This window comes from Acomys russatus, chromosome 29 (genome assembly GCF_903995435.1).
Source record: "Acomys russatus chromosome 29, mAcoRus1.1, whole genome shotgun sequence".
Lineage (NCBI taxonomy): Eukaryota > Metazoa > Chordata > Mammalia > Rodentia > Muridae > Acomys > Acomys russatus.
In genome coordinates, this window is record NC_067165.1 from 34057212 (window position 1) to 34116553 (window position 59342).

Here is a 59342-nt window from a genome sequence, read left to right on the forward strand (position 1 = left end):
GAGAATGTGGTGATGGGTCGTGGTTAGTCAGGGCTGTGAGGACAGGCACGATCATTGCTTGCTTTTCCCCAGCCCACCTCTCATCCCTGCCTCTGGGCTTGCCATGAACTAGCGGGCTTGAAGGCTGCTAGCAGAGGCTGGCCCGGAGCTCTGGACCTGCCCAGTAGGAGACAGGAGGGCGATCTAGGCCGCCGGAGGCTGGAGTAGGGCAGCAGGCGTGCATGGATCTTCGCACACTATGGTTGTCAAATCTTCGCAGGCTACAGTCACTCGCATATGTGAGAAGCTGGGGCAGGGAGATTTGGGGCGCGTAGGGAGGGCAGGCAGGAAGTCAAGCCCACCAGGCTGACTTGGTGGGACAGGGCTCCCCAGGAAGGCAAGTGAGCGGACCCAGGCCATCTCCCTTTTCAAGAGGCTGCAGCGCCTGGCTCTGCTGCGTTCCGGATTGCAGCTTCGCATGCAGTCTGCTCTAGATTTTCTGAACCCCGCTAAGCCTGCAGCGCCGCACGCAGGCCAGGGCTTTCTGGGCCGTTGCTGAGAGGAGTCTGAGCTGGCAGTAGCCGAATGGCGCCTCGCAGACAAGTAACGCAGCTCGTGAGTAGGAGGAGTCCAAGGACCTGTGGGCGTGGCCGGGGCTACAAGCCTGGAAGCGGAGTCTCAGCGGGTGAAATCGCTGCATTGGGAGGATGGGCGTGGCCTATGTCCGCAGAGGGCGGTTCCGACAAGGGGGCGGACCAGGCAGGGGCGTGGCTTTCGCCTGCAGAGGCCAGCCAGGAAGGGGGTTTGGTCTGTGTCTGCAGAGGGCGGGACCTGAAGGCGTGGCCTGTGCCTGCAGAGGGCGGGGCCCGCCGCAGAGTGGGCAGCGCCAGCCAAGAGTCCTCTGCGCGCCGCTACTGCGGCCGGTCCACAGCAGTTCTGACAGTCGCGGCACAGGCACCGAACCTCTCGCCAGCCCCACGCATCCACCGCGACCTCCAGCTCGTCCCACCATCTCTCCCAACGCCGCGGAGCCGCATCTGGCGCGCACCTGGCACCACCCCGGCCGCGCTGGAGCCCGCGCCCGCCCTTGCCCGGCCGCGCCGGGAACCCGGCCCCGAGCTGGAGCCGCATCTGGAGCCGCGGGCCCGGGGCCCTGAGCCACGCAGCCGGCGCATGGTCAACTCGCTGCTGTTCGGGGAGATGGCCTTGGCCTTCGGCTGCCCGCCGGGGGGCGGCGGCTGCGCAGGCGGCGGCGGCGGTGGTGGCGGCGCCGGGCCGGGGCCCTCGCCGGTAACGGCGGCGCTGCGGGACGATCTGGGCTCCAACATCCACCTCCTCAAGGGGCTCAACGTGCGTTTCCGCTGCTTCTTGGCCAAGGTGCACGAGCTGGAACGACGCAACCGGCTCCTGGAGAAGCAGCTGGAGCAGCAGCAGAGCGAGCGTGATCGGCGGCTGCGCTACAAGACCTTCTCCCGCGAGCAGGCCGTGCAGACCGGGCCCGAGCTGCTGCGGCCGTCAGCAGCGGGCGGCGGGCAGGCCCTCAGCGCGGCCACCGGAGTCAACGCCAACGCGGTGGCCCTAGGTGGCCTGCCTCCCGGCGGCGGCTCACACCCGCAACACTACGGCCGCCTGCCCGGGACCATCTGGAGCTACACGCAGGTGCGGCGCACGGGCGGCGGCGGCGTGGAGACAGTGCAGGGCCCCGGCGTGTCCTGGGTGCACCCAGACGGCGTAGGCGTGCAGATTGACACCATCACGCCAGAGATCCGCGCTCTCTACAACGTGCTGGCCAAGGTGAAGCGCGAGCGTGACGAATACAAACGGAGGTGAGTGGGCGCGCCCCTCCTCAGTCGCTCTCAGGACCTGCAGCAGGGCCTGCCAGGTGGGCTGCGAGCTGCGGGGAGGACTCAGTCATCTAAATCCTCTCATCTAAATCCTCCAGCGCAGGCGCGCGCGTGAGATACCTGGGCGCCCACCCCCTGGGGCCAGGCACATTGTTTCCCAGGGACGCAATAACCAGCGGACTTGCGGTGATCTCATTCTGTCCATATGACAATGCGGTGTGAGGGAGCCTTGTCCCCATACTTCAGATGAGGAAACTGAGGCGAAGAGGTACTAATTAGCTTGCCCAAGGCGGCTTGGCTAATCCGTGGTGAAAGTCAAGACTTAATCTATTGATGGGAGTCCTGGCTGGTGTCTCCTAGCCTAGGTATTTCCCGAGGTGTTGGTGGTAGATTCCCTTCCCATAGCAAGTGTAAAAAAATACCCTCAACTAGCTTATTGCCAATTTTTGCCCTTGAGTTTAATTAGCTCACTTGCGGAGATGGATGGATCTGGTCCTAGGGCTCCGGCCTCTGCTAGCTCGTTCCAGGTCTGTAAGGCCCAGATCCCTGGGCTGCAGAATCAGAACCGGCCAACCGGCTTTTTAAAAAATTCACCCTCCTATTCACACTCTCCCAAGTCTCATGGTTTATTGAGGTCCCATAAGTCCAGCCTAAGAAACCGCCAGGGAAGGGACACCTATGGGTTAGGTATTGGGTGGACCCAGATGGTGAGGTTCAGATGGAGGTCATGGGCAGACTGCCTGCAAGGTGGCCAGTGTGTTCCTTGCCGACCGGCCAGTTTTCTTGGCTGCAGCACTGACACTGCTTTCTGCCTGCAGCCTGGCTGACAGTACTGTCTGCTCAGCTTTCTGACACAAGGTGAGGGAAGAGGGTCTGTGTGGGGGAGGGACCCTCTGGTCTTAGGCTCAGGTGTGTGTAACTCCACTTTTGTTGTCCTGACTCTTAAGGGGGTGGGGCCATCCCCCCCCCCCATTCCTACAGTCTCCCTGGAAGCTGGACTTGGGTCTCCTTTCTTACCCTCTGCTGAGGGTTCCTGACTGATGGGAAGAAATCAGGTGCGGGGAGATTGTCAGCCACTTGGAAACCTATTTATTTGCTCCTCAGGGGGAGTGCTCCTGAAGAGAGTGGGATGAGGCTCCTGTGTGTTGGAAGGTGTAAAGTAATTACCTGTGATAAGCAGAAATACCTGGATTCCTAGTTGCCCATGTGGGGCCTAGCTGGGAGATGCTTTTATCTCTGGTCTTGGGAATGTCCGTGCCATTCATAGGGAGGGCACCCATCTGCCCTTGGTGGTCATCCCCAGTCAGGGCGGGCTAGGGAAAGAGACACTTGCTTTCGATGGTGAAACTCAAGAAGGAGGGATGGGCTGGCGCTCCCGTCTGCCACCTTTGACTGTGTAGGCATGACACCGGCTTGCGCTGTGGTTGCTTAATTGTTTGTGTGCTTTTTGGCTCTGGCTACTAAGGTGATAGAAAGCCTGGGCACAGGCTTCGAGGGAGATGGTATTGAGCAATGAACCGTTCAGGTGGCACTCAGGGTGTGGGCTGTGATGTCAACTTCTGGCATGCTCCTGGTATGAGCCGGCCCTGCTGAGACAGGTGGGGGTGTGGACATCTTTCTTCCCGCCTTTCTGGGAGGCCCATGGACACCGTCCCTTCCTTTTCTTCACTGTCTTATGAATTGCCAAGACCTATCTTCTCTGAAGTTGATTCAAAGCCTTGTATTTTTCCAAAGCCAGTATTCTGACTTCCGCGGGCCTCAGTTTCCCAACTTGTGAAGCAAGGTGGTTGGACAACAGCCGTGTTTCTTGAAGTTAATAAGAATACGGGGGCCTGTGAGGTGGCTCAGCAGCTAAAGGTGCTAGCTGCCAACAAGCCTGGGGACCACAGTTCTGTCCTTGGGGCAGCCTACTCCTACAAACTGTTCTCTGACCTCCACACATGTGCAGTGGCATGGACGTGCACACAAACGCAGATACACGCATGTGCGCGTGTACACACACACACACACACACACACAAATGTAACAGAGAGCCTCAAATACATCAAATGTTAGTCTAGTCGTGGAAGTGCTCTTGCCTTTACACTGACATCCGTGTACCTGATCCCACTAGCAGGCTAACTTTTAAGTCTTTGGCTCCAAGTAAAAGCCTCTTTCTTTGGAGAGTATTGACCAAGCCGGCTGCTTGCCCATCATCTATCTGAGTGTGACAAGCTACTTCGGATTTTCTGCTCATAGCCTCATCAGTTGCATTCACTGAACCTAGAACAGATAACTTCTGTACACATATATTATAACGAGTCTACTGTATAAATATAGTGCCACACAGCTTTGTTTTCACTTGCCGCTGGATTGGAGTTTCTCCTAAGATTTTTTTTTTTTTTTTTTTTTTTTTTTTTTTTTTTCCCTTTCTGGGAGAAGGTAGGAAGACAGTTAACTATTTAAAAAAAAAAAAAAAGTTAAAAAATGATCTGAGGGGACTGCCGAGGCTTGTCATTATATGATACTCCACGACAGATCTCTTGCCTAGCGTGCAGGGGCTTTTGAGTTGCAATAAGTAAATATATCTGAGCTGCCAGCCTGCTTCTGGTACTCTGACTATTATGAGGTCACAGTCCAGGGGATGAGACGAAGGTGTTTGTCTGCCTGGTCTGTGGATGACTACCAAAGGCATCGTAGCTTTCTAGGGTGTTGAGTGTGGAACCAGCCCAGTGCTGAGCACCAGACAAGTCCTGGCTGGAGAGGAAAGGACTCCAGGGTTTTCTAGCATCGACTCAGAGGACCCCAGAGGCTCCTGCTCGCTACATGGGAAGCTGGATGTCAAGCCAGTTCTGTAAGCTGCAGAGCCTTGTGATCCCATCTCATGATTGGTTCCTAGCCGTCTACACCTGCAGCTTCTTGGGTTTGCAGAGGTAGAGTTGGTCCATCTTAAAAACACCCACTTGAAGTACAGCAGTGATCTTTAGAAAACTTAGAGCAGTGTACCCATCTCCAGGGTCTAGTTTAGAACATTCGATCCCTCCCCCCGCCGCCCAAATTCCTTCCAGTCTTTTTGCAAACAGCTACCCTCTGCAGCAGTCACCAACCTGCTCCCGTGTCTCTCTGTCCATCTGCTTTTTCTGGCTGCCTCAGAAGCGGGAATCCCATGATATGTAGTTCTTTTTGTACCTGGTTTCTTTGACATAGTGTTTTAGGGGTCCTGTTGTTGTACTTGAGTGTATCTGTAGAATACAGATACTGTTGCTAACTCACACGTTCTGGCATGGTCCACTGTCAGCAATACCCAACAGGTCCTTTGCACACAACAACCCGAATCAGAACTTCTGGCCCTGTGTGCCCCCGCCCTAGCTCTGCTCACCGCTTCACTGATTTCCCTTGGGCGCAACCTGCTCTTTACTGTGTGGGATGTGTGGTCACTGAGACTGTGTAGAGGGCAACGTTGTGAGGCAGCGTTGATCTGGAAACCAAAACAAACACTTGTCTCCGTCACCACCCAGGGCTGCTGAGATCTCTTGTTCTGAGTTTGCAAGTTGGGGGCTTTCCCTGGGGGGAGTCCTGTCATATAATCTGAACTTTAAATACATGCATTTTCTCAGTTAGCCTTTATAGCACCTGGACTCCCTTGGGTGATCCCTGGGTCTGTGTCATGGCTGGTCTTTTTGCCTTTTCAGATGACTTTGTGTTCATTGTGCCTCCTATGTTTTGGACATCTGGTCTCCTGTCTCTGCTTTGGATGACCAGGGCCTATACTATAGCGTCTTTCCATGACATCTTCCCTCATTTACTGGGAAAAGAGGATGGGTCACTTTCTGGTCGTAAAGCAAAAGTTTTGTGTAGGTCCTACCAGCTGTGGCAGGAAAGTTGCCACAGCTGCTCCAGTAAGTAACAATTACTGGCAGAGGCAGCCCAGCTGCCGGCAGGGCAGGGTGACTTTCTAGTGTCCCAGGTCCGAAGCCCCTAGTCCTGTAGGCCCAGTTTGATGAAGGGGCTGGCTGGCTTTCTTGCCTCGCTGCAGGTAGGCAGGCGGGGTTTAATGTGCTCTTGGCTGGCTTTATCTTTGGCGCCTGGGCTGAGTGGACGGTTGTCAGAGGGTCTAAGGAACCTGTGTGGTCTTTTATCTTGGTGGAGTTCAAGTGGGCCCTTCAGATCTCTGGAGCCCATAGTAAGGCACCCCATGGGTGAATCTGGGGACAGTGGGAGGCCGAGCCTCAGAGATTTGATCCATGCCGACCGCTGGCTGCTTTCCCATGACTCTAAAGAGTAATCTGTATGGAAACAGGTTTGCTATTGGTAAAATAAAAAGAAATCACCAATTCTACTGTGTGCTTTGATTTCAGAGGTGGGGAAACTGAGGCCAGGGTGGGGCTATCCATAGCTGGCTTTGGGCAGACCCTCTCCGCGTGCCCCTCTTTTTTCCAAGACAGGATTTCTCTATGTAGCTTTGATTGTCCTGGACTCACTTTGTAGACCAGGCTGGCCTTGAACTCACAGCGACCCACCTACCCCTGCCTCCCTGAGTGCTGGGATTAAAGGAGTATGCCACCACACCAAGCTTGGGCAGCCCTTTTAACTGTCACTTACTGCTCTCATCCTAGCTCTGATGTGATGGCCACACCAGTCTCCAGCAGCGACTTCTCAGAGGCTTTCCACCTTCTCCTGTGGCTCTTTTCAGAATTCTTTTTAAAAAGCTCATTCCCAGGATAGGACGGACTTCTGTCACAGCTATTTCTGACTGCGAGACGGAAGGGGCTGGGCTGCCAGCTAAAATGGAGGGCTCCAAAAAGAGATACCAAGTAGGCAGCTGGAGTGTCCCTGCCTTTCCCAGCATGCCCCAGGGAGACCATCCAGCAGGTGAGCGCTGGCCCCTTAATGCCCCAAGCTTCAAAGACTGCCTCAGAAGATTGTTCCTAGGCCAAGCGCCCAATAATAGAGGGTTTTTTGTTTTTTGTTTTTTTTTTAAATAATAGGGCCTTTAGTTTCCCAGTGAGGCGGCCCGGATGGTGAGAAGGTGATCGAATCCTGCCTCTGCCATTCTGTAGGACCAAGGGCAAGTCTCTTGGCCTCTGAGCTTGCCCCTCTGTACAGACGAATGCCGGGAAGGAATCAGTTCTGTAGTGAAGGCCTCCATGGTTTGGGAAGCTCGTAAGGATGTGCTTCACTGTAGCCCTCAAAGTCTGTTTCCTTAATTTATGGGACCCTCTGGGAACAGCCCTGGGCTGCCCAACAAATCCATTTCAGGACACATTGCCTCTCTCTGTGTCCCATGGAAGGCGCCAGAGATGGTGTTGGGGGTGGAGGAAAGCCAGGCTGCCTCTTTGTCCTGCTGAAGGGCAGTTTGGCTATTCTCGGTCGGTCGTGATTTGTGCCTCCGGAACTCTCAATACCCCCACCAGCCCTTTGTCTCAAAGGAACCCGCACCCACACCCCCTCCTTCTGGGACCTCAGTTCACTGGAGAACCGGGTTACTGAGTCTCTTGGCCATGTCCCTGGGGACAGATTTGGGACGGACTCTCAGAGACAGAGGGGAGGGGAGGGAGGGAGGTCCCAGAAAAGAAGGGAAACCAAGGGACAGCTGACTCTGAAGATTCCTTCCTTCCCAGAGGAATGCAGGCGAGGCTTTTGCCGGGGCCCCACCGGATGCATGCCTACCCACCCCCTCCCCCAGCCGCTGTGCCCAACCACACGTGCACAAATGCGCTCATACGTGCATGCAAGCACCTGGTCTCTTGAAGGACACGGAAGGGTAGAGCAGACTATAGCAGCATCTCGTGCGTATCCTTTGCTGCAACCAGACTCCACGGCTTCCAGCAGAACTGAACTCAACTGGTATCAGATCCTGGAGGGTGGTACTTTGCAGTCCTGTCTTTTGTTGGCATTGGGGACATGAAGCCAGGCTGGCATTCTGTGTAGGTTCCAGAGAGCTGGAAGCCTGAGACAGGCCTACCTTCTATTTCCCCTGCGCTCAGCACTAAAGGTGTGAGCCCATAGTGTTCCCCTTGGGCACTTCCTCCCATCCTGTAGCCCCCACACGTAGAGCCCCAATTGCCTGGATGTGTCCGCTCCCCCAATGCACTGGAGTTCCGCTACTCCCAGCTTCCTTCTGGTGCTCAGAGTGCTCAGACAAGCTGATCAGAGTCCACACTGAGTAAATATTTGTGCAGCCTGGTAGGACTGCAAGTCTGGCTGCTGTATGCTACGAGGCTACCCAGGAGACAGGAATGAGCATCGAGGGGTCTGGCATGGTGGGAGGAGGGGTCAGCCTCTGGAGTCAGAAGACCCTGCTTCAGTCCCAGCGCAGCAACTCCACGAGCTGGCAGGATGCCCAGGCCTAGCACGATAGTGAAAAGCTGTGCGAATCTGGGCTAGGTGCTGAGCCTCTCCCAATCTCAGTCTCCCCATCGTTAGTATGGGAAGGCTCCCCTTTGTGGTGCCACACATCTGTCATGCCAGCGCTCAGGAGGATCACCATGTGTTTGAGGCCAGCCTGGGCTACATGGTACAGCCAGGACTACAGTGTAAGCGTGTTTCAAAAGGCAAAAATCAATCAGTCGGATCGACTCAGGAAGCTAAGCTCTGTGCCCAGGATGTGGGAGGAGTCTGTGGGCTCACATGGCCAAAGGTTACATATACACAAGGAACAAACTGTGTGGGCGTAGTGTGTAGGGTGGTGTGGGAGCTGGGCCATCCGGCCCCCTCCCCTTCAGGGAGGCCCCTCATTTGGGCGAGGGGAAGACCTCTAGATGAGGGGCTCATTGCTGAGTGAGCAAGGGTGTCTTTGGGTTGCCCGTGAGAGTGCCTGCTCAGCACTCTTACCACACGGGCACAGAGAATTGCACACCTGCTCATGGCTCCCCGAATAGTCTCAGCCCCACGGGCTGTTTAGTGAGAAGGCACAGGGCCCCTCAGTGCCAGGCCAACTGTGTATCACAGGCTCTCTGTAAATACTCCTGCTGTCCCTAGGACAATGACTTGAAAAGTCTTTTCTGTTTTACAACAAGCAGGAAGGAGCTGGGAACATTTTGAGGGTAGTATAGGAACTGGGGGGCCCCCTAACTTTTTGCTCCTGGTCACGTTGTAAGCTTCGCCCGGGCATCAGGTCCTGGTCAGCATCTTCTCTTGTCTCTTGCTGGAGATCTTGGGCCTGGTGAGTGTGATTGTCAGAGAAGTTGGAATTCTGTCCTCCTCATGGCAGTTGCTCAGTACTTTACCTGAGCACCAGGGAGCAGCCATCCTCTGCTTCTGGAGCTCGGTGTCTAGGGCTGATGGATGTGTCATGACGTGTGGTAGTGACACTGCCACGTGCCAAGTGCCTGTCAAACCATGCCTCTGCATAGGAACCCCTTAGTTAATTTCATAGACATATATATGTGGCATTCACCTGTTACCAGGCTCCACTCAGAGAAGGGCACACACATCAAATTCACCGAACCTCACTCCAACCTGAGAGGTGGGCACTCTCCTCAAGCCATTCTAGAGATGCTGAGCTGATGAAGGAACTGGACCAGGTGGGATTTAACCCAGGGAATCAGCCTTCAGACCCAGCCTTTTCACTGTGCTCAGAGAAGGGAGCCCACAGCAACCCTCAACTTTCCCTTCTGTGAAAAGGGTGAGCAGGCTGACCTCAGGAGGCTGGGCACAGCTGCCCTGATGATGCCTGGAGACTTTCCTTCTGTGCTGGATCTGACACGGAGCCTCCTCTGACTTCACCCACTGGGGTACCCCACACTCCATGACAGGCTTCTCCCTCTTGCCCTTGCCATCACAGCTCCCCTGGACCCCGACAGCAGCCGTCATTGTTAGATGAGAGACTTGCTGAGGAGGCTACTTGGAGCAGGGTGTTTGCAGAACCCATCCGGAAAAGGAGAGCTTGCAGAGGCTTTGTCTCTCAGAGTCTCCATTTCTTTGCCTGTGGCTGGTCTCACACACTGGGCCGACTGCACGAGGAGCCATGGGGGTGGTGGTGCTCAGGCCCTCAGGCCCTCAAAGCTGCTTTGGATCCTCAGCCCAGGCTGGGGCTGGAGGGAGGAACAAAGTGGGCCCAGAGTGGCAGTGTCCCTCCAAGTACTCTGATTGCAAGACCGCCTGAACCGCACTTAAGATGTGCGCTCTGTGTGTGCTCTGAATTTAGCTTGGCCCAGCCTCTGCCCTGCCCATCTGTCACTCTGTAGGAAGAGGCTCCTGCACTGGACATATTGCCTTCCGCCCTCCTCACTGGTCATTTTTATTATTCAGTTTATTCAAGGCAGTTCTTGGCTCCCTGCCACCTATTGGCTGTCTTGAGGGAGAGGAAAGTTCTGGACCTTGTGAAATCCCCCTGGCATTCAGGCTCCTCTCTGAACAGGGACAACACAGCTTCCCAGACCCACTGGAAACCCCCTTTGTGCTCTGGCCCACTGCAATACTGGGCCGAAGGCCATCCTGCCAGAGTCGGGGCAAAGTGGAAGTTTTGCAAAGTCAGGAGCAGAAAGTCCTGGAACTCTGACTTGGGCATTGGTGAGGCTCTGGGGTGGCCCCCAGAATCAGAATCCCAGGAATTACCCCAGTACAGTGAAGGGCCAATCAAGGAAGGCTCCCCAGAGGAGGCAGACACCGGTTACATTTTGAAGGGCCAGTGGGAGAAGCTGAAGAGGAAGGGGAGCTCCAGCTGAGGAGAACAGCACGTACTGAGGCCTGGAAGGGTGCTGCCGCCAGGGTCACGAGCTGCGCCTGCACCTTGGTCTTTTACTTTTCAAAGCTTTTCTTGATTTCAGTCCCCATCATGGTCTTCCATGCTCTAGGTTTCCGCCCCTCTTCTCATCTCTACTGCTCTTTCTGGTTCCGGTTCCAGGCTCCGCTCTTTATGGCTTGTGCTCCTGCCCGTCTGAGGCATCGCTGGGTGAGAGCAGTTTGATGGGACTGCTGGTGGGAGTCGCTCTCTCAACCTACAGAGGAGACATCCGAAGTCACCCCCAGGGCTCTCTGCTTACATCTGTGGGAACCGAACCAGGCTCAGCCTCACTTTGAGGTCTTGATGTATTGACTGATCCCCCTGTCCTGATCTGCCAAGCATATGCACAGTGGCATTGTTTTTCTGTGCCTTAATTTCTTCTTAAGTGGAGTCTGGTGGAGAGACCAACAGGGCCTGGGCTTGGGTACTGGGCCTCTCCCCTGGCCTCTAGGAGAGGCACTGGAGTTGTAGTTTGGGATGTTGGCCAAACTTCCTGACCTTTGACCCTACAAACCCATGTCCCCAGAGCCTCCCTTTTCTGCCTGAAGGTGTACCTAATGAGGGGGCTTTTTCCTTCATAGACACCTCCCTCTGAACATCTTAGTTTTCTTGGCAGTGGGACTACATCTGTCTTTAAGGAGAACATACTAAAAGTGCCAGGCTTACCTGCCCAGTGGCAGCAGAGGTCAGAGCTCTGGCTGTGGACCCTCATTCTAAGTTCAAGGCCCTCCAACTTGCAGGTGCTTCCTTCCTGGGCCTTAAGGCACAATTAAACTGTGAGGACTTAGAGACACTGCTCTGGTCTGTCTTAACCAGGGTCACCCTTGTCCCATGCAGAGTGACCTTTCATGTAGAGTGGGAGCCCCGACTTAGGTTCAGGTAACCGGAGTTCTCCTCACTGCCCCCGACTGGACCCTGGCAGCCTCTCTCTTTCCATTTGGCAAGTGGGAATGACCCCTTAGACATAGGTTGTCACAGGGTTTCTGTGGCAGAGTGTGTGACAAATGCTACTGCTCTGCCTTTGGCTCTCCCCAGCCCCCACACAATGGGAACTGGTCTACTTCCTCCTGCTCCCAAGGCTGACTGGCCTTTTGTGTTCTGGTTTCCTCTCCTTAGCATGGTCTGGCGTAGAGGAGGTCATGCCCTGTCCCTCTCTCCAGCACTCTGGTCAGCAGGGTGCCCAGACCCGGCATGGCTTGGAATTCAGGGCGCAGGCTGCGGCTGCCAAGTGGCAGGAGTGGGGGAGTGTCTCTGTCCCTGCCTCCCTGGGGATCTTGGAATGTCACTGCCTCTTTTCTGTGTGGCTGTGGAAGTGGCCCTGTTGGCCTGAGGGCTGGTCTCGAGGGGGAAGTGAGCCATTTACCCAGAGGACTGAGCTCACTCTACCAGGCTGAGAACTGGGCTCCTTGTCTCCCTGGCCAGGCATCTGATTACAGGGTTCCATCTGGGCCCCCTGGGGAGAGACAGGTAGCCTCCGAGGACCTCTTGGAAGGCCTCTCCCAGGCCCTGGCAGAGAGGTGACATTGAAGGGTGGCTTGGTGTCGTTTTCCAGCCCTGACGTCAGGGCTGTGGTTTAGAGTTCCTTCCCAGACAAAAGCCGCTTTGTAGCTATAGGAATCTCACTCCAGGTGAGAGGCCAGGTAGAGGAAAAGCGGGGCTAGGCAGAGAAGGCCTCAGAGGCCTGGCTGCCCTCAGATCCATAACGCCATCTTGTTTGCTTCCCAAGAGCCACTGCGTGCCCCTTCAGACGGCCTCTCTTTGCCACCATCATGCTCTAGGAGCGAACTGGGCTCTCACCCATTGCACAGATGGAAAAGCTGAGTCTTGGAACAACCGAGTTCTGGTCTTAGCCAGGGAAGAGCAGAGCAGAGCTGGCAGTGGGCTTGTGAGCGTCTTTAGCTTCAAGGATTACCTGAGGCTCAACCCAAATCAAGCCACCAGCTTTCTTTTGGCAGTGTGTTTAAAAAGTCCAGGGACTCCAGGAGAAAAACAGTGTAGGCAGAATCAGCTTTCAGCAGGGACAGATCTGAGATTCTGAATTGGAGTGTGTGTGTGGCATGTGCTTGTGTGTGCATAGGAGTACTCACACGTATGTACATGTTAGAGAAAGGGGATTGGTCACGGGAGGGTCTGTAGTCACTGGGAATGATTCCAGCGAGGCCTTGTGGGCAGGTGTAAGTAGTCATTCCAGGGACATCTAGAACCTTCTGCTTCTCTTTTCCAGGATCCATCTATCCGCCTATTTTTCATCTTTTATCTAGTCATCTGTCTATACATCCATCCCTCCATATATCTATCCAACCATCCACTTTTCTACCCGTTGTCCATCCAACCATCATCCATCCACCCACCCATTTATCCATCCGTCCATCCATCTGTCCATCTATCCGTCCTTCCTTTTTTTGTACTCCTGTGCTCATTCCTTGAGCTTTGGGAACAACTCTCTGTGGACGGGGGCCTTCCCAGTGCCTGTGAAATCAGAGCAAGAAAGAAGCCTTATAGGTTATTCAGCCCTGCCCCCCCCCCCTTTTACCAGCAACTATCCAGGTTGCACAGTAAGTTAGTGGCAGATCCAGCATTCAAGCCAACCCTGGGTCTTCCCCTTTCTCCTGGGGTGACAGGCAGCTGTCACCCTTAGCTGGCAACGCCCTTAACTTGCCCCCTTTCCCCTCCATTTCTTTCACGTTTCCCCTCTGTTTGGAGACATCTAGAGACAGCAGGATACAGCCCTGGGCTGGAGCCCAGATTAGTTTACCAGCTGTGAGATGCCTTCCTCAACCAGTTAGTGGAGCTCCTGGGAGGCCATCTTTTCCTTGTTGGACCAGTTTGAGGGTCCAGAGATCGTTCGATCCTGATCCCTGGAGGCTAGAAATGCTGAAAATCCTGCTCACCAATCACAGTGCTTGAGGCCTGCCCCTACACTTCCAGCCACCCTTCAGGTTGGGAATTATGTCCTGATATCTAGACAAAGTCCTGGATGCGTCGCTCCCCTTTGTTTGTTTTTCTACAGGACAAGGAGAGGTCATCTGAGCATCACTGCCTGGGGTAGTTAAGGCTCCAAGCGGGTCTCATGCAGGCCTCAGACCCTCTTCTCTCCCGTGGCTTTTGCTGCTGGCCTGAGGGTCTGCCTTGACTCAGGCACACCCTAGGGCATGCTCTGTAAGGAGGATCTATTTGAGTTTCAGGATCTGGCTGGTCCTGGGAGGAAGGCAAACTCCTTCCTCTGGACTCACGAGTCCCTCTCTGATAGAACTGGCATGTCTCCCCAGCCCAGGCCCACCCTTCTTGGTGCCGAAACTGAAGCCCAGAGAGGTTGAGCCATGTGGCTTTGCCTGCTCAGCCAACATAGTGGAGTTAGGCATTCCCCAGATAGAGCCCTGGACTCCCAGCTTGAGGTCTGTGGCTGGGAAGTGGTGGTGGGCTGTTCTGGACTGCCATCCCAAAGAGAAGAAGTCAGTGCCTTGTGGCACCATCAGTGCCTCCATAGATCCCTGATGCTCTGGGACTTCTCTCACCTGTGTGTCAGGAGGCCCAAGGTTCCACCCTAGACCCTTACTGGGCCCCAGGGAGGTCCCTCAGTTTCTCACCGTAGGTGGGTAGCCCAAAGGCCTGAGAGTGCACTTCTGAGTAAGTGGTCCTTGGGATATGCCCTTATGGCAGGGCAGGAAGGGGTTAAGCAGTTCTATCTTCCAGGCCTAGGTTCCCAGCTGGTGTCTTGGCCCCTCAGGTCAGCCAGGCCATCTGGCTAACAGATGCAGTACTGTGTCCCATCTGCCCCCAAGGCAAAGTCACCAGGAGGAGACCGCCTGCTGCCTTTGTGAACCTATGGGCAAGTCGACTCCCCACTGTCTGTCCCTGTGAGAGGACCCATGTCCAGCAGACTGGCCTCTGGTCACTCTCCCTGATGCCTGGGGTAGCTGTTGTATGGTGCCCCCCAAAGTGAAAGAGTCTGAGCTTTCTGTAAAGAGGTGCAGGGACAGGCCCAGGATCACACAGTGAGTCAGTATAGGCAAGTGGGGGAGGGGCAGGGGGCAGGCACTCATGCTCTTTCCCTTGTGGCTCCAGCTCTTAAGCATAAGCGTATTCACCTAGCAATCATCACCTGAGGGTCTACTGTGTGCTTGGTAATTGGACCACAGGGTACCAGACCTCCCCAGTGTTGGGGAGCAGGGACTATAAGAACAAAAGCTCCAAGGAAGGAAGGGCACCCTGCATCCTGGCACACACCCAGGGCCTAGATGCTGTGTCAGCTCTCATAGCAGCCAGCAGCTGGCCCTGGGCACATCCTCACAAGCCAGTGCTGTTACCCCATTTTACAGATCAGGAGACTGAGGCTCAGAAATGAATTCACTTTTGCTAGATCACTGGTTGGTGGAGTGGGGCGTCGTGGGGTGTGTGTGTGACTGAGTTGATTCATCCTTGCTAATTTGTCTGATGTCAAAGAGTTGGGGACAGGTAGACACGGTCTCATCCCTGCTGTGACACAGAATCCTTATTTTTCTGTACTGGAGTATCTCCCTTGGGGGTTGGGGGGTTCATGAAGTTGGAAGAGCCAGTCTCAGAGTGAGTCTCAAAAGGAGATAGCTCAGTCCATAAAGTGCTTGCCTTGCAGGGATAGGGATTTGAGTTCAAGCCCTGGAACCCACATTTAAAAAAGCTGAACACAGGGGCATGAGTTTATAATCCCAGAGCTAGAAAGGGGGAGACGAGGAGGACCTTGGAGTTTGCTGGATAGCCAGCCTACCCTAAATGGCCAGCGTTAGGTTCAGTGAGAGAGGCTGTCTCCAAAGAAAAAGACAAGAAAAAGGTACACGGCATCTAAGGAATGACCTCTGACTTCTACGTGCATGTGCACACATGTGCGTGTATTCCCTACACATAGACATATCATACACACATACACATATGTACATGCATACACGCACAAACACTGGCAAACTGGGTGGGAAAGGGCAGCTATTGTTGCTGTACAGCGGGGTTGGTGGCCTTGCTGGCTTACCTAGACAGCACATAGGGGACTCTTTGGATTGTGAAAGGAGCCACACAGGCCATGGCATTTCTGATCTTGGGGAAACTGAGGTACTCCTCATCCTTCTCTCTTCTGGGAAATCACCTGGCCCAAGAGAAGTAGCCCAGGCTTTGGGATCAGAGAGACCCCCAGCTCAGAGGAAGCAGGGAAGTCTGCTGGCCACGGGCACGCACCTCGGAGCCAGTCAGGAGTCCAGTCCTGGCTCTTCCACTGCCCAGCAGTTGTGACCTTGGCAGTCGCTTTACTCCTCAGTCTTTGTCTTCTTGTCTTTACGGCGAGCACAGTAGTAATTCCTGTCTCATAAAGCACATCTGAGCCTCAGTTTCCCCACCAGCCAAATGCAGATAAGGACGCGAGAGACCCCAAAAAGATACAATGCCAGGGACCACGACATCACAGAAGATTCCCTGGGACTCTTTGCTCCAGCCCGTCTCTCTGTCCTCAGGAAACTGACCGTGTGAAGGAGACCCGTTCTCACAGAGAGCTGGTAGCCACCCTGGGTATTGAAGTGGGGGTGCCTGTTACCTATCTCTGTCCTTCCCTATGGTTCACACCAAGTTGACTACTAGGGTTGCCATGGTAACCCAAGTTTGCTAATAAGAGACAAATCCCCTCACCCCCCCCCCCCCACACACACTGAGCAATGTTGAGTCACTAAAGCCTTCCTCTTCTTGGGCTAACCCAGGCTAATTACCCATCGCAACACAGCCTGGAGCCTGCCTCTTCCCAGCCAATTAGGGTGATGACGGGAAGGCACACGCAGGCGCTCCCTGCTGCAACCCCTCTGTGGTTGCATCAACTCATGGGTAATTGGCAGGTCCTCTCAATCTTCCGCCTTCTTCCGGGAGAAGTCTCAGAAGTGTCTTCTTCCCCTAGTCAGAGGCATGGCCTGAGGCACACTTACTTGTCCTCCCCACCTCTGAGCTTCTCCTTGAAGAATGGCCCGGACACTATGTGTCCCTTCTGACGTGATGGCACCCTGTATTCTGGGCTTTTTTTTTTTTTTTTTTTTTCTTCATACCCTTGGAGAGCCACTTTGCGCTTGGCCATTCTCATTAGATCCAGGGAGGGTCTCTCCCACTTAACAGATCAAGAGACTGAGGCCTGGGCAGGGGACCTGACTCCAAGCTGAAGAGCCCAGTGGGAACCCCGTCTTTGCCTGGCTGCGGACCCTTCAGGCCTCAGATGATGATACATTTAGGGTCTAGGCAGTGACATGGCTCTGATGGGACATTGCCCGAGCTCCTGTCCCACACTGCCCACACTCAACCTGCTGCCACTCAGCCATTGGCAATAAACAGTGGAGAGAGGCCCAAGGTGCATATTAGCTTTCCAGAATAGCCTTGGGGGTTGCTTTTCTCAAGGCTGTAAACATATCCCTGGGTGGGGCTCACACCCTGCTGGGCACAGGCCCTTGGAGCCTCCTGTTTCTGGGCCTGTGTGTGCAGAGATGTGGTGCCCAGACCCTCTGCTGGCCTCTGACACTGGGGCTGGGGGGTGAGTCGGGGGGTGGGGGGGAAGTCACTGAGGGGTTGGCCAGGCCCAGGCACTGAGGCAGTGTCCTGAAGACAGCTGTGGCCCCAGAGCTTCCAGAGCTGGGTAGGCCCAGGCTTTAAAGTGGACAGGAGAGAGTGGCAGAGCTGTCCTGGCCTGTGGAGACTGGGGCAACTGATGGGAGGCCATGCTCAGAGCTACAGGGAATCAGAACTTTGGAGTGGACATCTCAGGAACGGGCCTGGATAGAGTCCTTTTATCCAGCGAACACTTAGGAGATGGCTGTGTGCCAGGTTCTGGGCTGGACACTGAGTTGCAGCTGCAAGTTTGAGATTGGCCTGATAGTGTAAACCCTGTGTTAAGTGGGCGGTGGGGGTTGAGGGGGGGGGGGGGGGGGGGGAGGAGAGATGTACAGGTAGCAGAAACTCTCTGAACCCAGTGACTCTGAGCCATGTATACAAGAAGAGGCTTGATCCTGACCTAGGAGGCAGAGGAGGATTCCCGTAGTAGGCTGTGTGTAAGCTGAGTCCTGAGCTGGTATTAGATTAAATTATAACAGCAACAACAACAACAAAAAAAAAAAAAAAAAAAGGAAAGAAAAAGAAAGAAAAAAAGAAAGGGATATATATGTGTGGAACCTTCTAGACCAGCGGTTCTCAATTTGTGGGTCACAACCTCTTTGAGGGTTGAGTGACCATTTCCCAGGAGTTGCGTATCAGACATCCTGCATATCAGATATTTATATTACGATTCATAACAGGATAATTACAAATATGACGAAGCAACAAAATAATCTTATGGTTGGAGGCCACCACAACTGTATTAAAGGGTCTCGGCATTAGGAAGGTTGAGAAAGACTGTTGTAGACAGAGACCAACTCACAGGCAAAGGCTAGAGGGGAGTGGGGTCAGGGGTGATGGGACAGCAGGAGCTGGGGACGGGAATGGGGGGGGGGGAATCTTGCTTTCTCTCAGAAACTCCCCGGGCAACTGGGAGCCTGGTGTGGAGTGGGATGCCAAGTGCCTTCCCTCTGCTGCTGTGACCCACGAGCGAGTAGCCTTGTCACACCCAGACTTTGGAGGGGTTACAAAGGCCTTTTCTGAGTCTGCCCTTGGTCACAGCAACCACTGTGGGAATAACATAGCCAGCATGTGGATGTGAGTGTACAGAGATATTCTGTGCAGTGTGACTTGCATTACTAGGACACAGGGATGACAGTGAAGGACCCTTAGTTCATGGTGCCACACCCACCAGCTGATCCCGTAACATGAGCTGGTGAAGACATGGGGCCTGTTAACGGACCCCAAGTCTTTAGGAATGGGGATTTGGGCGGGTTGTTGAATTATTATTATTATATTATATTATTTATTTATTTATTTATTTATTTTTGGTTTGGCTCCTCTGTTTTTGTTTTCTCTTGTCCGTTCCAAGTCATTGTAAAACACTCGTGCAGTTTCAAACAGTGGTGGGGGTGGGAGAATGAATGAACAGGTGGTTTTGTTTCGTTAAAATTGAAATGGTTCTGATGTGTGACATCATTCAAAAGTCAAAAGATGCAGAGGGCAAATGTATCAGCCCGTCGTAGAATACCCGAGACTAGGTAACTTGAAAAGTTTGGTTTAGCTTGCATGTTTGGAGACTGAAAGACCCAACAGCATGGCGCCAGGTGTGTGGCTGTGTTACTTCCCGGTGGATGTCTTTGAGGGGGGTTGTATTGGGAGGAAATGATTGCCTGATGGGACAGGAAGGCAAGGAGCAGGGAGGAGGCAGGCTCACCCTCTTCTATAACAACCTCTTGAGAGAACCAACCCAGACCCATGAGAACCTTAATCCCTTTAGAGGGAGGCCTGGGAGTAGAAAGGAAGTCATTAGGCCAGCGACCAGGTGACCTGGAATATTGAGGTCTGAGTCCTGTTCCCTCTACCTTGAAGGCAAGTGTCTTTTGTTCCCTCGCTGTCTCCTGCTGGTCACTTTAGACAGTTAGAAAAGAGCAGCTGACTCAGGCGTTGTTGATTCAGGAAGGTTCTGGGCCCTCAGAGCTGAGTTCACAAGCAAAGAACATATCCTGGCTGAAGAGCCCTTGTCCAAGTAAGTGACCTTGGTTCTGTGTACACAATTGAGTACCCCTCCTCCACTGCCCGACTCCCCCCACCCCCGGCACGGTAACCCTGAACATTTCCTGAGCAGTGTGCTAGGGCACCAGACTAGGAGTTTGTGGAGCCTGGAGCATCAGTCTTATCATTGACACTAAGGAGCTGCATGTGGCCCGAGCCTCAGTGTTCTCGTCTGTAGAGCGGGGTGGCAGTGCCTGTCTCAGAGGTGTGGGGAGGACACGAGGAGGTAAAAGGCTCAGTGCATGTTAAGCATTGTGTGGTCAAAGCACGTCTCTCCTCACCTCTTGGGAGTGTGGTATGTGACCACAGTGGTAGGGAATAGAAATGTATGAAGCTCTGGATACCAGAGCCGAGTCAGGGCTCAGGGCTGAGAACTACAGGATGGACATAGCAACAGCAGCAGCAGATGCAGGGGAAAGCAAGGAAGGCTCCCTGGAGGAGGTGATGGAACTATCCTAGCCCTGGAAGGGGTTGGAAGTGGTACCCCAGGAACCTCACAGTGGCCAGCAACTTGGGACCCAGATTCTTTGCTAGGAGATAGCCCTAGAGTCCCTTTCTTTTATGGAATGGGGCAGCGAGGGCAGGGGCTTAGTCAGGGATGCTTGCGAGAAGCATCATTGGCCAGCACTGGCTGCCCAGCATGCCACTCAGGAGATTGCTATTGTGAGCATCCTGAAGCTGTCCCAGGCGTCTCTGACACTGGGAGGCAAGACACACAGGGACACTAGACAACAGGACCGTGGCTTGTAAAACAGTCAGGTAGTCCACACCCAGCTGGAGCCTACTTTGCCTGAAGATCCTGCAGCTGGCCTAAAAGGATACTTTCTTTCTTTCTTTCTTTCTTTCTTTCTTTCTTTCTTTCTTTTACAGGGTCTTTTTATGTAGCCCTGTAGACCATGTTGGTCTTGAACTCACAGAGTTCCCTCTGCTTCTGTCTCAGGGCCGCTGGCACTAAAGGCAAGTGCCATGATGATGCTCTTAGTGCCTTGTGCCAGACGGCACATCTCACTTGATGCCCTGGGGGCCCTGGTTGGGACAGCACTCAAAGGACCAGGCAAAGCCCACTGATTCTTAGGGTGCATTGTGGGTGTGGCAGGCAGATGCAGATGTTTGCCTGCAGAACGCTGGGTGGCATCAACGCCTGGCGTCTTTTCCTCTGCTGCCCATCCCTGTGTGCTGCTGGTTCCCCACCCAGGTGAGTGACACCTAGCTCATCGTCAAGGCCATCACTAATGATTATGCTGCTAGGCAGTTGGGGGGCCGAGTAGCCCGGATACCATCTGGCCTGTCACTCACAGTGTTGCTGAAATGTGTTCCCAGTCTGACTGTTGTGAGGGGGTCCTGAGGCAAAGACTGAGGAGCGGTCGGCATGCTCATGGCTTCCCACCCCTGTTCTGGACTCCTTTCATACAGTGTGTTCTGACATCCAGAGAGGGTTGGTAACGTTCTCAAGGCCACACAGCTGCAATTAGATTAGACCCAGGACCCTTGGTCTCTAGGGCCCCTCATCTTTTCTCCATATACTTGTTGGTTTGACCTTGAGGGCTCATGTGCCAGCTGATGCTGAGACTTTGGGGTTCATCACAGGACCATGTATGTGGCTGTTGTATTTTGTCTGGGGACCACAGAAATTGGTTTCTGCTTGCTCTGCTGGGTGATGATTTGACCTCCTGCGGTCACTGAGAGGTAAAATGTTTGCGTAAGATCACACAGCTGGACAGGGGCAGACCCAGGATGTCCTGTATTGCCAGTTGCTGACCATCTGGGGGGCGGGGGAGTAAAGGAGTTGGGGCCAGCTAAAGTTGCTATACTTTATCTCTGCGCCTCCCAAGACCTAATGGCTACAGACAGGCAGCCCAGAGGCCACCAGCTGCCCTTTGGGGGGAGGAGATTCTTCTTGGTCGCTGGCAGACAGGTGATGGCCATAGTTTTTTTCTCTGTAAGTCCTGAGCGGCTTGTGGTTAGTGGCATAGGAACTGCTTGCTGAAGGAAAACATAGGAACAAGCCTATGCATGCTCCTACCCTTGCCTGCAACTAGGCAGAGGAGATTTGGGGTACCCCTTGCTGAGGGTGGGCAGCTGAGCCAGGTACTATCCAGGGCAGTACCGTGAGAGTATGCAAAGAGCACTGTAGATGCCGTATCCAGAGAGATTCCCCCTCAGGCTCCCACCCTGAGACAGGGTCCCATGGAGCCTAGACTAGCTTTGTTGTCCTTCTGTAGCAGAGGCTAACTTAGAACTTCTGATTCCCCTGCCTCCACCCTGGAGTTGCTGGAATTATAGGTGTGCTTCACCGTGCCTGGTTTACATGGGGCCAGAGAGTGAGAGAACCCAGTCTCTCATGGGTGCTAAGTAAGCACTCTGCCAGCGGGAGCTACATCCTCAGGCCCGAGAGGGATTCTTGATGATGCTATTACAGATAAGTGGGCCGAGGCCCAGGGTCGAGAAGAGACTTGCCCAGATTATGAAGTGAATTAGGCACAGCCAGTACCCAAGGACCTACTGACTCCTCACTCTGTACCCTTCTCCCTCCCACCCCACGCACAGAGAGCTTCCCTGTGGCTTTGCGACCCTGCCTACCCTCTGCCCAGCAAGGCAAGGCACGGAGGCAGCCTTGCGGGATGGGTCAGGCAGTGAATAGGTCTCTGTGTCTGGTGGCCAGTGGTGTGCTGGTGGAGGGCTGTGCTGGGTGTGGGGGTTCCTTAAAACCCAGCCCCATTATCAGCCTGCCGTCTGGGCTCTGGCCTCCTCCAGCTATTACCGCCCGCCTGTAATGGGATCGGCCGCCTGGGTTAAGTGTTCACATTAAATTAATACCGCCTCCGCGGAGACAATCAGCTGGCATTTAATTTGTGTTTCCTTCTGAGAGGCGGAGTGCAGCTGGGCAGCCCTAAGTGGGCATGCCTGTGTGGCAGCATCCCAAAGAGGTAGTGAGGTGGGGTGGTACCCAACAGGCCAAGTGAGCAGGTGAATGGGAACGTGGGGTGCAGGGCTTCCTACTGGCGGGTAGCTTGAGGGCTGCCATCTTTAGGGAAGAATATATGCTCACCGTCCAGGGAGAAGGAAGCCAGGAAGAGAAGAGGGAAGGAAGTGCCTCATGGGTTTGTGGCTCAGCCTTTAGCATCCTGGGGCACGGGTTGGTGGTTAGTGGTGCTGGGCTCTGTCGTGGTCCCCTCACCCTACCCATTCTTTCTGTATTCTGCTGCAAACACAGAGGGGCGTGGTACAGAAACGGGGTGGTGTAGAGCGAGGACCTAGACTCAGTCAAGGCTAGTGAGCCCCTTTGGAGAATGCAGGCAAGCCGCGTGTGAGGACTCTGGCCCTCCCAGAAGAGCTAGGCCTGGGTTGCGTAGCCCAACGCTCCCTGGTTGGTCTCTGCTGAAGCCCCTGTCTAGCACAGAAGGGCATCTGGCTGTGCCTCGCTCTGCTCGGAACCCCTTATCTGCTTATACCTGGCCCTGCGACAGAGCAGTGGGGTGAACTCCTCTTCAGGAGTAGAGTGGAAACGAGAAGGCCTAGGCAGAGCATGGGGAAGGAAGCTGCTGTCCACCCCCACCCACGCCTAGGCCCAGGCCCAGGCCCAGGCCCACGCTTGGCCCAGAATGAAGTTTTCCATGATGGCTCCAGCCCAGCGTCACCTGTGTGCATCACCTGAGTGAGTCTGCCTGGGTGTGCCTGCCACCAGGCACGGCCATTCTTGCTGCTTCTTCCTCTCACCCTGAGGCTCCCACCCAGCTTCCCTGCCAGCTAGGCCTGCTCTGGGAGCCAGGCTGAGGTGAGCTGAGCTGGTGGGTGTGAGGCTCTGCCATGTCTCAGGGCTGGGGCTGGGTGCGGGGAGGGGGGGCGTGTCTTCCCCCACCTCCTCTTCATGCAGGCCCGTTCCCATCCCTATCCTCAGAAATGGGGAGATGTTTTCCACCAGCACCCAGAGAGGGCGATGGACTTGCCCAGGATCGCACAGCTGGGGAATGCGGAGACAGGAGTGGAAACATTACCAAACTTGGCACCACAGCTATACCCAAAGAAGCCAAGTTCAGCCACCCATCCTTGAGAAGATACTTAAAGCAACCAAACTAATAGTGTAAAGAAGGAAATGTATTCAGTGTAGCCACATTGGGAAGATGGATAAAGAAATCCACTGACACTCCCCCTTAAGTCATTCTTGGGGTCCTGAAGTGAGGTTACATGTTTAAATAGGGGGCCGTGAGTCTGAGCATCTATCCAGCCCTGGACAGAGTGTGATCCTTCCCACCACTGACCCATCACTGTCTGGCTTCACTCTGACAGTTGTTAGAACTTTGTGGAATCCTTTTCCAGGAGACAATGTCCCCTTCAGGCTGTGGCCTTTTCCTTGTCCCATCATGAGATTCCTGGTGGGGAAAATTCCATTTCTCCAGGTCCATTGTTTCTGTAGTCAAGTTGAGGTTTCAGTGTCTCATTTTTAGAATACCTTCATTTCTGCCATGCTACTTCTGTCTCTATGTCTGGGGGCTTCAAGCCTGATGCCCTACGGGTCCTGGGCTGTCTATGGTGCTCTAGCTATTTGCAGGGGCTGCACGCACTTTCTTCCCGGGGCCACTGAGCCTTTCTCTGACTGCACAGGATGTGAGAGACCCATGAGTCAGCCCCTAGGCCAGCGGCTTCAGATAGAGTTTCCGCTTCTCTGCGGCCAGGCTTTGTGGGCTCCTTCCTGCGTCTGTGTGTCATTTTGAGCTCATGGAGGAGGGGGAGCCACTGGCCTGGTTCAGGCAGCCTGGAGTCGGCAGGCTTTAAAGCCCCCTCCCCCTCCCGCCCCCTGCCCCCTCCTGCCCCTCCTGACTCTCCCCTCCCTGCCGCCAGTGGCCAGCTGAGATTTCTCATATGTCACGTGGTCCTAGCACTGGCTCCTCAGGAATGCTGAGAGACCACATCTGGCTGTGACGGGGCTGCCGCCTCCCCCTTCAGCTGCCAGTCTCCCACATGTGCCTCTTCCACTTAGGTGGGGGTGGGGCCTGTTTCTCGGAGGCTGGCTGGTCCCCTCTGTAGAGTCATTTCCTCTCCCTGCATTGATTGTCCTGATGTCCCTGCCTCCCCTCCTGGCCTTGAAGGGTTCTAAGCAGTGGGAGGAGAAGGTCTCTCTTTCATCTGCGGGCTTCCTGTCCTGGATATGCAACCCCCCCACACCCCCACCTCCACCCCCCACCTTCCGGGAAGGATGCTGGAGCCAAGTGGACATAGAGAGAGCCTAGGTTGTGCTAGGAATTTGGTTGTGGATTCCTCAGGCTGGGAAACAAAAGATAAGATGCAGGGGCCAGGGCTTAGGCTGAAGGAAGGGACCTGAGTGTGGACCATAGCATTCATCCACGCTCCCAGTCATCTTCCCACTCACCCACCCACCCATCCATCCATCCACCTAGTCACCTTCTCATCCACCCAGCTAACCCATGCATCCATCCCATTCCATTCAATAAGAGCCAGCAAGGGGGCTCAGCAGGTGAAGGCGGTTGCCACCAAGCCTGAGTTCAATCGCAGCACCCCATGTGGTGGAAGGAGCAAACTGACGCCCATTCTATTCAATGGATATCCCGCTCTGGCCCCAGAAGGGGTAGCGATGCTGCCCCCCCCCCCCCCCAGCTTTAGACCCAGCTCTCCCTTTGTAGAGATCTCATTAAAAAAAAAAAAAAAAAAAAATCCTGCCTTGCTTCATTTAGTCAGAGTCCAGGTGCTCAGAGCAAGGTGAGGTAGAGCCCTCAGACCCCAGCATGCTCAAGAGGGTAGAGGTGGCCTCATTTAGAGGCCAGCACAGCCCGAGAGAGCTCTGAGCTGGGTACCTGATGTTCCAGGCTGATTTAAACGTTGGAATGAGCTAATAGCAAGACAAAGTTATAGTATGTAAATACAGGTTTATTGGGAACAGCTATGCAGAGGCCTGGAGGTGGGGGTGGGGGCTCATGAAGAAAGGAGAGAGAGAAGAGGAGGAGAAGTGGAGAGATGGGGGGGGGAGGGGGGAGGGAGCGCAACCAGGGAACTGAAACTTCTGGATTATGTAGTGAAGGGAAACCCCTGCCCCTGGGGTGGAGAGTTCAGGGTGTGTCAGCCACACCTTGCAGTGGGTAGGGACCAAAGGATGCCTGAATCCAAACACAGGCCACCTGGGAAGACATATCTTGGTCCCCTGGCTCTGGCTGCCGTAAATCTGTGGCATTCTGAGAGGGGAAACAAACAAACAACCCAGTGTGGACATTGGAGAGGATGTAATGGAGAGAGAATGGTGCTTGGGTTCAGCCTGGGACAAGGGAGAAGGTTCCAGGAGGCAGAGGTGGAGAAAAGGAACTGACTGGCCTTTACCTGGAGGCTAAACCTGCTTCCTTATCTTCAACATGGGAGCAGTCCTTGGGGATTACGTGCACCTGACATGGGAAGGCACCCTCCTCTCCAGTTCTTGCATCCATCATACCACATGTAAGAGCAGTTGGAAGGATTGAGTGTCAGGACAGTGGAGAACCAATCACCCTTTGTGCCTCACGGGGCGGGGGGTCTCTTGAAGGTGACCCCAGCCACCTTGTCTAGCGTAGAGCCACAACCAGATAGGAGTCTAGGCAACAGAGGCTTTCAGGAGAGTGTGTTCACCAAGGCCTGGCCCAAAACTTTTAAGCGTGTGTCCCCTCCTGGTGGCACTGCCTGCTGCTCTGCCCCTCGTGTTTGCAGGTCCCCTTCCTGGCTAAGCCTCCCTCTGTAGACCACTCTGGACAGGGCCTGGATGGCTTCTGGGGGACACGTGCTAAAACCTCAGTCAGCCACTCAGTTAACAAGATTGTGGTGAAGCTGGGTCCTGGAGAAGATATGTCACCTGTCTGACCCTTGATAACCCAGGCAGCCAGTGGCTGAAGGGCAGGGATTTTTTTTTGCACTGTCAACATGGCAGCCAGCTGTGCCAGGTTTTCCTGTTGCCAGCCCTGGGAGAGATATATTTTTGGGGCAGTGGGCTCAACCTGTGCAGCCAGATGCTGCCCACAGTCAGGATCTGTCTTTCATCTCCTAGGGGGCAGAGGGCCAGCTGCACACCTACTCCAACTTTGAGAATAAAAGGCCCATGAAGTCATTTGTGCAAACCCATCCTTGGGGTACAGTCTGAGAAACATGATGGAAATGGGTGCAGAGCACAGGGTGGGAGGGAGGGGAGCCGGGAAGTTGATAGGTAGATGTGCAAAGCACCGCCTAGGCTGGCATCACCTGGGAGCTGTTGAGTTGGGTTTTGCGAGGGGGCAAGATGGCCAGGATTCACCTGCAGGATCCAAGCTGAGTGAGGTTTGGGTCCCAGCCCCCTGTTACCAGCCGTGTGCCTTTAGGAAAGTTGCATCGTGTCTCCGAACCCCAGCTCTGTCATCTGCAAAGTAGTTTTGGATAAAAACCAGAGGAGAAGTAGTGATTCACGTGAAAGCCGGTGTGCGTGTGAGTGAATGAGTCTTGTATGTGGGTGCTGGGCAACAGTGGCCAACAAATGGCTGTTGCTCCTGTCTGCAGATCCAAAGATGGGCCTGGGTTGATGTAGAGTAAGCCTGACTCCTGGCTAGATGGATAATGGGGGGGGGGGGGGGGGAAGCTTACAGTTTGCTGCATTCCGTGGGTGTCTGGGGGACCAGCCCATGCCATTCTTTCTCCTTCAAGTTTTGCTTGGTTGCTCCTGTTGTTGGCATGAGAGGGAGGGCCTGACCCTAGAAGCTGGGCTACAGCCAGTACTACACGCTTTCTCTCTCTCTTGGGCCTGCTCTGCCCTCTTCCACCAGAGCAATGTGGCCAGGAGTGATGATTCAGCCTGGGCCTTCACCTCCCTTGAGGGAGCCCCAAATGCTCTGTGCTGCTCATAGGGGTGAGTGTAGCCTGGTGCCCCTGCCCTTCATAATGGCCTTACGTTCCTCAGTGAGAGATGGCTTGGCTTTGCGTTCAGCCTCATCCCAGACATACTGTGTAAACTTGAGCAAATGTAGTCTAGGTTTCAGTTTGCCTCTCCGGTTTGGGGACGGAGGGAAAGCCATCTAAGGAGATGGGCCCATTCATGTGAGGCCCTGAGGTCCCCTCCGTGTCTTCTGTGCTCTGTAGTCCCAGACTCAAGCTCAGGGAGATACAGGCCCCTGCTATGCATCTGATTGAGACGGAAGCCGGACCCATGTCCCTTGGGAGCCTGGCAGGGCAGGCTTGTGTGGAGAGAGGAGGAATTTTCCTCTGTGTGTGCAAACAGTATCCATTTTCTCTTGTTTCCAAAAGCTAATGATGTAACCAGTCCTCCCCTCTGGCCTATTTTTAGCCTGGACCGGCAGCATCTTAAAAGACTTCAGACTTCCTTGCTCAGCGACCATGTAGGGAGGGTAGCGTGGAGTAGTGAGGAAAGACAGAAGCCTGTCTGTTTGTCCCAAGGTGGAGGAGGGCAGGCCACAGGCTGCCAGCTCCTCCGGGCAGGGAGAGGGATCTTAGTGGAGTGCTTAGCTTTGGAGGCTGAGCCCTGGCTCTCCCTGTCCTTACCACACATCGGTAAGGGTCTCTCAGTCATGCTCTGTTTCTCTGCTGAGACGAGGATAGCGGTGGCATCCGTCCTGCACACTGCTGGAGGCCTGAGTTGCATCATGTTAACCTTGCTAGAGGGAAGCTGGTGCTGTTACCTTTGCTAGTGTCCCCCTGGGTTGTCACAGCTCCTGAGAGCTCCTCCTTGCACGGTTAATGTTGGGGTACGCCTCAAACCCTGAGTCCTCTTCAGCTTCAGTCAATGGGTGTGTAAATGAAACGGGGTGCTCAAAGTTCTCGACTTAGGGTCTGGCATACAAGAAACACTGGAGCAAGGGAGGCTGGACCCACCCATACCAGTGGATTTAGGGGTGTGCCTTTGGGCAGGATAGTAACCAACCACAGAGCTCAGTCCCCACAGCTGTAAGAGTCTAATCTGCACAGGCATTTTCTGTGGCCTGTAGGGTGCGCTGGAGAGCACACAGCCCTCATAATAGAGGGCATATTGCGGAAAGCTTGCTTCCCAGGGCACAGGGAAAAGCCCTAAAGCCCAGTGTTTGTATTTTATCAATTAGCAGCAGCTGGGCCAGCAGCACCTGTGTAACGCTTCACAGTTTGCATGGAAGAGGCATGTGTTCCCACAGTACCATGCTTGTGCCTGGAAGGTAGCATTTGCCACCACCTGGCCTTTGTGGTTGGCACCAGTCCACTGTCTTGTTGCTTCCCCTACCTCCAGGCTGGGAGCCCCTGGAGGGCAAGCAGGCTTTCCTAGGCATCTTCCCCACCTTTCGTGGATGATGAGGGTGGGACCTGGGGGACTGGCAGGAGAGGGTCCTCTGACGGTTTGTTCTTCTTGGCTGTTGCAGATGGGAGGAAGAGCTGGCCAAGCGTATGAACCTTCAGACCATGGTGGACACGCTGCAGGAGGTAAGAATTCAGCCCCCAGCCTCCAAAGTTGGCGGGATAGCTGTGGGGCCCCGATGGGGAAAAGCTGGGCAGAGGGGCCTAGCATATTGCCTCTGTCCCATCATTCTGCTGCCTCAGCCAAGCATTACAGGCCAGAAGAGCTCAGGACTTGGGAAGTCTGGGTCTTACTGGATGACTGGGGTCAGCTACTTCCGTCTCCTGCCTCTCGGCTCCCCACGTGCTGCTTGGGCTAAATGGTCTTCAGGTCCCTTTGACCGTCCAGCTGCAAGTTCCTCAAGTTAGGACTGATGTCTTGGGGAGAGCTGGGGACACACTTCTGGCAGTCCCCAGCCCAAGCAGGCTCTGTGGCAGACATGAGAACCTCCTCTTGTTGCTCTCTCTGGTTCCCCGCATTTGGGGTTGCACCCCTCACATGCTTACGGGGAATCCTAAGCAGCATGCTTTATCCTCAGCCTGTTTCCCTTTTTTCCTCTGTCACATGGTCAAGACCAGCAACACTATGAAAAGGCAATGCAGGCTTAGTTTATTATTATTATTTTTTTAACAGCTGGGTGTGGTTGCTCACACCTATAATTACTTGGGAGGTGGAGGCAGGAGGATGAGGGGTTCAAGGCCAGCCTGGACTTCATAGTGAGTTCCAGGCAGCTTGGGTTTCATGAGACCCTGATTCAACAAAACAAAACAACGTGTTTTTTAAAGTTGCGCTGGAGGTGTGTCTCAGTAGCTGGGCACTTTGCCTATCTTAATGTGCAGCTCCAAGTTTGATCTCTAGTATGGAGGGAAAAAATTAAAATTAGAATTTAATTAATTCTAGGATATTTAAAGATAAAAATCACTTTCTGATGCTTAAAGTATTTATTTTCTAATAAAGTGAGAGACACAGCTCAGTTGGTTGAATGCTTGCCTAGCCTGCACAAAGCCCTGGGTTCCGAGTGTAAACATGGTGTGGCGGATACCTGGAATGCCAGCACTTGAGAGCGGAGACAGAAAGATCAGTTCAGGGTTGAGCCAGGCGTGGTGGCGCACATCTTTAATCCTAGCACTCAGGAGGCAGAGGCAGGCGGATCTCTGAGATTGAGGCCAGCCTGGTTTACAGAGCAAGTTTTAAGACAACCAGGGCTACACGGAGAAACCCTGTCTCGAAAAGCAAACAACAACATGAGCAAAAAAATTTAAAGTCATCCTCAGATGGGGTTTGGTTCAAACAAAACAAAACAAAACAAAAAAACCAAAAAAAACAAAACAAAAGCGGAAAAAGACAAATCATTGATGTTTTGCCTGAGTGTATGTCATGTGAGGATGTCAGAAGCCCTGGACCTGAAGTTACAGACAGTTGTGAGCTGCCATGTGGGTGCTGGGAATTGAACCTGGGTGCTCTGGAAGAGGAGCCACTTCTCTTAACCTCTGAACCAACTCTCCAGACCTCTTCTCTTTTCTTGATAATAAAAATTTAAAACAAAAAGACAAAACCAAAACATATTCATAGTCAGACGTTGGAAAAGTCCACAAAAATCACATATCAAAATTATCTGTAGTTCTACCTTCTGGTGCGTCAGCTTTTTTATGTGACTTCCCAGCCCTTTCTGCACAAACAGGCCACACCCTCAAATGCCTGTGTTAGATAAACAGACGTGAAGTTACCATTTTCAAGACCAAAGCTGGTCGGACATTGACACCTGGTAGATTGGGGGTTATTTTAAGTGCTGGGGACCTTGCCGGCCTTAACCTACTGTTTGCCTCTTATAGCTGCCGTACATTTTTCTTTGCCACAAATGACCCCCTGGATGTGTTGGGAGCAGTCAGCATAGCTCAGCAGCCAGGTGGGGCTGAGGGACACAGATACTTAGTATAGTTGACAGCTAGCATCCAGGGCTCTGGGCCCAGGGGTTTCTCCTTTTGTCCCTTTAAGCCTGCCTATCTTCGTCCGTCCGCAGGCAGCTCAAGAAGCCGAGGCCATCCAGGAGGAGATGAACGAGAAGATTGAACGGCTCAAGGCCGAGCTGGTAGTGTTCAAAGGGCTCATGAGTGACGTAAGTGGTGTGGCCATCACCCTAGGCATCATGACTTCCCTTGACCCATCATGCCACATGCTTCATTCACTCCGAGGCTCGAGCTCGGCTTATAGTTACAGTCGTGGCTGGCTAATTTGTTCCGATGAGGGGATGCATCGGGGACCAGGTGCCTCCCTGCCCTCCCCACTTTGCTTCCCTGTGTTTGAATAGAGTTGCTTTAACCTGCTGCTTAACCCATCGCCCTCCTCGGGGACCCTGACCCTGTATGTGTGGCTCGGCTCTCCCCAGGTCGCCATATGGCGACCTCGGTGTCTGCAGAGCACAGGTGACCAGATGGTCTCGGCTGTGCCAACCCAAGGGATTTCAGGCTCAAGGAACCCACCCTTCTGTAGGGTGTCCTTGTTAGGTTGGGAATGGCTGGTGTGTGTGTCTCCTTGGCCATCCAGGGCTCTGCTGAATGACCGACCATGGGTGGGAACGGCTCTTAGCAGCATAGGCCTCCTCGACTCTGGGTCCTGAGTTTCTTGCCATCTTCACGCGGTAGGCAGTCTGCCAGGAGAGGCCACCGAAAGAAGGAGCTTGAATTTGGCGACTCAGCCTGGCTCAGCTCCTGGCTTTCAGGGACATGTAGTTGAGAGTGTGGTTGGAAGAAGAAGCTGTGGGGCCAGGTGAAGGCCACCTGTGGGGCTAGGTGAAGGCCACCTTGGGTGGCCTTCACTTGGGTGCAGAGGGAACCCTTGTTCTTTCTATGTGACCCCCCACTGTCACGTGTAGCAGGAATTGAGAGAGAGAGAGAGAGAGAGAGACAGACAGACAGACAGACAGACAGACAGAGCGTGCTGCTGAGGCAAGCATGCTGTTGGGGACAGTGGGGCATGAAGGTGGGAACGGAAGGGGAATCTGTGTTTTGTGTGTGTGTGTGTGTGTGTGTGTGTGTGTGTGTGTGTGTGTGTGTGTGTGTGTGTGTGTGTGTGTGTGTCCGTCCCTGCCCATGCGCGCTGGGGAACTAAACCCAAGGCGTTGGCCTTGTTAGGCAGGTGCTCTTTCACTGCACATCACCCCCAGCCTTGGAAGGATGCCTTTCAACAGTCACAGTGGTCTTGCTTGTCTTTTGCTCCAACGAAACCAGCATTGCTGTGCCCTGCATCCTTGAGGGGGACCAGCACACACAGCCTCACATCTTCCTTCCTCAAGTCCCCAAGTCCCTTCCCACTCTGAGCAGTGCTGACCAACCTTCCTCCCTCAGGAAAGATGCAACACCCTCCCCAGCTAACTCCAGGGGCTCCCCCACTTCCTCCTCATGCTTGCTCCATCCCTCGCTCACGTAACCCCTGCTGTCCTCCCTGCAGCCCATGACAGACCTGGACACAAAGATCCAAGAAAAGGCTATGAAAGTGGACATGGACATCTGCCGCCGAATCGATATCACGGCTAAGCTGTGCGATGTCGCACAGCAGCGGAACTCGGAAGACGTGTCCAAGATCTTCCAGGTGACCAGGGCCAGCCCCCCCACCCTCGCTCACCAGTCTCCACCTCAGCCTTCAGCCCCTTAGAACAGCTCTGACTTCCACCACACCCTGTCGACTCCTCTTTCCCTCCACATTTCACTCACCCGCCATCCTGAGAATCACCTGACCCTCTGACCTCCTGTAGGGAAACACAAACTTGGGGCTTTGTAGTGTACAGCTGAGGAGACTGAGACCTTGGGGGCTGAAGGGGGGGATGATAGGACATGGTAGAACCTGCTGGAACCCAGATCTCCCAGTCCTCCAGCATGTGTCCTCAGGCACACTCTATGCGCATTGCTTTCCATGTAGCCTTTTTCTCTGAGACCCCATATTGGTTCCCATAGTGATGGAGTCCTGCCCAGGCCATGGAGAGCCCTGACAACTGAGCTTCAGGATTCCCAGAGAGAAGCTGTTAGCTTTTGCCTACTTCTCATTTTCCGAAAGGGTCTCTGTATACGCATCCCCCCACCCACTCCCCAGATTTCCCATGCAAGGGACAAGGTGGTCGGTTGGCATCAATGTTCAGTTCTGGAGAGGGACTGGGTGTGGTCCTGCTGACCGGGACATGCGCCATTCTCTGGAGATTTGGGTCAGAGTTTGGCCTGTGCTTTAGCCCAGGGCAGTGCAGTGTGTTGTTGCTTTCTGTGTGTGACTCTGGACATAGTTGGGGGAGGGCGGGGCCTTCCCCAGCCCTTTCTCCATCTCATGCCTTCTTGCTGCCTTCTGAGGGACTGATAGCTGAGGGGAGCTATGCAGCCCTCATTTGCTTGGGTCTTGTCTGCTTGGAGCAGAGCTTGGTGAACCCTCCGTGCCTTTGCTTGTAAAAGGAAGGGTCTGGAAGCATTCAGTTCCTTTGACCTTTGTCAGGGTTTCTTGGTCGCTCTGGCTGGCTTTGAGACATCCCAGGTGATGGTGCCTTGGTCTGGCTTTCCCTTGTTCCAAATCATGGGGCTGCTTTTCTGGTGATGAGCGAGCTGAGCTGGCCCCATCACCAGGCCTCCCAGGGCAGGTCTTGGTCCCTGTGTCTGTGTTCTTCACCCTGCATGTTTCATGCTTCCTGCTTCCCGCTAACGCCGCCTGCTTCATAGAGGACCTATGCAGCTCCCTGCGGTGGTGGCTGGCCCCAGCCATACTCCATCCACTCCTTGGGACACTGGCTCCCTTCCAGACTCACCCCAACTCTTCACCCCAGCCAAGCACGCCACTTACCTTGGTCTCTTCCTTCCCTGTCCAGGTGGTCCCGAAGAAGAAAGATCGTAAGGTGGCTTCGGATGATGACATCTCTGAGCAGGATGGGGAGGTAAATCGGTTCTCAGATGAGGAGGTCGGCTCCATGAACATCACGGATGAGATGAAGCGCATGTTTAACCAGCTGTGAGTACCCAGGCCGTCCAGCCGGGGGTGTGTGTGGGGGGGGGGGGTCGGGGAGGGAACATTACCGGTGGCTGGGCTGGGAAGAGCCCCAGATGTGATGTGTTCTGGAAGAATCTGGATTCTTCATGTATGTGAGTGTGGATGCACAAAAGTGAGAGAGTGATCTTGGGTGTGATTTCTCAGGTGCTGTCCACCGTGTTTCTTGGAGTCAGGGTCTCTCCTTAGCTTGGGGCTTGCTGGTTAGTCTAAGCTGGCCGGCCAGTGAGCCCTGGGATGCCGCCCATCCTCCTCCCCAGTGCTGGGGTTACAAGTGTTCACCACCAGACCAGGCTGGCCCAGAACTCACGGGTCCACCTGCCTCTGCCTCCTAAGGGCTGGAATTAAAGGCGTGCCCCACCACTGCCTGGTGGTGCCATACCTGGCTTTTTAGTGTGTTTTCTGGGGCTTGAACTCAGGACCTCATTATACTTGTGAGGGAAGCACTTTACTCACCAAGCCGTATTTCCAGTCCCAGATTCTTTTTTTTTTTTTTTTTCAATGTATTTATTTATTTTTAAATGTTATGTATTTTTGTAGTATGAATGTTTTGCCAGCATGTATCTCTGTTTGTCACATGTGTGCCTGATTTCTGTGGAGGTCAAGAGAGACCATCGGATCCTCCAGAACAGGAGTTATAGAAGGCTGTGAGCCACTGTGCGGGTGCTGGAATCAAACCTAGGTCCTCTGCAAGAGCAGCGGCAAGTGCTTTTAACCACTGAGCCCCTATCTTCTTATTATTTTTATTTTATGTGTGTATATTGCCTACATGTATGTCTGTGCACCATGTGTGTGCCTGGTGCCTATGGAAAGCAGAAGAGGTAATCAGATCCCCAAGGGTTGGAGTTACAGTTACGAGCCACCGCGTAGGTTCCCAGTTGAACTTGGATCCTCTGGAAGAACAACCAGTGCTCTTAACAGCTGAGCCATCTTTCCAACCGCTGGGTTCTTTATTATTATCAGGGTCACTATTAACCTTTTGAAGGCTCAGAGGGGGCTCAGCAGTATGTGACAGACTTGGGACTCATACCGCAATCTGCCTCTCAGCAGCAGTCCCTCACCAGGAGATGCTGGCTGAGTGGCAGGGTCTGGCCTGAGTGTACAGATGATTGGCAGAGCCAGCTGGTTCCAGGCCTTGGAAGGGGTGTGTGTGTGTGTGTGTGTGTGTGTGTGTGTGTGTGTGTGTGTGTGTGTGTATGTATGTGTGTGTGTGCTGTCTGTGTGCGTGTGTGTGCTGTCTGTGTGCAGGCTTGGTGATGTCACATTGGTAGCTTAGACTTTGTCATGCCACCAACACCCTACCAAACCCTATAGAGCATTTGTGTGCCAAAACCCACTGAATAGACTGCCCCGGGGCTGGGGTGACACTGTGGCCTTGGCCTATTTGGTGCTTTGTTCTGAAATGTGATCCATTTTTAAGTGTAATCCCTACAGTACCCCAAGGTGGGATGGGGTGATGGGGTGAGGACTCTAGGTGAGTCAGCGGCAAGGCTGGGAACCCCTTGCTCTTGGGCACCTGGACTCTGCAAGCTCAGCCCTATCCCAGGTGGCAGCATCTAGAGATCAGGCCACCGGCTGCGTGAGGGAAGCACTTCAGGGGCGCACAGTGGGGCGGAGCCAGGCCCGTGTGTGTTTTGTGTGTGTGTGTGTGTGTGTGTGTGTGTGTGTGTGTGTGTGTGTGTGTGTGTGTGTGTGTGTTTCAGTACTTTGTCCCCTCAGCCGAATTCTGCTTGGAAGAGATGCCTGCCTTCTGTCTGCTCCCTCTTTGGCTTTAGCTAGGTGCTCAGGATGAGCAGAGTGGTATTGGGAATTCCTCCCCTGATACCGGATATCTCCTTTCAAAAAGACCCTACCCGAGGCTGGACGTTTGCTGTCGCTCATGGCAAGAACTCCCCTCGGCTCTTGGTTCATCTTTCACCTTGAGCCTCCCTCCAGATCTCACGTTCTCACTTTTGCTGACAAGAGGACATCCTTCCCCACCTTTTTTGGTTTTGTTTCTGAGAGAGGGCTCATATAGCCCAGGCTAGCCTCAAGCTTGCTATGTGTTCTCGAATGACCTTGAACTTCTGATCTTCCTGCCTCTACCCCTCTGAGTATCAGGACTCACGCCTGGTTTATTCAGTGCTGGGGGTCAAACCCAGACCTTCCCCGCCATGTGTGATAGGCAGGCAGGTTGTTAGCTCTAAGCAGCTTCACAAGCCTGCCTCCGGGTTGCTTAGCAACCAATGACATTATCACCTGCTGCCAGGTGTGTGCCAAACTATAAAAGCGCCAAACTGCCACCTTGTCTGTCTCTTACTTTGTCTCTCTTTCTCTCTCCCCCCACCCCCCAGCTGCCAGGGTATGTCTTTGTCTCCGTTCCCCTGGGTTGCCCCCCTTCCGTCTCTCTCCATGCGTCTACAATAAATCTTATACCTTGTGTGTTGTGTGGTGCATATTTAACACAAGCGCTCTCTCCTCAGCCCCACCCCTAGGCTTTTGAAAAGAAATGTGGCTTGGGTCCAGGTTTTCTCAGTGTTGCTCTGGGGATTCCTGAGCCTTAGCCATTGTTGGATGCTCAGACACCCCAAATCCCCTTCCTTTTGTAGAATAAACGGGCTCCTTGGAAGAAATCAATTATCTGTATTTTCATGAAGTTCTCAGGGGATTGTTAATCTGGGCAGAAATGAGGTGCAGTGCAGAGATACCCATCCAGGGAGCTGAGTTGGGGGCACCTTTGGCGAGGGGCTCCCTCTTGGGTGTGGAAAAAGCATTTAGCTGTGGTAATGCAGAAGAGATCCCTCATGTGGTGGACACTGGAGCGTTGACAGGGTTCAGTGGCTAATTAAAATTGTCTGGCTTTAAAGTTGCCTAAGTAAAAAATAAAAATAATTATTTGATTGCCCCCTACCCCTATCCCGTTGCTCTAGCTGGTGTTAATGACGATTCCATGAGTTTTTTCTTCCCACTTGATATCTCCATGAGCATGTGGTCCAACCCCACCCCAAGCCAGTTCTAGTGAGTTCTTTGAATGACACTCGTGTCATAATCCTGTTTTGTTTTGATCCAAATCAGTGGCGTGGGCTTCAGACCAAGGATGAGAGGAGGATTTTTAACTTCCAAGATCTTGGGTGGGGGGGGGAGAGCGGGGGTTCTTTCCGTCTCTGCTCTCATTCATCTTCCTGTCTGTTCAGGCTAGCCATCCCTCAGTGGGGCTTTCCTTCAGATCTCAAACGCTGGAAAGGAAGTGAAGTCAGTAGTAGACTGTGTGATGTGCTGATAGGTGGACCCCAGGGCCTCAGAATCTCCTCCTCCTCCAATATCTTCCATCTGCGACCGCCCCCACCCCCCCCCCCCCGCCAGCTTTTTTCCTGACTCACGGGCGCCACCTACAGGCTCCTACAAGAATTGCTGTTGGGCAAGGGAACCTGCCTGACCTACATCTAGGGGGCGCTCTAGGAAGCTTTTTTTTTTTTTTTTTTTTTTTTTTAAATCAGAAATCTCTCTGTGTCACTGCCATTTGGTCCCCAACTCATACCTTTGTTTATTGATGTAGAGCAGAGCTCTAAAAGAGCCGGGAAAGAATGGAGAATGAGGAAGCATAGACAATGGGAGAACCCCGGCATGGAAGTCTGCAGACCTTCCTGTGCCACTGACGTAAACTCATAGCCCAGCACGGCATGGTGGTCCAAGCGTGTAATCCCACGGGCTTTCTTTTTTTCTTTCTTTCTTTCTTTTTTTTTTTTACTTCGTTTTGAGACAAGGTTGCTCTTGCTCTATGTAGCACTGGCTGGCCTAGAAGTTGCTATGCAGGCCAGGCTGGTCTGGAACTTTCAGAGAACTACCTGCCTCTGCCTCCAGAGTGCTGGGATTAAAGGTGTGTGCCACCACATCCAAAAAATGGAATGGTTTTTAAAGGGGGCCCCAGTTGGAGTAATCCCAAATTGCATCTTGGGAATTGGTCCTGGGGAAAAAAAACCATGTATAATTAACCTCTTTCCTCTCTATGCTAGCTAACAGAAAAGGCTTCAATGTCACTTAGATATTTATTTTAAACCTAATGTTAGCATATATCCATTCAGAAGGACAGCCAGTCTTTCCTACACACAGTGGTGGTTTGGGGCAAACGCATTTCCTTTTGAGCCCTGGTCTCCTCATCTGCAAAATGTGAGGAGTGTGGTTGTATTGCCTTGCTCAACCTTGGGGGCAGAGGCAACCATTCTTCTTTTGACTAGAAGCACGTCTAAAGGGCGGGGGGGGGGCAGGGAGAGAGAGGGAGAGAGAGAGAGAGAGAGAGAGAGAGAGAGAGAGAGAGAGAGAGGGAGAGAGAGAGAGATTGATTTTATTTATGCATTTATGCATATGAGTGTTTTGCCTGCATATATGTCTGTGTCTGTGTGCTATGTGCATGTAGTGCCTATGGAGTCCAGAAGAGGGTGTTGGGGCCCCTGGAACCTATGTTAACAGACAGGTTTTTGTTTTGTTTTGTTTTTGCCCTTTCTAGGCATGATTTCTCTGTCCTGGACTTGATTTGTAGACCAGGCTGGCCTCAAAATCACAGAGATCCGCCTGCCTTTGCCTCCCCAAGTGCTGGGATTACAAGCATGCAACACCATGCCTGGGCTGTTAACAGACAGTTTTAAGCTGCCACGTGGGTGCTGGGAACTGATCTCTAGTCCTCTGCAAGAGCAGTAAATGCTCTTCTTTGCTTCACCATCTCTCCAGCCCTTGGGGGATTTTTGAGACAAAGTTTTATATATAGCTCAAGCTGATTGGAACTCACTATATAGGCAGGCTGGCCTTGAACTTGACCCTCCTGTCCCACCCTCCTCAATTCTGGGATTATATACATGAACCACACTGCTCTTGACCTAAAACTGGACTTCTAATCGTGCAAACACATTCTGCATTCTGAAAGACTAAAGTTCTTTTAGGATAATTGACCTTTTGGCTACCGCCCACCTTTCTTGAGGTCACCCATGGGTGCACACTCACTGGGGAAGGTGCCCCTTTCCGTCCTCTGTATGCACCCCAGGAGCCTGTATTCTGTTCAGTCATGCCCTCTGATGTCACCCACAGGCGGGAGACCTTTGATTTTGATGACGACTGCGACAGCCTGACGTGGGAAGAGAATGAAGACACACTGCTGCTATGGGAGGATTTTACTAACTGTAACCCCACCATTGACCTGCAGGGCGAGGTGAGCCTAAGAACTGACTTCTCTGGGGTGGGAGGGGGTGTTCCTCTGTCCCACGATCCCTCATCCTTGCCCCTTCCCATGGAGCCTTGCTCCCCAGCTAAAATGTCCCTTTGGTCTCCCCAGCAAGAAGAAAACTTGGGCAACTTGATTCATGAAACTGAATCCTTCTTCAAGACGAGAGACAAGGAGTACCAGGAGACAATAGGCCAGATCGAGGTGAGCGCTCAGGCTGCAGGATCTGCTACAGCGTCTCCTGGGGGCTGCATAGCTGAGCTCCTGGGCCATCAAGTGCTCATGGAAATGCAGGCTTGCAAAAACCTGCAAGCAAGGGGGAGTCAGGAGCCTAGAATTGCACACCTATCCTTATTAAGGTGTTAGTTTCCTAATCTGGAAAATCGAGCCGTGATTCCTGCCTTCCCTAAAGAGGCTGAGGCAGGAGAATGCCAGTCACAGGCTCATCCAATGCCTAGCATCATTTGACGTCACTCAGAAGTCAGCCCTGCTCATCCTTACTTCCTTTAAGGACCCATACAGAGGAGGAAATCATATCCAAAGAGGCTAAGTCGCTATTCCACAGTTTCCCAGTCAGGAAGCAGCAATCACGAGAGTGTGCTTGGCCACTGCTACACAAGAGTTAGCGCTCTTACTCTGTTGGAGAAGGAGAAGCCCACACTCCTCCCTCCTCCCTGGAGGAGCAGGTGCCGTGGTACAGGAGAAGGCTCAGAGACTTGAAGAGTTCCCTGTTCTAGTCCTTAACACGCTTCCCAGAGATGCTGAGCAGAGGGAGGTGCCCCAGTCAGACAGGGTGGGGTGGGGTGCCCTTAGCTGGACAGCCCTCCTCTGGGGTTGCTAAGCAACCATTCCCCCTTTGACCAAAAGCATGTCTAAAGAATATTGACTGGGGTGTGCAGAGAAGGAGGGTCGATTCCCCACAAGGCAGGGCCTGGATGGTGCCACCACTGAGGAGGAGAGGAGGAGGGCGGTGGCGGCAGCTGCCGGAGGTAACCTGACAATGGCGGCTTCCCCCTCCCCCCACCTTTATTCTCCACTGACTCCTTCCAGCTGGAGCTGGCCACAGCCAAGAGCGACATGAACCGACATCTGCATGAGTATATGGAGATGTGCAGCATGAAGCGAGGTCTGGACGTGCAGATGGAGACCTGCCGCAGGCTCATCAAAGGCTCTGCAGACAGGTGCGGCCAGCGCTCCTCCTGCCCCACCCCCTGCCCCACCCCCGCCCCCTGCACGCCCCCTGCCCCGCCCCCCCCCCACCGGGTTCCAGAGTGGGGCCTTAGAGAGACCTTAGCAACGTGTCTTCATTCTCCTCCCCTGACAGGCTGTCACAGTCATGTGCCCAGCCATCCATTCATCCATCACCCAGGCCCCCCAATATGAGCATACCTACCATGTGCTAGATGACTTATGTACGTTTTTGTATGTACACCGTCTCACCGAGTTTTTATAAAAAGGAGGGAAAAAAAAATCAACCCATCAGATAGTTGTTGGAGGCCCGCTGTGTGTGAGACCATCTGGGTTAGTGTTCTGTTTACGCGATAAAGCACCCTGACCAAAAGCAAGTTGGCTTACACTGTCCGCACTGCAGTCCAATGCTGAGGGAGGTCAGGGCAGAACCTGGACTCAGGAACTGGAGCAGAGGCATGGGAGGACTGCTGCTTGCTCAGCCTGCTTTTTATACCATCCAGGACCACCTGTCCAGCGCAAGTGGCATCACCCCCAGTGGGCTGGGCTCTCTCTCACATCAATCATTAGTTAAGAAAACGCCCCCTTAGACGTTGTGCCTGCGGGCCAGTCTGATGGAGGCATTTTTTTCTTAGCTGAGGTTCTTTCTTCCCAGATGACGTTGGCTTTGTGGCAGGCTAACCAAAAGCTATCCAGCACAAGGTCCCACTCTGCCTTTGGGGAGTGTAGTCCCCAATTATCTAAGGTGGGGGTGCTGGAGGCGGGCAGGGCGCACCTCACTGTTGCTGAAACGCTTCCTCCTTTCTCATCTTTCAACCCAGCCCCCATGGGTCTGCCCCTCGGAGACCAGCATGTGTCCCATGTGGAGTGCAAAGGCAGACGCCCTTCAGAATATGCGAACTTGTTGGGGGACAGACACCTAGATAATAGGATGGGACTGCAGGGCACAGAACTAATTGTCACTGTGTATGAGGGAGCAGTGGCTGTATAGGAAACAGTGTAGGAGAGAAGAGGCTGTACCTTCCAACTCTTCTTTGCTCATGGACTCCTCTAGAACCCACTGGCATCATAGGCAAGGGGAACTGCTTGCCAGAGACCCCCTCAGGCACCGTGACTGAGCCCAAACTGAAACCCCGGGTTGTTTCCTCTAGCGTGTGTCGTCTCCCAGATGCTCTGTTATCTGGGGTTTACTGGGTACCACTTTGTGCTCAGACCAGGGAGAATGAATGGGTACAGCGTACAGAATCAAGCTGAACCCATGACCCCCTCGCTCCCAAAGACAAGTCACACACTAGACTAAGCAGTAGCTAGGGCAGGAGTCCCAAAGAATTCCAAAAGCCATAGGCAGCTCCTGGGACCTATAGGAGCTGGAGGAAAGCATACCCTGGCCAGCGGTCATGGCAGGAGCCCCTCAGAGTAGATCTTTTGAGTTTTTGTTTCGTTGCTGCTGAGAGTAGACCCCAGGGCCTTGTGCACACTAGACAAAATGTTCTGCTCACCCCATCCCCTTAGGATAGTTTTTTCTTTTTCTTTTTTTTTTTTTCCCCCAGTTTTTCGAGACAGGGTTTCCTCTGTGTAGCCTTGGCTGTCCTGGGCTCGCTCTGTAGACCAGGCTGGCCTTGAACTCACAGCAGTCCTCCTGCCTCTGCCTCCCGAGTGCTGGGGTAGGGTAGGTTTTTACAGGCGTGACTGCCCAGAGTTCCTGGTCCTGGGCTGGCAGGGGCTCCGCTGCTCTCTGAAAATCTTGTCCTTCTTCTGCGCTTTGCAGGAATTCACCGTCCCCCAGCTCTGTGGCCAGCAGCGACTCAGGAAGTACAGATGAAATCCAGGATGACCTCGAACGGGAGGCGGATGTGGAGCCCATGGTCAGCTGATGACGGAGGCCCCTGCGCATCTGGAGGTCCCCAGCCTCCTGTCCCCACTGAGCCGTAAGGGCTCCTCCTCGAACCTGGGCTCCAGTCCTCGCCACACAGACTTCTGTCCTTCCTTCTCCGGAGGCCCAGAGGGGACCGCTGCTTCCTTCCTACACCGCCCACCACCCACCCACGGAATGGTGCTGTCGATTTTCTATTGTTCTCCACATCACAAATGCAGACTTCTGTGCGACGATGCAGTGCAATTGTGCCTTCTCCCTTAAGCTGAGCCACTTTGAGCTCCAAAGAACTCTTCCTAGCAGGTGTTTTGTTTTGTTTTGTTTTTTTAATACAAAACTCTGAGGTGAGGGCGGGTCCTGGGGTGTGGTATCTTTTGGTTTTCTCCCTCCCACCTGCTTCTCTGATTGGCCATGAGCTTTGCCCTCCCTCTGTCTATGCCGGCCCTGACTAGAAGTCTAGTCAGTGGCCATTTGGTGGGATCTGCCTTCCCAAGGAAGGAGGCTATTTATTTCCAGACCTGAGTGAGGAAGATTTCTCAACACTTCCTGACTCACTGAAAGAGAGAGAGGTGGATGGAATGGAGGGAGGGAAGACCAAAAAAAAAAAAAAAATTTTTTTTTCTTTCTTCTTTTGGATCTAGTGGCGATGTGTTGGGGCAAGGCACTGTGGGGGAAGGTAAAGCCTCACTGTGTTTAAACTATGCAAAAAACAAAAACTAAAAGCAGCTTGCCTTATATCGCTGGGAAAGGCAGGCCCCCTCCCAGACTCTCGGGAACTGGGAGGGAGGCCAAGGTTAGCATGAGACCCTCATAGCCTCTGAGGGTGAGCAGTGGATTTGAGGGTGGTCCCATTCCGATTGCCGGTGAGGCCTGCATTCTGTAAGCTGGCCTACTGGCCTGTTGGCTTTCTTGGGGACCTCTGTGGGGGGGGTGGGGGGGTGGGGGGTGGTGGTCTTTTATTCTCCTGATGACTTGATGTTCTTTCCCGCCCTCTCCGCCACCTGCCAGGTTCCACAGTTGTAATTTCTCTGTGAGAAAGTATGAACGGGGCCAGGCCTGGTACCCACTCCGTCCGCCATGGCGCCATCTTGGTCCTCCATTGTCTCTCTGGCTGGACAAAAGCCTTGTGAGGGAAGAGGAGGCAGGTGGTGAGGCTGCTGGCAGGCTGGTGGTCGCCGGAGAGAAGCCCCAAGTGAGGGCCGCCCTCATTCATATGTAGGCTTTTCCCATACTCAACGTGGCTGGACTCTTGTGGCATCACTCTGAGCCAGTGTTTCCCCAAGGGTCCAATGGGCCTGAATTAAAGGGGCCATAAAACAGAGCATCCATCTAGTCTCAGCAGGGAACTCACGTATCAATCAGGTTTTATTTTTATTTTTTTATTTGTTCTTATTTTTGTGGTTTTGATGGCCTGTTGTTTTTATTGACCCAGCAGCTCCCTCTGGAGGTCAAAGGAACAAAATGTACGCAGGGATCAGAACCCATGGCCCTCTGAGGCCTGTGTGTTGAAGGGCAGGGGACTCTGGGCTGGAGCCATAGTGGTACCCAGATCATCCTCTGCATCCTTGTCTCTCAGTGTCCCCATCTGTTTTGCATTTAGAACCAGTGTATATAATAGGCGTATGTATGTATAGAGGAGAGAGAGAGGATGTTTGTTGGTGACTTCTTAGTGTAATTTATCTGGATTTATTTGGTGGCCTTTCTCATGTGTGTTCACCATGGTGTGGGGGAAGGGGCATCCCATCAGTTCCTCTGTTGCCTGGCTGCAAGGATTCACTCATCATCATCTCCTGATGGCCAAAAGGTCCCTTCTGGCAGGTACTTGGAGGGACAACGGTTTGGGAAGAGACCTAGCCCCTTTCCCCACCCCCACCCCCTTCCTTACCATCCCTTCTTCTAAAGGTTACAGGGTTCATTTGCTCCCGGTTAGTATTACTGTGTATTGATGATGTTATTGTTTTGTTTTTATTTTAACCAAAGGGTATCAGTGCCCACTGGGCCTGGACCTTAGCTGCTGTAAAGATTTCCGTTTCCATGAGGGCAGGAAGGTGGCTGCCCCCATGGGTCTCCTCGGCTGAGGCTGGGGAAGGTATCCATCCAGTGGTAGAGTCTAGGAGTTGGGCAGGCAGAGTAGTAAGCCGGCCCTTAATTGTTCTTCAAGGTGGTGGTGGGGTGACACTTATCTCTAGAGTTAAGACAGTAAGCAACAGTATAAACATTTGGGGTGATGAAGGTTACCCTGGAAATTGGTGTTCTCTGGTATTGTTTTTGCTTTCCCAACTGTATACATAGCTCATTTGTCTAGATGAGAAAGGTGGGCTCCAGTAGGTTCCTTTCTGCCTGCTGGCTTTCAAAGCCTGCTTTCTCTTGGGGAGTGAAGTGCTGAGGCAGGAGGATGAGAGAAGAAGAGCAAGGGAGTGGTAGATGTGCCTCTTGCGCTGGTTCAGGGGTCTGGGCCTGGCCTCCTCTTTGTTTTTTGTTTGTTTATCTGTTTGTTTGTTTTGAGTTCGTTGCCAGTGGGCCCTGCTCGTCCCCTCACTGTGAGCCCACAGCTTGCCAAGAAAGACCCCAACCGCTAGCTGGGGCAGCACCTGCCCAGTCTGGATGAACTTGTCCATCCTTGTTAAACTTGTACATAATTCCTTTTGAGTTTTCTATTTCTGAGCCCAGTGTCATATTGACACTGGTGTTTCAGGGCTTCTCCGATGGGCTCTCCATGTTGCCCTTGGTCACGCTCTTAGTTTAGGGGTCGCGGACATAGCATGGCAGGGAGACAGCATCCTTTCAGGTCCCTGGTCGGTCACGAAACACACACACACACACACACACACACACCTCTCACACTCCACTAAGACTCAAAAGGAGAAAGATGGGGAAGAGGTGTTATCTCCCTGTGGCAGTGTGCCTGAAAGGCATGTCCACTTTGGACTTTGTTCTGGAGGTAGAGCTCAGATGGGCTATGGAGAATGAAACCACATTGACTTGGGGGTGGGAGGAGAGGGAGCAGGCTTAGGGATAAAATAAGGTGTAATTTAAGCTAAACGTATTCTATTTATAAAGCAAGAGACTCTATTTTTATGAAAGGAAAAGGTTTTTAATTTAGGGTAGGCAGTCATGGTGGCACTGGCATTGGATGAGATAGGGTAGGCATTGCCGCGGATGAGACAGCGCCATGCTTGTTGACTCGGGTGTACAATCATCAGTTCCTCTCTCCTCACCTTGCCTTCTTCCGTCTGTCTTCATTGGACATCTTGCACACAGCTGGGGTTGGCAGTGACTTCCCTCTTTCCTCAGCCCTCAGCTCCTTGGAAAGGAGCTGTGGGGTGGGGGTAGGGGTGCAGGTGGGCTGTGGGAAACTGAGGGTGGGGGAGAGGTGCTTCAGATGTCCCAACTCCCTTTTGGCAAGACCTGCTCCCCCACTCAGCTGTGTGGAGAGAGAAGGGAAGTGCTGTGGGCGGGGCTGGGGCCTACTGCCTCTGAAGTTGTCAGGCAGCTGCAAGAGCTCAGGGACCAAGAGCTCAGTCCTGTCTGTGTCCACTCCAGGCCAAGGTCGAGCTTGCAGTCTTTGTTCCCTGGATGAAGGATCAGGGCACTGGAGGGTTTCCTCAGACCTGGCTCCTCTCTCTGGGACCCCTAGCTTGGCGTTTGAAGGGTGGTGACCAACCTAGAAAGGGGTGTGGGGAGGGGTCTGAGCCAAGCTCCTCTCTGGGAGGGGATTTCTCCAGGCTCAGCATGGGCTGTTCGTGAATCTTAGGCAAACCTCTTACCTTTCCAGCTCCCTCCCAAGCTCTCAAAGAAATGTGGTGAATTCCCCACCATGACCCCTTTATGTACATTGTAGCATCTACCTGGTTTTTAGTCCCACCCTATCCCACGGTTGCTGTATCTGTCAGCTGGGTCTAAAAATCACCGGGAGGGGTTTGTACTCATTAAAGACTACTGACCCTACCAGAAAACCAACCTGTTTACTGTACTGTTGTAAATATTGTGCCCTTTATATCCTGTATATTGGCTTCTTTTAAATAAAATGTCTCAGAACAGATGGTGTCTGCATCTTTGTGTCCTGGTGGTTGTAGGAGGGTAAGAAGACTAAAGCAAACTTATTAACCAATCAGTGAGAAGATAGGGAACTGCCTATTTACATCTCACAGTAAGATCTTCCAGAATGCCAACCATTGGTGGCCTAGGCAGGTGGATCTCAAGGCCAGCCTGGTCTACAGAGTGAGTCCTAGGACAGCCAGGGCCACACAGAGAAACCCTGTCTCAAACCAACCAACCAACCAACCAACCAACCAACCAACCAACCACCCAAAACCAAACCAAGCAACCAACCATCCAATCAGACAAAACCCTCAAAACCAAACTAAAACAAAAAAAAAAAAACAGAAAAACCTCCCAGGAGATAAAGCAGGAAGGATTTGGATGGAAGAGACCCCGAGAAATCCCAGGCTAATTAATTGGTGCTATGTGTGGTGTGAAATTGAGGTCCCACCAGCTACAAAGCCCCCACTTCACAGTCCTCCCCAGGGTGTCTTACAAGGACTTGCTGGACTCTGGATTTGATACTGTCCACTGTTCTCGTTGCTTTTTACTAATGGCCGCATTCAAAGGTAGCATCACTCTGCTGTGAACCGCCTTCTCAAGGACGAAGAGAAACCGCCACGTGGCCGTATGTGTGTGGTGCCCCTTTGCCTCTCAGATCTCCCAAAGTGTCTTAAACGGTGTGATTGGGAGGAAAAGGAGAAGCCCAAGTTGACAGGGATGTTCAAGGTGGGTATTTTACAGAAGAGGAAACCAAGGCCCAGAGGGGCTGGACTAGAGAGGTTTTTATATTAACTTGAGTTAAGCTGGAGGCATCTGAAAGGAGGAACCAAACTTGAGAAAATGCCTCCAAAAGATCAGGCTGTGGGCAGGCCTGTAGGGCACTTTTTCTTTCCTTTTCTTCCTTTTTTTTTTTTTTTTTTTTTTTTTTGCTTGTTTGCAACAGGGATTCTCTGCATAGCCTGGAACTCATTATGTAGACCAGGTTGGCCCCAAATTCAGAGATTTACCTGTGTCTACCTTCCAAGTGCTGGGTTCAAAAGCATATGCCACCACTGCCCATTTAGCAGTGACTGGTGTGGAAGGGCCCAGCCCCTTTTGGATGGTGCCACCCCGAGGCTGGTGGTCCTGTGTTCTGTAAGAAAGCAAGCTGAGCAAGCCAGTAAGCAGCACCCCTCCACAGCCGCTGTATCGGTTCCTGCCTCCAGTTTCTAGCCCTGATTTCCCTCAGTGATGAACTGAGAATTTAGATATTTAAGCCACATAAACCCTCTCTTCCCCACTCACTTTTTGGTCATGGTGTTTTGTGGCTAATTTGCCCAGTGTGGTATCATACTAGAATTGGATAGAAGTGACCCCAAAGTAAATGCCCCAGTCATACTGTCAGATAAATAAAAACACATCATCATTACAATAAAGTAAGAAGCTGGGTGGGGGTGGCACACGCCTTGGGAGACATCTACAGAGCGAGTTCCAGGACATCCAAAGCTACACTCAAACCCTGTCTGAAAAAAATAAAAATAAAAACAAACAACAAACAAAAACCCCAAAAGAATAAAGTAAGTAAACCCATACTAGTATTTTATGAATATAGTGGTTCCCACAGGGATCATCCTAAGAGCAGGCTTCAGAAGCAGCTTTGTATTTTTTTTGTTTTTGGAGACTTTTTTTTTTTTTTTTTTAAACCTTGGCTGTCCTGGACTCGCTTTGTAGACCAGGCTGGCCTCGAACTCTCAGAGATCCACCTGCCTCCGCCTCTCGAGTGCTGGGATTAAAGGTGTGCGCCACCACCGCCCGGCTCATAAGCAGTTTTAATACGTATTCATCAAACAACTAATGCAGAAAGCTGAAAAATTTATGCGGGGGCAGAAGGCAGGAACAACTGGTTTTTATGGCCAGGGGCTTTTAAGAAAATAAATAAATAAATAGGCAGGAAGGAAGGAAGACTAAACGCTAAATGAGCACAAGCCCGCTAGGGTTTTATCATCTACTGATTCCAGTCTGGAAGGAAGCAGGCTCTGGCAGCTGGCTTGGCCCTTTGCCAGGCTGGAAGGCGGAGGGCAGATCAAGCTCCATTGGGGACGAGGGGCGGGGACAGCCCCTGGGGTGGCGGCGGCGAGCTGGCTTTAGTGTGGCCCCACGGACTCGAGCAGAGTAGTGGCCCGCAGGTGGCCAGCCTTCCAGCGGCCACGAGCACAGGACACCTGCTGCACCCGTAGAGCGGACTGGTCCTCCTGCCCCTGTTCCCTACTGAGCACGTGCTCTGTGAGGGACCTGTTATTGGCTTTTACAACTCTCCAGTCCGGCCTAAGAAGGATGCAACTTGCGGGCCCTGCTGATTCGTCTGGAGGCTTCCACGCGTGACTCTGATTGGTCAGTAAGGCTCACGCCCCCTCTTTCCTTGGGTCATACCACAAGGAGAGGAAGACAGGAGAATAAAGCATTTATTTCAGGGCTTTTCTGCCGCGTTCCCTTGCTTCGGAGTCCACAGTGGCTTTTTTAATGTTGAATAAGGCTGATGTTTATTGACAGGAAGGTGATATCTGTAGAGGGACCCCGAACCAGGTGACCCGGGAGATGCTGTGCCTCCCGCAGAGGTGGTGCGCTCCGGGCATGGCTAGTCCAGCCCCACGGAGCTGACTCCGAGCTTCCAACAGCCCCAGGATCCTCAGAACCTTCGCGATGCTGCCGCTGCCTGCGCTTCACCGAACCTTGCTGTCCCAAGTCTGGAGGGGCCCTGGGTGAGTGAACCCCTGTCGCGACTGAGCCTTGAGAGCCGCGGGCGACTCCCCTTCTGCGGGTGCCCCGGACCGCAGCCACCCTCTTCGGGGTTCCCATGGTTTCCCTAAGCGCGGGGTCGCGTCCTGCAGAGCCACCCTCCCATGGAGATCCCGCGGCTCCTTCCTGCGGCTCCCTATACCAGTGGCTGTCAACCTCCCTAATGTTGCGACCATTAATACAGTTCCTCATGTTGTGGTGACTCCCCAACTGTAAGTTTATTTTCGTTGCTATTTCGTGACTGTAATTTTGCTACTGTTGTGAGTCGTAGTGTAAATGTCTGATATGCAGGATATGTCATATACTACCTCTGTGAAAGGTTCGCTTGACCCCAGAGGGGTCGCGCCTGCCCTAGATGGTCACTTTAATTTAGCCAATGAACCTACTCTTGCTGATTGCTGCGGTTGAGTGTGGTGCCCGGGATTGTCTCAAGCGCCTTCCTCCGCTACGCTTCCTCCAAATGTGCTGATTGTCCCAGACCTAGGGACAAACCCGAGTTCATATTCTGGTGTCTCCTGATACTCCCAGGGACCTACCTCTCTGCCTGGTCAATATTGGACCATAATAAATTTTGTAACGTGTGATGTGGCTTATTTTGAGATTTGCATAAGTTCATTAAGATAAAAAAAAATTTTTTTAAGTGTTTGGTAAACAGCAAGGGTAGGATCCCATACCCTTTAATCCTAGCACTAAGGGGGCAGAAGCAGGTGGGTCTCTAAGTTCAAAGCCAGTCTGGTCTACCGAGCAAGTTCTAGAAGGGTCAAAGCTACCCAGGGAAACCCTGTCAAACAAGCACAAAACAAACAAATAAACAAGTGTTTGGTTAGCTCCCTGCAGGCAGAGGCAGGCTGATCTCTGAGGGTTTAAGGCCAGGCCAGGTGGTCTGTGTATTGAGTGCCAAGATTGGCCAGGGTCTTGTGAGAGACTCTGTTGCCAAAAGAGGTAGGTGTCTGGTTACCACTCTCAGGCCTGCCACTTTTGTTCCGACTTCTTGTTGTGAGGCATAGATAGTCATTACACGTCATGAGGGGACTGACAATTGGCATCCCAGGCCCTCCCTAGTGGGCTCACGGTCTGTTGGGCTTGGGTATTTTTATTCCATGTTTCTGTCTGCCTTCCTTTTAGAGTTACACTCTTACCCCACACCTCACACCCTTAATTTACTTGCTGTCTGCAGGCTCTGTGGCCCGTGACCCACTGTTTTCCTCCCCTGAGTTGAGACCTCTTTGAGTTAATCAGTGACCTTCCCCCTGCCCCCATGGATGAGTTTCGACTCTTCTGCATGCCGTGGTGGGAAGCTGGCAGGAAAAGCACATGGGCGTCAGTGTGTGTGTGTGTGTGTGTGTGTGTGTGTGTATGTGTGTACACGCATGTGTGCATGTGGGCGCGGTCCTCTTTCAAGCTGATAACTCCAGTCTGTCAACACCTTCCTGTTCTGAGACCACCCACAGTAAGACCTTCTAGTAGATTCTCAAGTCTTCCTCGTATCTCTCCAGGTGTCAGCGTGCTCCTTCTAAGTGCACTCCTGAGGAGCCCTCAGGAGTTCAGGGAGTGGGGCTCCAGGGAGTTTTCAACTTAGTGTCAAGAAAGGCATAGACACAAGGCCCTCTGATCACCTGTAGGAACCAGTCCATGGGATAAAGTAGTTCCAAACAGCAGTGTCATTTAGCTGGCTAACAAGTACGGTGGACCCACACGGAGCCAGGAGCTTCTTCTGTCCCTATCTGCAACTGGGGAGCCTCTGCCTGTTCAGACAGATGTAGCTGGAGTTACAGTTGGTCTAGAGCCAGGTCCTGCTTGCTCTTCGGTGTTCAGCCTCCCGAGCTGGCGGGGGGTGGGGGGAGGGTGGGGGAGCAGATTTTGCAACCAGTTCTCTGGGCTCTGGCTGCCTGGTTTTTGTACTGTGCTGCTGGTCTGGCAGGATGCCCAGATGGGTTTCTCAACATCAACAGCATCCATTCACCTTTGGGGCAGGTTCGCCTTGCAAAAGGCTTAGGAGCACTTCCAGTCTGTGCCCCTGGTGCCGGTGGCTTCTTGAGTCACGACAGTAACTCCAGATAGGTGTCTTCTTGTCGCTGGTTGAGAGGCGCACCGCTGCGGTTGTTTGGTCCCTCATATTTATTAAGAGGTTTTTTTGTTTTGTTTTGTTTTGTTTTGAGACAGGGTTTCTCTGTGTAGCCTTGGCCATCCTGGACTCACTTTGTAGACCAGGCTGGCCTCGAACTCACAGAGATCTGCCTGCCTCTGCCTCCCGAGTGCTGGGATTGAAGGCGTGCGCCTACACGCCCAGCCTTGTTTTGTTTTTGAGAAAGGGTTTTTCTGTGCAGCTCTGGCTTTCTGCTGGCCTCATCTGCCTGCCTCTGGGATTAAAGGCACGTGTCACCACTGCCTGGCTTTTAAAGATTTTCTTTTCTCCGTGAGTGTGTGTTGGGTCCCTGTGCGTTTATGTGCATGTATGTACACCCAGGTGCCTGCAGAGGCATGAAAATGGTGTCACAGGGAGGAGGAAATTCCTTCCTACACGCTGACAAAAGAACTCTAACTCAGAAGAGTTTAACTATGGGGTCTCTGAGTAAAACATTCAATCTTCTTTAAGATATTCATTTATTATTTTGCTTATGTATATGTGTGAGCCTGAATGAGTTTTGGTGTACCACACAAGTAAGTGCAAGAACTTCCCGAGGCCAGAAGAGGGCGCTGCATCTCCTGGAACTGGAGTTACAGGTGGGTATGGGTTGCTGGAATCTGAATCCAGGTCCTATTAACCCCTGAGCCATCTCTCTAGCTCTGTGGAATGCAAATTCAGTAATTCACCCACCTCTCTGTCTCTGCAACATTGGGCATTGGACTCAGGGCTTCCTGCATCCTAGGCAGTACAGAATTGTATCCCTAGCCCTAACTTGTAATTTTAAAAAAAATTTCAAATTACATTTATTTATTTATTTGTGTGTATACATATGCAAATGAGTACCTGTGGAGGTCAAAGGGCAACCTGCCAGTCCTCTCTACTATGTGGGTCCTGGAGATTGAACTCTGGTCATTAGACTCAATGGCAAGTGCCAGTGAACCACCTCTTCTGCCCACTCAGCTCATCTCATGTTATTATTTTTTTTTCCCAAGACAGGGTTTTTCAGTGTAGCCTTGGCAGTCCTGGAACATGCTCTATAGACCAGGCTGGCTTTCTGAGTCTAGGATTAAAGGCGTGTGCCACCACTGCCCGACTTCATTTTGTGTTCTTAATGGATTTGTGAACTCACATCTAATCCCTGCTTGGATGCCAGGTATAAAAGGAGCTTATTCGCCTGCTTCAGTTGTTGTCTGGGAGGCTTACTGCCTCTGTCTGCTAACCTAGGCCTGGCCCTGGAAGCTTCTAGCCTCCATACAGCCTAACCTAGGCCTGGAATGTTTTCAGCCTCTGAAACTTACTGCTGAATAAACTCACCCTTTCTTGTTCCTTCTGAGCTCTGCTGGCTGGTTCAACTCAGCTGTTCTGGCTCAAACTCTTTTCCCAGCTGATTTACTCAATCTGGCTTTTCTCTTGGCCTCTGAATTGGCTCTGCTTGGCCTCAAATTAACTCCAGTGATCTGCTCTAATCTCCTGGCTCCTTCTCAATTCTCTGGCTTGTTCTTTTATTTAACTTCTCTCTGTAACGCTCTCCCCATAAACCTGCCTCCCCTCTCCTCAGTCTCTGTGTTGCCCGTAAGTAGCTTTCCTTTCCTCTCTGTTCTTGTGAGAGTTGAGCGTTTCCTGTTCTGTCAAAGCTTTCTCTGGATTTGTCACTTTTTCTGCCACTCAGTTAGACATCACTTTCAAACATGGGTGCTTCCTTCTACAAACTAACTTTACCTTCATTGTTTCAGATTAAAGGTGTGTACCACCACGCCTGCATCTAAGCTTTTCTTTACCTGAAACTTGTTCTATACAGGCTGGCCTTGAACTCAGCTCTGCTTGCCTCTGTCTCCTAGATGAAAGGCGTGTTTGTATTCCAGCCGGATCACACAGACCTAGAAGGTCTTTGGATGTGATTTCTTGCCAGAGCAGCCGTGTTCTGAATTAAAATTCCTCTGCAGCCAGTCTTGGAATTTTTTTTTTTTTTTTTTTTAAAGCAATTTTATTATTTAATATGTATGAGTGTTTTTGTCTGTATGCACTTCTGGTACAGGCAGAGGCCAGAAGAGGGTGTCGGATCCCCTGGAGCTGGAGTTACCGAGCGTTGTGAGCTGCCGTGTGGGTGCTGGGAGGAATCGAACCCCGGTCCTCTGGAAGAGCAGCCAGTGCTCTTAACCGCTGAGCCGTCTCTCTAGCCCCCAGTCTTGGAATTTTTAGTTCAAGAGACTGACTTATCTAAGGGTGATGAAACACAGTTATTCCCCATTGCGGTGTGGCAAACAAAAGCGCGTGTCTGTCTGGGCTGGTGAGACACACAGGATTATCTTCCCAAGCACAGATCCGAAGATGACCAAGATGACTCTGGTTTCAGCACTGCACATGTCTCTTGTGTCGTTTTAGTTTTAACAATGAAGATCATTTGGGGCTTCACAAGTTGAATTCTGAAATCTCCACAAACCACGCTTTGCTAGTTCTATCTGCATAGGAAACAGTGAACGACCCCTTTACGGCCTGTCCTCTCAGCTCCCTGGGAGGGATAATTTGTCCAGAATTGGTGTGCTTGAGTTATATTTAAAATACAGACTTCACAATGTTTTGTTACTCTCTTGATTTTGGTAACCGAGTGTATGTTCGTGTGTGCACACACAGCCGGCATTCCTGTGAGTGTAGGGTGTGTGTGTGTGTGTTTGTGTGTGTGTGCCACTGGACACATGGAGGTCAGAGATAGACAACATTTGGTGCTGGTCAGCACCTTCCACCTTGTTTGTGACAGGGTTTCATATTTTTTTGTTGTTGCCTACTGTGTAAGCCAGCCAGGTCAGCTGGCCCAAGAACTTCCTGCTTTGTTTGTACATATGTGCTACTGTGCCCAGCTTTACATGGGTTCTGGGATTCAAACTCAGGTCCTTGTGCTTGTGTACCAAGCACTTTTTCACTGAGCTGTCTCCCTGGCTCTCAGATATGTATTCAACTGAAAAGTTGACTTTTAGGCCAGAGAGATGGCTCAGGTGTTAAGATCACTTGCTTTTGGCCCTTGAAGAAGGCTTAAGTTCCGTTTCCAGCACCCATGTTGGGCCCTCCTAACTCCAGCTAGAACTTCTTCTGGCTTCTACAGGCACTGTACCCATGTGTGCACACGTGCACGCACACACACGCACACACACACACACACACACACACACACAATTAAAAATAAACAAACTTTGGGGTTGGCAGTTAAGAGCACTGACTGTTCTTCCAGAGGACCCAGGTTCAATTCCCTGCAACTGCATGGCACCTCACAACTGTCTATAACTCCAAGAGCTCACACCCTCACACAGACATACATGCAAGCAAAAACACATAAATGCACATAAAAATGAAAATAAATAAATTGCTTTAAAAAAAAGTCATAGGCAGAGGCAGGTGGATCTCTGAGTTCAAGGCCAGTTTGGTTACAGAATGAGTTAACAGGACAGCCAGAATTACATAGTGAGACTCTATCTCAAAAAACAAACAAACAAACTAAAAACAAAAGCAAAACAAAAAACCAAATAAATAAAATTGTTGTGTGTGTGTGTGTGTGTGTTAGGAATACAGCCTAGTGATAGAGCACTTGACTGGCATGTGAGAGTTTATGTTCAGTTCCAAGCATTAAAAACAACAACAACAAGAGCAAAACCAAAACCCACACCTAACTTCATGTGAGGCCCATAGTCAAGGTGCAGAATGACCTGCACCTGAAATGTGTCTGCATTTTCTCTCTAGACTGGGGTCCCATACCCCATGTGTGTGTGCATGTGAATGCAAATATTTTAAAATCCAAAGAGATATGAAATCCAAAAGAACTATGGTCCCGAGCATTGTAGGTAAAAGCTACATAGCTCATTTTTCTTTTCATAGGCGTGTCATCCCTTCTTGGATGCCCCCAGGACCGACACCTGCTAATCTCTGGCAGACACCAAATAAATGAATGAACTTGTCAACTAGCCCTTCCTGCTAGTAGACGGGTTTTATCAGCAGATCACCATGTGGCCTTGGAGGAGGGACTGGCGATGGTGGCTGGTGACAATGGCTTCCATTTGCCTTTTTATTTTTCTTTCATTTGAGGTGGTCTCTCATGTTGCCCAGGCTGGCCTTGAACTTGCTATGTGGCTGAGGGTGACACTGAACTTCTCACGCTTCAGGAGGCCTTCATACCTCAGATGCTGGGATGGCAGGGGTACGTGAGTGACTCAGAAGCCCGGGCTTGGTGCATGCTAGGCAGGTCCTCTACTGACTCAGCCATGTCCCCAGGCCCTTCCTCAGCCCCTCAGCAGCCTGTGATAAAGAAGTTCGCACTTCTTGTTTCACAGATTAAACAAATAAGGCCGGTGGAAATGGAGGGAAACTTGCTGAGGCTTCAAGCTGATGAACTCATCCGCCTGTTTCCTTTCTGCCTTGATCCTGACCTCTGCCCTTAACTTTTTCTTCCAGGCCCTTAGTGATACATCCCTGCCCCGAGCCTTTGAAACGTGCAAGATACATATTTATATGTAAATTCACATCTGTGGGCCCACAATGCATTGCTGGGGATGGGACTCAGGTCCTCGGCGAGTGCTCTAGCACTGAGCTGCGTTCCTCGCCTTTACACAAAAACTCAAGACACAGGAAAGCTAGCCAGCTATGTCGTTGGCTTATCACGAATGTTATTTCTGTCCCTGGCTTGCCTTTGCACCAGATCCATCATCGGTGAGTCTTCCCGTGCCCTGCCGTTGTTGCTGGGTGTCCTTGGCCCATTTATGTGTTTGGTTTTTGTCATGGGCACAGGCACTGGCTCTTTTCCTTGTTCCTAGGCACATGTCAGGGTGCCGCAGGTGAAGTGTTTGCACCTCCCCCAGGACTCCGCCTCAGTGTCTGCATCTGCACAGTAGGGATAATCCTGACAGTCAGGGCACAGGCAACAGGGATCGGAGCCTGGGAGCCTGCGGCTGGTGCTTGGCACTCCTCTGTGAATGCTGCGAAGACCTAGGTGGAATCAGAGATCCTTGGAATGTTCCCGGAACTGGTCAAGTCCATGCTCATCAGCTGGTGCTGGCACCTGGAAATACTCTGCACCTGGCACACAGTAGGTGTTGAGCTGTTGCTGTTAGAATGGTCCAGAACAAAGTGCAGTTTGGATCCTGGCTCCACCTCTAAGCGGCTCTGTGGACCTAGGCGGGGTGTAACCTCAAGTCCTCGTGTGGGAGATATCAGTGGCTGACTCACAGGGATGTCTTGTCTTCTGGATTTGTTTTTTTTTTTTTTTTCCTTGTAGTGCTGGGATCTTGTGTGTGTGAGGCAAGTGCTTTACCATGGGACTAAATGTCCAGCCCCCTTTTTAAAAACACCTTTATTTTGAAACCGGGTCTTACCAAGTTGCCCAGGCTGACCTTGAACTTGCAATCTCCTGCCCTAGCCTTGGAGTAACTGGGATTTTGTAATCCTTTCATCACTAGGCCTTGCTTGTCTTGGGGGTTGAGTGAGTTTATGGATACCGAGTAGTTTTGACATGTGCTCAGGACCCTGAAAACACAGGATTGCTGTAATACGGTCACCCGCCTATCTCTCACAATGGGCTGCCTTGGGGGTCAGCCCTGACAGAAATGCCAAGGATAGCAGGCAGCAAGAGAGTCCTTAAGGTTGAGTGTGGTGGAACATGCCTTTATTCCCAGCACTTGGGGAGGCAGAGGCTGGTGGATCGCTGTGAGTTCGAGGCCAGCCTGGTCTACAAAGCAAGTCCAAGACAGCCAAGGCTACACAGAGAAACCCTGTCTCAAAAAAAAAAAAAATAAAATAAAATAAAAAGAAAGAAAGAAAGGAAGAAAGACATTTCCCTACAAACATGCCTGTAGAGGAATTTTAATTCAGACCATGGCTATTCCAGCAAAAGATCACATCCAAAGACCATCTATGTCTGTGCCATCCCACTGGAATATAAACATGCCTTTAATCCAGGAGACAGAGGCAAGCAGATCTAAAATCAAGGCCAGCCTGGTATAGAGCAAGCTTTGAGGAAAGAAAGCTTAGGTCCATGCACTGGTGGTGTACACCTTTAATCCCAAGCAATAAAGGTAAAGCTAGTCTGTAAAAGAAAGCATCCATGTTTGAAAGTGATGCCTAATAGAGGAGCAGAAAAAGTGATGAGTCAGAAAAAAATTTGACAGACTAGGATACCCCCAACTCTCAGGAGAAAAGGGAGGAAAGAGAAGCTACCTAAGGGGCAATGCAGGGAGAGAGAGACAGACAGAGGCCAGAGAATGAGAAGGAGCCAGAAGATTACAGCAGATTGCTGGAGTGATTGGGAGGCCAAACAGAGCAATTCAGAAGCTAAGAGAAAAGCCAGATTGAATGAATCAGAGCTGGGAGAGGAGTTTGAGCCAGAACAACTGAGTTGAACCAGCCAGCCCAGAGCTCAGAAAGAATGAGTAAGGATCAGCTTATTAAGCAGTAAGTCTCAGAGGCTGAAAACATTCTAGGCTAGGAAATGTCTTAATTAAGTTAATTCTGAGACCACACAGGCCAGTGTGGGTGGCGCCGTTCCCTAGGCAGGAGCTCCTGGGCTGAGCACAAGCACTTGAGCATGTATGTGTCCTCCTCTCTCTGCTCTTGCCTGTGGGTTGTGATGCCACCAGCTGTCTCAATCTTCTGCCTGTGACTTCCCCACAGTGACAAGGCCTGGGTTGTGACCTAACATAAACCGTTTTTCCTGCAAGCGCTTCATCAGAGTATTTTATCACAGCATTGGAAATGACTCAAGGACAGTGTCTGTCTGCACCTCACGCAGCTCAGTGCTCGGTACCCTAAGAGCTCACAGGACGATCTGCGCTGTCTTCCAGGGCGTCAGGGTAAAGTGGCTCGAGTAGGCTGCCCCCGCCCTGACCCCTGTACTTTCCCTTTCTCAGGAGCCTCCACTGCTACCCTAATTACACCTAATTGAGTGATAAGGGGGATTTCCCTTATCAGACTCCTGATTACTGCTGGAAAACAGGAGGCTAAAGGAAGCAAGATAGCTTCTTTTACTTTCTTCTTGACCTGGTATTTAGCCAGCAGGAGGTACAGGCCTACAACTTCAGTGCTCCAAGTCTGGTGTTGGGCTCCTGCACCCTGTGTGTGTGCATTGCTTCCCAAGCTTTCTCTCTGTTGGCACTTAGTATGCGCTGGGTGGAGGGGACACAGGCTGCTCCAGGGAGCTTGCTGATTGCTTTTAGTCAGGAGCAGGCGCTCAGGCTCCGCCAAGAACCCCTGCTTGGCTTTGAGATGGTGGAAAGGAGCCCCCTTCAGACTCAGTGTGGGGGTCACCCTGTGAGGGGCATCCAAGTATGGTGGGAGGTCTGAGGAGAGGACGAGCGGGCGGCTGGGCTTCTGTAGGGGATATACTGCTGGAGGGTTGTGGGGGGGGGCGATGGTGAACCTGAGGCCTCCTGCGAATTCAGAATCTTCATTTTATTATTATGTTTTAATTTATTTATTTTTATTTTATGTGCATTGTATGTCTATGGGTGTCAGATTTTGGAGTTACAGACAGTTGTGAGCTGCCATGTGGGTGCTGGGAATTGAACCCGGGTCCTCTGGAAGAAGAGTCAGTGCACCCAACCGCTGAGCCATCTCTCCAGCCCCCCAGAATCTTCATTTTAGAAAGAGTGGTTTTAAGTCTCCCTTTTTATGTTAAAATCTGGGTCTTGGGCCTGCAAGCCGGCTCAGCAGGTGAAGGCGCTTGCAGCCAAGCCTGATGACCTGAGTTTGGTTCTTAGGACCCACGTGGTAGAAGGAGAGACTCTTACACGATGTTTCCTCATCTTCGCATGTGCGCTGTGACACATGAGAAAAATATAAATAAAGTATAGTCCTCGCTGTGTTGTATAGACGGTCAGGGACCTCACTCATCCAGTAGTGGTCCCAAGCAGTTGGAGTGGAGGATGCACACTTAACAATCCCAGCCAGCGCTCGAGGAGGTTCAAGGTCATCCTCCTTTACATAGTGAGTTTGGACCTAGTCTGGGCTACACAGTGAGACCCTGTCTCAAGAATAAAATAACAAAGTTTGCTGCCTGCAAAACAGTGAGTGCGCTGTATTGCAGAGTGGCGTGTCCTGTGTTGCAGCGTTCCCTGCTTGAAAAAGGTCCCTCTTGACTGGCTCGCGTCTGTGAGGTTTCTGTGTGGTTGGTCTATGATACGTTCATGATGGCTCAGTTGTTTGGTGTATACCTGTTCTCAGAACAGGGCCCCGGTGCTAACGAGGCAGCATTGTGTAGCCTGGGTTATGGGACTAGCAGCCCAGAGATAGTGGAGGAGTCATGGCTGGTACATCGGTTCTGACGAGGCTTGATGGCACTTTGAACCTTGGACAGGGTGGAGCCATGCCCTCTACCTCCCCATCTCCTCCCCTAAAGAGCGCTGAGTTTGCTGGTCCAGGCTCTTCCAGGAAATCCTGGCATCTCCTGCCGCCAGCAGAGAAAGGGAATGTGGTCTGACAGGGAAGAGCAGCTTACTGGCTCCAGCCAGACCTGGCTGGAGGTCCCTTAGGGGTTGTCCTGGGTTGCTAGGGAAACATGAGTTGGATGAAGACCCTGCTCTGTGCTTCCTCTCCACATCAGGAGGATGGAGAACAGGGTCAGGTTTGCATCCTGGAGCTAGGTACCTGTTGAGTGAGTCCTGGAAAT

General features: G+C 52.3%; 1 protein-coding gene across 1 annotated transcript; it reads left to right on the top strand.

Moving 5' to 3' along the window:
* Window positions 1–826: 826 nt before the first annotated feature.
* On the top strand, window positions 827–42073 carry Iffo2 (intermediate filament family orphan 2). The gene is made up of 9 exons (XM_051170916.1): window positions 827–1805; window positions 28512–28572; window positions 30507–30602; window positions 31934–32074; window positions 33327–33466; window positions 38561–38681; window positions 38805–38897; window positions 39744–39874; window positions 41650–42073. The coding sequence occupies exons 1-9, from the start codon at window positions 1153–1155 to the stop codon at window positions 41753–41755; spliced, it is 1542 nt and encodes a 513-aa protein (XP_051026873.1). The 5' UTR covers window positions 827–1152; the 3' UTR covers window positions 41756–42073.
* Window positions 42074–59342: the final 17269 nt, after the last annotated feature.

Bases quoted from the DNA above. Each gene is read 5' to 3' on its own strand.
- Iffo2 (XM_051170916.1), top strand. From the start codon at position 1,153: ATGGTCAACTCGCTGCTGTTCGGGGAGATGGCCTTGGCCTTCGGCTGC. The intron at 28,573-30,506 runs GTAAGAATTCAG...GTCCGTCCGCAG, and splicing joins TGGTGGACACGCTGCAGGAG to GCAGCTCAAGAAGCCGAGGC. The intron at 32,075-33,326 runs GTGACCAGGGCC...TTCCCTGTCCAG, and splicing joins ACGTGTCCAAGATCTTCCAG to GTGGTCCCGAAGAAGAAAGA.